Source organism: Bidens hawaiensis, unplaced genomic scaffold (genome assembly GCF_021521415.1).
Source record: "Bidens hawaiensis isolate Kalapana, Puna unplaced genomic scaffold, B.hawaiensis_p1.1 tig00013810_1, whole genome shotgun sequence".
Classification (NCBI taxonomy): domain Eukaryota; kingdom Viridiplantae; phylum Streptophyta; class Magnoliopsida; order Asterales; family Asteraceae; genus Bidens; species Bidens hawaiensis.
The window spans coordinates 542,207-614,295 of NW_027492181.1; the positions used below are offsets into that span (position 1 = coordinate 542,207).

Here is a 72,089-nt window from a genome sequence, read left to right on the forward strand (position 1 = left end):
TACTTCTTCCATGTAAACATTATATCGAAATTTTATAAAATATCATACCAAAGATAACTATTCAAACCAAACAGCATAAATATCAAAATGGAATACAAGAAATATCCAAATCATTCAAAACGTAACAAAACAAAAATTGAAATTTCCATATATCTTAACTTGGTGGAAAGTTTTGTAGCTGATTTTAATTGAAGTTTCCCTTTCATTTGAGCAATCATTCTCGCATTTTCTTCAAATTTCTCCAACATAGCATGTTTTTCTACTTTTCCTTGTTCCAACTCTGCTACTTTTTCCCGTTCTAACTCAGTTATTTTTTTCTCAAACTGTTGCACCTGCAGTTATATTAAATTCGTACACCATTGTTAAAAACATATCAATGTTAGATGCTACATACAACAAATATTTCTTGTATATAAAGAACTACTAATTTGTAAATGTGTGTAACTAGTTTATAAGTTATCTATTTTGTTTGATATTTATATAAATTATAATATTCGACGTTCTGGTCTGATTTTATATGACCAGTTTCGGTTGTCACACCCCGACCAAAGGCGGAACATGTCGGGGCGTAACGTATTGATTGGACAGTAGCTTAGAAGACACTAATTAAAGTGACATTATTATTTAATTTCATTAATATTAAACAAGTACACAAATTCAATAATAAACAACAATTACATCATGTTTTGTATTTTGAATAATATCCTAAGGTAAAACATTCTTCGATCTTTAACAATGTAAATTACTTGTATCTGTAGCATGTATAAAAATAAAGTTTGTCAACACGAATGTTGGTGAGAGTACATAAGTTTTAGTTGATATATATATATATATATATATATATATATATATATATATATAGGGAGAGGATCATTAGAGAACTCCATTTTATGGAGAGAACTAGAGAACTAATAATGAAGTATTTTTAATTTAAGAGTTAATGGCCATTTTCGTCCCTGTGGTTTGCTACTTTCGCCACTTCAGTTCAAAGTTTGAAATTTTGTCAATTTAGTTCTCATAGTTTTAAATATTAACCAATTACGTCTCATCCGTCTAACGGCATCCAGTTATACCGTTAGTTTAAGGGTATTTTGGTCTTTATTCTTTTTATTTTGAGTTAATGGTCATTTTCGTCCCTGTGGTTTGATATTTTTGCCACTTCGGTCCAAAGTCTGAAAATTTATCAATTTAATTTAGTTTTTTTTTTCTATAACCCTGAAGAGCATATAACCCAAGCCCAAAACCATCGAGCATCAACCAAAACAGGTCCGCATTTACCCTGTCGACAACAGTATTCATACCCTCTCCCCTCGTATTTAGTTTCTAGACGGTTCCTAAACTCTCCCCCATGATGGAATTCAATGGTAAAGTGGTCAAAGCAATTCCCTGAAACTGAATTGTACGAAAAAAATTAAAAATCGTTTATTTGATGAATGCATAATAGTTAGGGTCTAGAGATTAACATATCGTAACGAAAATCTGGGTCGAAATCAACTATTATGCATTAATCAAAGAAACAATTTTTAGTTTTTTATGTACAATTCGGTTTCAGGAAATTACCTTGACCACTTTACCATTGAATTCTACAATGGATGAGAGTTTAGGAAATGTCTAGAAACTAAATACGAGGCGGTATGATTAGTATTGTCAACATAGTAAATGCATACCTTTATTGGAGGTTGCTCGATGGTTTTGGGCTTGGATTATGCTCTTCACGATTATAGAAAAAAAGCTGAATTAAACTGAACATTAAAATGACAAATTTTCAAACTTTGGACTGAAGTGGCAAATGTATCAAACCACAGGGACTAAAATGACCATTAACTCAAAATAAAAAGGAGAAAGACAAAAATACCCTCAAACTAACGGCATAGCTGGATGCCGTTAGACGGATGGGACGTAATTGGCTAATATTTAAAACTATGAGGACTAAATTGACAAAATTTCAACTTCTGGACTGAAGTGTCGAAAGTAGCAAACCACAAGGACGAAAATGGTCATTAACTCTTAATTTAATTAAAAAAAATATTTATAAATTTTTTTTTCTTTCATCCTTCTTATATGTTGTTATTCTTCACCACAAAAAAATATAAAAATAAAAAAAATTAACGGGTAATGCATATATGCAATACACCGACTTTTTTTTATAATGCATATCTGCAATAGTGTGCATTTTGAAATTTGAAATAGTGTTGAATAGCATATATATAGTTTTTTGTATTGTATATTTGCTATAGTGTTATATTATATACAAAAATTAAAAAAAATCGATATAATGCATATGTGCATTTATTATGTATTACATATATGCAATAATGTGTTTTGCATACAATTATTAGTGTCGTATTTGGATATATTCAATAGTGTGTATTGGATAATGCAATTTTGTTGTATTATATGCAATAAAACACTATTGTATATATGCAATAGGCATTAGTGCACATATGCACTACAGTACTACACCGACAAGGTTTTTTTTTTTTTTTTTTTTTTTTTGTATCAATATCATCTTATTAGAAGGAGGAAAGAAAAAAAATCACAAAATATTTTTTTAAAAATAGTTAAAAATAATTCTTTACTAGTTCTTTAGTTCTCTCTAGATCCCATTTATAGGATTAGGTTCATACGAGAAGTGATCTTAGTGCGAGAAGTCATTATAACCAATCACATATTTTCTTTTTTATTTTCAGCTTATTTAATTACAAGGGTATGTTAGTAAATTAACTAGTTTTGTTATTTTGGTAACTAATTATGATTAACAAGAAGTTACTAATTCTTTTTTTTTCTTTGCAAAACTAATTATTGATTGTGTGAACACTATTAAAATGATGTGAATTTGACAAGTTCAATATTTTTAAATATACTGAATCAAGCTTTTATTAGACGTTCATCGCATTTGTGTTTTTTTAGAAATTCGTATTTTGATTCATTAAAAAAAAAACAAATTAAGTTTATAAATACATAACTATTATTTGTCCTCCATAATAAACATAACATCCTACATCACAAATATGTTTCGTACACAATTTTGTAGTTCTACCTACACAACCAATAACAATTTTTACACAACTACGTAGTTACTACCTTATACAACAAATAATAATCCCACATAGTACAAAAAAAGTAATATATGTACTCCATAATAATTATGACATCCTACATAAAAAAATAAGTTTCATACACAAGTGTACTTATGTAGGTTTACATACAAAAATATCTTGAATTTCTACACCGTGTTATAGAAGATACCCCTACACAGTTAGTATATACGTCCCTACACATTTAGTATATACGCAGGTGCACTTATGTAGGTTTACATACAAAAATATCTTGAATTCCTCCATTGTGTTGTAGAAGATACCCTACACAGTTAGTATATACGTCCCTACACATTTAGTATTTACGCAGGTGTACTTATGTAGGTTTACATACAAAAATATCTTGAATTTCTACACGTATTGTAGAAGATTCCACTAGGCATTTAGTATATACGTCATTGCTTTACACCGTGTGGGATTATTATTCGTAGTGTAGCTAGTAATGATGCAGTTGTGTATGGATTGTTATTGATTGTGTAGGTAGTAACTACGAAACTGTGTATGAAAATTGTTTGTGATGTAGGATGTAATGTTTATTATGGAGAAAAATATAATTAGTTATGTATGTATAAATTATTTCTCTCTGTTTGAAAAAATATAACTCTTGTTGACTTTGTTTTACTATGTTGTGTAGTAATTAGTTGTGGTTTAAATAATGTCTTTTAATTAATAAAATTGTTTATCACATATGTTTTAAATAATAAATTCGGAAGAGAGAGTTGACGAGATTGTGATATTGAGATTGAGGTTATAGTTAGGGGATTTAGTTGTCATTATGAGTTACATGTTTGTTTTGAATGATGTACATAAAAAAAAAACTAAATTACCCTTTTTGTAATAAAGTTCATTAAAATTGGGGATATTAAAATTACAAGAATGCCATGTTAAGTAATGACCATTGATCAAACAAATTCAATAGTATAGTTAGATATAATATTCTTACCTACAATATGCTACTTGATTTTAATGAAGTACACAAGTATCACTAGCTAAAAATTATGTTAGAAACTAGAATTTAAATAACACCGCTGGGTAATCTTGCGAGTTTTCATCATTTCAAATGAAGTTTGAAAGTAGGCTTTGGATTTTTTTTCCTTTTGTACACGTTCTACCCCTACCCTACGTAGATCTTGTTTTAAGTGCACTCCATATTTCTTCGGCCGTCTTTTATTTAGACATGACTTGTAGCGTTAAACTTTCGGGTATGGATTGAAATATATATATGCAATGGTGGTTTTCTTTATGCTCGGTTGGGTTTCAGATGCGGGTTCTATGTGTTCCCACAAGGCCACAACCCATTTTGTTTTTATACGGATTGATCAAACCATATAATTTGTTGAAATTCAAATTTTCAAGCCGCCGAAGAAAAGAAAAGATTACTATTTTTTTTTCTTCCTTTTTTGTGTTCTTGGGTTTGTGATTTAGGACCAACAGAGAATTTGTTAAACGATATATAAAAAGATTGTTAATATATATATTACAATGATTGAGACTGAGGGGTATTTATACTTGATTGTCAATTACATTTATTAACTACCCGATTTAACCAACGCCGTGAAATATTTGGCGGCTGTAGTGAGGGCTAATTGATGGGTGATTTGGTCCAACACTAGGCTAGGTGGAATCATGTGACTCCGTGACACTAGAGCATGTCAAAGATGAATCCATTTCGTTTAATGGTTCTCGTGATTCAGAGATGTCGCGATAATCACCGTAATTTGTGGATCTGGTGTTTTCGTTTGTTCTTGTGCTGCTGGTTTCAGCATCGTTTAGAGGGTAGTTAAACCATTTAAAAGCTCTATATGAAGCCTCTCCTTTAAGCATTGATAAAACTTGAGACTTGGTTGGCCTTTTATAGCGACGGTCATTTGCGCATAGTAGCGCTACATTTAAAACATTCGATACTTCATCCGACGCAAACTCCCGCCCTAATGCGCTATCAACAAGCTGCAATAAACGTCCACTACGTTGCAATGAACGAGCCTGCGGAGCAAACAAACAAACAAACGTTACAGTTTGGCTTTTCTGGCCATGATTCAAATCATATATATATAACTGGTGTACGTTTGCAGAATTCAAGAAAACAATCACGAAAAGGAGCTTATTTTTGTGAAGATAGGAGGTGATTTTAGTTAATTTGTCCATTTATAACGTACAATAATCAGATCAAAAAATACTACACGGCTTTTGCTCACCTTATCAAGAACATAATAGTCTTGGTCGTCCTCACGATCTGGGAGGTCTTTGCAGCATTTTTCTCCTGTCACGATAACTAGGAGTACGCCCCAAAACTAAAAACATCTGACTTTTCATTCATGGATGCAGTTTTAACATATTCCGGATCCAAATAACCACTTAAGAGCCAAAAAAAGTAAATAGATAAATCAAAATCAGAAAACGAAAGCATATATATATATATATATAGAAGTTATTGACTTGATCAACAGTATGAATAGAACGTACAAAGTTCCGACTACGCGTGTTTCAATGATACTGTCTATATCTTCCTTAGTCCGCAGCTTTGCCATCCCTAAATCGGCGATTTTGGGGTTGTGATCCCCATCTAGCAAAATATTATCAGGCTTTACATCGCGATGAATTGTTCTATTTAAATGAAGATAGCCCAGGCCGGAGGCTATCCCTACGCATATGTTAAACCTCATAGGCCATGTCAAGTTTTTATCTGTAGGATTGAATGACAATTTCCTTAATTTCTATATTAATTACTAAGATCCATCGATCCCATATGAATTTGGTAAGAAATTGAAGTACCTTTCAATAGGGCAGTTTTTAGGCTGTTATTTTCCATGTACTCATAAATCAAAGATAATTGATTCTCTTCCACACAGCATCCATGAAGTTTGACAAGATTTCGGTGCTGTAGTCTGCTAAGCATAGTAAGTTCAGTAACAAATTCACCAATTCCTTGTTTAGAGTGTTCTGCTAGTTTTTTAACGGCAATTAAAGTGCCGTCTGGAAGTTCTCCCTACACAAGAAAAGGTTAATTAATAATAATAATAATAATAATAATAATAATAATAATAAAATGCCATGTTTTTGAACTTTCGACAATTCAATAGCACCTTATAAACCGTACCGAAACCTCCTTTTCCAATCAAGTTTGATGGATCAAAGTCTCTGGTAAAATTTTGTATTTGACTTAGGGTGAAAATCCCAGTGGGCAAATCTTGATGTGTCAGCTCTAGCTCTGTTAAACAAAAAATGTTGGATACGAAAATTCAAAGTTAGAGATGGCGAGATGTAGTGAAACATGTCATTTATCACTTGACCATTGAAGAAACGTGGATCGGCTCACTGGTAGACGATCAACTTTCCTCGGGTATTAGTATGCTATTTCACCGATGGTTCTCCGGAGTATGAATTCTTCCACCTACAAAACGAGCAGCACCGTGAACTTACCCCTCAGAAAGGGACAGAGGGGTCCTCTTTGGGGTAACCCTCCGGTGTGAGAATAAGAGATTGTAGGAGAAGATAATAATAATCTGAGAGTGAGTAAGGAATTGGAATCTATTTTCTTCTCCTACAATCTCTTATTCAAGGAACAACAAAAAGGGCGCGCGCGCCGGAAGATGGTCACTCTGTTTACACTGAACACGCTGATTTTAGTGATGAAGAAGTGCACAGCATGAGGAAGACGCGAGATACTCATGCAGCAGGCTCACAGCTCCGCGCGCACATGAACATGGCGCCTGGAGCCAAAGCCGATCTGGATCTGAACACACCGTACAACCCACCAGCGAGAGGGCAAGTGGACGTAACCACACCGTACAGGCCAGCCATCTTGGTGAAGCATTCAAAATTCACTGAGCGCATCGCGAAGGCTCCCATTCAACACAAAACCAAGATGCCAAGTGGGTTGGGCAAGTACGATGGCACAACAGATCCAGATGATTTCTTACAAGGTTTTTATAACACTGGAAACCTAGAAAGCTGGACGATGCCAACATGGTGTCACATGTTTGCTCGCTGCCTCACGGGCGCGGCGCGTGTCTGGTTCGAAAGCTTGCCGACTGGGCAAATCGATGGGTTCGAAGAGCTATTGGAGAAGTTCCAAGCTCACTTCGTACAGCAGCGCAGACACACGCGCGACCCTGATGACATCATGCACTGCGTGCGCAGGAATGATGAAACGATTGAAGACTACATAACTCGTTTCAATCAGGAATCTCTTGCAATTGGAGGTATCACTGAGCAACTCTTGCGCGTGGCCTTTATACAAGGTGCGCGCAGTGATCAACTCCGCAGAGCTCTCGTGAGCAGAGATGGCATGCCAACCACTTGGACCAAGCTAATGGAAGCATCGCGAGTCTTCGCGCGAAATGAAAAACAAATTGCCCAAGATAGAGCAAGAGAAAGAGGGCACCAAGCAGAAGCACCGCGCAACAACGAAAGGAGGGGCAAACAAAACTCTGTATGGTCCAGGTTGCAACAAACCAGTTTTTCTCCCGCAAAAAAGCAGGCGCAACCAAGCTCACCCCAGCCCCAAAAAAAAAGTCGTAATCGCGGAGAGGGTGACAAGAGGGAAGGCGGCAGAGAGCCTAACAGACCTCTACCAAGAATATGGACTCCCCTCACTAAAACGCCTTCACAAGTGTTAAGCACAGAGAATGTCCAGTTTAAAAGCCCCAAGCCACTACACTATAAGGGACCACCAAACAGTGGCAAGTATTGTGAGTTTCACAAGTCCACAGGGCACAACACCGATGCATGCCACCATTTGAAGGATGCGATTGAAAGAGATGTGAAATCAGGCAAGTTGGCTCACCTGGTGAAAAACCCAAGACCAGAGAATGAACAACCAGATGGAGCCTCAGCCAGCAAAAAGTTCAAAAGAATCTGTGTAGCCGAGGGAGGAAGGCAAGGGCAAAGATCGAGGAAGAGAAGCGCGCAAGTCCAAGGAGATTGGCGCGAGCAACAAGTAATCTTCCCAAGAATCAGAGGAGGCCCTTCTATCAGCAGTCCTCTAGTCATCACTACACACATTGCTCATTATGAAGTGTCAAAAGTCCTGGTGGACACTGGCAGTGAATCAGACATCATGTATGAGCAATGTTTCAGGAAGTTGGATCCAGCAGACCAAGCAAGGCTCGAAATTGTGAATGCACCAATCTCGGGTGTTTCAAATGAAATCATTCACCCCTTAGGTCAGATACAATTTGAACTAACTATGGGGGATGAGAAACACAAGCGAGCTGAAATTGTCAACTTCTTGGTCTTACCCACCACTTCATGCCACAATATGATCTTGGGTAGAGGAACGATTGCCCAATTCAACGCCATACCGTCGCCAGCGCACGGCGCGTTGGGGTTCCCAACACCAACAGGTGTAATATTTGTATACCGAGATCATTTGTGCGCAGTGACAAGTATTCCGCGGGAAGGGAGAATGAAACTTCCAATGGCAAACAACGCGCCAGAGGAATGGATTCTCAACCCAAAATTCCCAGAGCAAACAATCACAATTGGAGCTACGATATTAGACGACACAAGGTTGAGAATGAAAAGATTGCTCACAACGTATATGTCGGTCTTCGCGTGGCAACATTCCGATATGACTGGGGTTCCGCGAGACCTGGCGCAACATTCTCTCAACACGTTCAAGTCCGTAGAGCCAATTGCTCAAAAGAAGAGAATCATGGGGGATGAGAAGGCAAAGGCCATGAATGAGCAAGTAGAGGATCTACTGCGCGCAAACATCATCCGCCCAATACGATACCAGACATGGGTAGTCAATCCTGTGATGGTAAAGAAGAGCAACGGGTCATGGAGGATGTGCATTGACTTCAAAGACCTCAACAAAGCATGTCCAAAAGATTGTTACCCCCTCCCAAACATTGACGCGAAGGTGGACTCCGTGGCGCCATTTAAGCTCAAATGTTTTCTGGATGCCTATAAGGGCTATCACCAAATTCAAATGGCACCACAAGACGAGAACAAGACTGCCTTCAGAACCGACAAGGGTGTTTTTTGTTACACAAAAATGCCCTTTGGTTTGAAGAATGCGGGAGCCACCTACCAAAGACTCATGGACGCGGTTTTCAACGAGCAAATTGGAAGAAACCTAGAAGTCTACGTGGATGATTTGGTGATCAAAAGCAGGGAGGAAAAACAAATGCTCAAAGACATCGAAGAAACCCTTTGGCGCCTAAAGGAAGTAAACATGAAGCTCAACCCGAGCAAATGCACATTTGGCGTAGAAGAAGGGAAATTTCTCGGTGTAATGGTCACCAAGGATGGTTTCAAGGTGAACCCAGAGAAGGTGGAGGCTATCCTTGACATGCCCTCACCATCCACCATGAAAGAAGTTCAAAAGTTGAATGGTAGATTGGTATCAATCAACAGGTTCCTAGCGAACCATGCAAGCAAATCTACCCCATTCGTTAACACATTGAGAAATTGCCTAAAGAAAAGCCAATTCAAGTGGACGCCTGAGGCCGAGCAAGCTTTCAGTGAGATAAAAGAATGTCTAATAAATCTGCCTGCGCTCATAGCTCCACTTCCTGGCGAAACTCTAACATTGTACCTGTCAGCAGGAGAGAGCGCCATCGGCGCAGTGTTGTTGGTGGATCGCAAGGGAATCCAAACACCAATATATTATGTGAGTCGGGTGCTGACAGATCCTGAGACGCGCTACTCCATCATGGAAAAGTTAGTTTTGTCACTAACACACGCGTCGCGCAAGCTTCATAGATATTTCAATGGTCATCCTATTGAAGTTCTGACTGGTTACAACATCCAGCAAGTCTTGCGGCGTCCCGCGCTCTCAGGAAGGCTGACAAAATGGGCGCTGGAATTAGGAGAGCACACGATCGCCTATAAGCCCCGTCTAGCAATAAAGGGACAAGTCTTAGCTGATTTCATCGCAGAAATCCCTGAAGGAAAAATTGAAGAGGCTCAGCGCGAGGTACACCCTCCGCGAGCCAATAATGAAGAAAATGTTTGGAGATTATTCACTGATGGAGCTTCAAACAATGAAGGGTCCGGCGCAGGCCTCAAGCTGGTGGATCCAGAAAGTCATGAGTATACTTACGCAATCAGGTTGGATTTCAAGAGCACCAACAATGAAGCTGAGTATGAAGCCCTGCTGGCTGGTCTGCGCATCGCGCACAAGTTCGGAGTTAAAAAGCTAGAGGCCCATGTTGATTCATACTTGGTAGCAGCACAGGTCAATGGCCTTTATGATGCCAATGAGAACACCATGCCTCTGTATCTAGAGCAGGCGAGAAAACTCATCGAGCAATTTGACTTCTTCAGAATCATACATATTCCGCGCAGTGAAAACAAGTCTGCCGACGCGCTGAGTAAAATGGCATCAACCAGCTTCGATCACTTTGGCAAAGATGTCAGGGTGGAAGTAATGAGCAACCCGTCGGTGGGAGCGAAGTCTGTCCTTGTAATTCATACAACACCTTCATCATGGATAACTCCATTAATGGAATTCTTGAAGGAGGGAAAGATACCGGACTATCGCGCACAGGCGAGGAAGATAAGACACAAGTCGCAGAACTACGAACTGCTTGATGGTACGTTATATCGACGCTCTTATCTTGGACCGCTCATGAAATGCCTAGATGCTGAGGAAGCAAGCTATGTGATCAGAGAGATACACGAAGGAATCTGTGGAATACATGCTGGCCCGCGCATGGTGGTTGCCAAGGCAATGAGCGCAGGTTACTATTGGCCAGGCATGTACTTGGACGCGTTAAAAGAGATCCAAAAATGCAAAGCGTGTCAGAGCTATGCGCCAAACACCATGCGGCCAAAGAACAACTTGATTCCGGTGACCTCCGCATGGCCTTTCCACAAATGGGCAATCGATATTGTGGTTCCCCTACCGCAAGCGCAAGGGCGAGTAAAATTTTTGGTAGTGGCAGTAGACTATTTCACAAAATGGGTTGAAGCCAAGCCACTAGCAAAAATAACAGCCGAGGCGATGAAGCAATTTATTTGGAGCCACATCATATGCCGTTTTGGCCTGCCCATGGAAATTGTGAGCGACAATGGCAAACAATTCACCGACAGGAAGATATCCAGTTGGCTCAAGGAATTGCGCATCAACCAAATCTTCACTTCAGTATACCACCCTCAGGGGAATGGCCAAGTGGAACGCGCGAACCAAAGCTTGCTAAATGGGCTGAAGAAAAGGTTGGAGGGAGAATCCCATTCATGGGTCGAGGAGCTACCTAATGTCCTGTGGGCGCACAGGACATTAAGCAAAACCAGCAATGGCGAATCCCCGTTCAGCCTAACCTATGGAACGGAGGCTATGATTCCAGCAGAAATTGGATGCCCATCCCATAGAGTGCTCATGATGAGTAAGATTGATAACGAGCGCGAAAGAAGGTTGGATCTCAACTTACTTGAAGGGCGCAGAGAAGCGGCTATCATCAGTGAAGCCAAATACAAGAAAAAACTAGAAAAGTATTACAATCAGCGCGTGAAAGAATGCCACTTCAAGAAGAATGATTTTGTCCTTCGAAACAATGAAGCTAGCCGCGCGATACCCCCGGGAAAGATGTCCCCCAATTGGGAGGGACCTTATCAAGTCTCGGAATAATTGGAAAAAGGCGCATACGCTTTAAAATATTTGAATGGAAAGAAGATCCCGCGCGCATGGAACGCAGCACAGCTTAGAAAATGTTTCATGTAAAAATTGTCAAGTTTGTAATCAAGGCTTTTTAAGCCATTATGAATAATGATACGCGCTATCTTCTCTTAATGTGTGTTCTATTACCTTTTGCATACATGTTTCACACTTCCCTTTATTAATTTTGAGCAATATGACAACATTGCATTGACATCAAAACAAAAATAAACCGAAGTAAAACATACATGCGCGAGCTTCAAGCTCAAACGCGTTAACGAGTTTTAACTCTAAAACGTCAGGGCCTTAGCCCAATAATATGAGCCTTAGCTCAGGGCCTTAGCCCAATAATACGAGCCTTAGCTCAAATCACTCACAAGATCCATCCTACATGCTGCGCAGCTAGACCATAAAAATACCTAAGCACAACTAAGGCAAAGCACATGCCAAAACATAGTTGTTAAGGTCTCAGGTCGAGGTCGCGCATGGAATTGTAATGGATATCAGAGTAACACATACTGACACGTAAAGGCTAAAAAACTCATAACTCCCTATAATAAATGCGCGATAACGTCGCGCAAAAGAGGAATAATGAAACGCCAAGGCACGTGTCAATATAGTCAGGATATTGCAAAATCACTTAAAATATGACAAGGATTAAGTAAAATAATTTCCTTACAACCTTGTTCTTATTTCAACGTGCAAGCATATCTTATATTCAACAAGCAAACATGCAATATAAAGAGATGAATGGGGAATGCGCAAGATGCGAATAAGGGAAAAACAAAATTTCATTCCAAAACATAGAAGGTTACAAATTTACAAAATGATGAGATACAAACTGCAAATAAAAAAAAACATGAAGGGCTTCTCAAGTCTCTATGTCGACGTCAGCCTCTTCATCGCCCTCATCATTACCTCCCTCGGCATCTGGCACAGCCCGCTCCTCGTCATCTCCAAACTTGCCATAGTCAAGCTGTTCGTCTTGAATGGAGTCGTCTTCTATCACAATAGTGTCAGGAGCGGGTCCTTTGGCCACGCCAGAGCCGCTAGCAGAGGCAGCATTGCCCGCGCCATCATCGCCGCCACCAGCCCCTTCACACTCGTCAAGTAATTTCTTTAGAGCGCCGAGATCGGGCTGATCAGCAAGCAAGGCTATCTGCAAAGCATAAGGAAAAGTGTGAGTACAAAAAGACTAGGAAAATAAGTCAAGGTAAACTCATTAAGGTTAAAATACCTGCTCAAGGATGGGAATGGGAGCATTCAAATACTTCTCCCCCACCTCGGCCATGTCCGCGCAGACAACGTCGAGCTGATAAGGGTAGTCGGATGGGTTCATCTTCAGCATGCTATATTCACAGCCATCCTTAAACCCTTCAGCTCGACCCACCAAGCGCGAGGCAGCGTTGCAATCCATCACAAGGGTCTGAAACTCGTCTGAGTATTTCATCGCATAAGCGCAACGAGTCATACCCTGTGAGACTAGCCATTGGCGATCCTGCGCGAGGGAAGAAACAGACGTCTCAAGAGCAGGAATCTGAGAGTTTAACAACTCAACAGTTTCCTTGGTCTGTTTCAGCTCCTCTCTGTCGGACGCTGCTGCCGCCAAGGCCTCTTTCCTTTCTGCTCGCGCAGCATCGAGCGCTTCTTGGCTTGACGCTGCCGTCGCCAGGGCTTCATCCTTCTTTGCCTGCGCGGCCTCAAGCTCCTTCTTCAGGCGTGCAACCTCACTCTCTAATGAAGATTTGTCTGTGATAGACTGCACAAGCGCTTGGTCACGCGCCTCTGCATCCAGCTCCAAGTCGCGCACTCGCCGCGCATACTTGGCCGCGTCCGCCTCTGCTGCCTGCAGCTTCTCCCGCGCAGCCTGCAGCTCATGCCCGCGCTTCACGAAGGCAGCGTTGGCACTTGCTCGGTTCTCGCTGAGTTCTGCTTGGAGTTTCTCAGCTCTCTCTCGAGCGTCAGAAAGATTCCAAGAAGATACCTTAGCCTCTTGCTTGGCCTCCGCAAGAGCATCACGCACCTTTACATAATCATAGCGAAGCTCTTGGGAGGCAGCAAAGAACGCTGACCCAGCGAAAAGATGGTCGTTGAGCAAGTCCACGCGGGCGCGCTCCTCCTGAAACCTCCTTTCAGCTGGAGGCACGGAGTGAGCCCAGAAGTCTTCACACACCCCCATGGACTGAAATGAGCTATCCTCAGTAATATTCCATCTCGGGCGGTATATGCGATCGGCTTCCTGCAAACACAAAGCAACGTTCTAGTCATCTAAACACTAATATGGAAGTCCGCGCAGCGGAGCAAAACGAACTTATACCTGCGGGGAGCAAGCAGAAAAGTCAGCGCCAGCCCCATGAGAAGACTGCGCCACAAAATCTCGTGGCGCTACAGGGCTTGCGCGGCCGTCATCGGAGTCGTCAAAATGGGCCTCCTCATCTTCCTCTGTAACAGGCCTTTTCTCCTGCGACCTGGAAAAATCAAAACCAGTCTCGCGAGAAGGGCTGCGCGCAGGAGGAGGTGAGGGAGGTCTCGACGCCGCGAGATCAGCGCGTAAAACAGCCTCCTGCTCCTTAGTAATCCCAATGAGGGGAGATTCAGTGCTTGCAGGAGCAGGAGCAGAACCAACGGCGCTGGCGCCGGCGCCAGCAGTGCCGCCAGCAGCTTGTGTGCCAGCTATAATGCCTATGAAAAAACCAACAAAGAGAAATGATTCAAGACTTGATCTAAAAAGAAAAAAGTCAGAAAATAAAAGCGCAATATATACCTTGGCGCACCGCCGTTCGCGAGTTAAACATCGCCATGAAGTCCATTTTCCCCCTTTTTGAGGGAAAAACAGGGGACTTCAAAGCAACCTTCGGCGCAGCCTCGGTACCTTGTTGCGCCTGAGGTTGATCCACCAAGGTCGCCGGCTCTACAAACATTTGAGTGAGCAAAGATTCATTAATAACTCTATCAGAATCATGCTTATAAAACCATAAAGTATAAACAAAGTATACCTGTTGAAGAGGAAACAGCAGGCGCAGCGCCGCTTCCCTTTTCCGCCGCGCGAAGAGAGGAGGTGGCGGCACCATACCTCGTGTGGACAGGAGGACTGCCCACACCTTGAGGCAAAGAAGACAAGGAAACCTTGGAGGTAAACCTCTTGGTTTTCTTAAGTCCCTTCGCCTGAGTAGGAGGATCCTGAGCAACAGGGGCATCATTTTTCTTCTGTTTTTTACTGGCCCCTGCGCCAGTTTTCCCTTTAGCTTTACGCTTGAGTTGTGGCACCTCAGCTTCCTCCTCCACCTCTTCTTCCGCGAGCTCCAGCTCATAGTTCTCGAGCGCATCTACAATACGTGCAACAGAAATGTTAACCAAATTTGGTATTCGAAAGGCATAAGCATAAGTACAAAGGCTTACCAGGCGCATCGCTGTCAAAGCAAAATCCCAAATCAACAGGGATGAACATATCAGCGAAGCGATAGGGGAAGCCAACTTCCCCAGCGCCCAGCGCGACAGAGCCACCCTCCATATGCTCATCATAGGCGGCGTGGACGTACTCCTTGCTTACTGCATAAAACAAGACAAATGATATCAGCAAAACGAATTATATTCGCGCAGAAATAATGCAATGAGCTAATAACTCACATAATCCATCAACTTGGATAACAGGCTCAGTCGCGCTGTCGGCCCACCTCCTGCTCATGCCAACCCCCACCAGCGCCTCCTCGCAAATATTCTTGGCGGGGGATGGTTCAGCAGTCAACTTATTAACCCATGCGCCAGTTGGGTTCTTAAGAACATTCACATCCGCGGGCGCAGAAGTGATCGCGCGCATGGTCATGCGGATGGGAATCACACCAGCCTTAATATAGAAAAATTTCTCAGACCAGTCATGAAGGCTCTTGAAGGAAACAGTGCAGCACTTGACCTTCTGACTGCGAGGAACGAATGAGAACCAAGAATCTTGGATTTTTGGCTTATAAAAAAATTGAAAGCGCCGAGGGGTTGGCTCCTCACGCTGAGCTTTGCACATGAACTCAAAATGAGTCATGCGCACAAGTGAATCCCATGAAATTTAAGCAGCGCACCCATAAACCTTGTCATCGGGAGACGAAGGTTGCAGTGAGTGAAAAAATGGCAGTATAAGGAGATATAGCCGGTGGGCGGATCTGCCGCCGTTTGCCCGGCCGCCGGGAGCATACAGCCGTACTCAGGGAGAAAACCCTGAGAGGCGATGAGACTGTCGAAATCAGACTGTCTCAACTTGCAGGGAATCTCATCCCACCTCTTCATTGTCTTGCCCTTCCCCACCTCCTCCGACGAGGCCTCAGCAGCCCGTTTTCCCTTGCCGGTCTTCTTCAAAGTGGACATGACTAATGATTTTACACGGCGTCTGCTGGGGGAGATTGTGGCGTCTGGGTTATCAGACATACAACTGTGAATCAAACAGAGGTTACTTCAAGAACGGAAATCTGGAAGCAAAAGACAGGCTCTTAATCGGAATAAAAATAGAAGGAAAGAAAAAGCTCTGAAATAACAATGAAGATGAAGAATAACAACTCAAAAGGCTTGCTTTTATAGGCCCAGGAGACAGAGAAACAGGTACTGATCAGAGTTCACGCGCCCCCACTCGCAGGTGCAGGCCAACGCGAGCGCGACACGTGTTCCTGACACTGTGTGAGGGGACATAAAAGGGAACGAAACAGGTACTGATCAGAGTTCACGCGCCCCCACTCGCAGGTGCAGGCCAACGCGAGCGCGACACGTGTTCCTGACACTGTGTGAGAGGACATGAAAGGCAACTGTAGCACCTCGAGCACACGAAAAGTCTGACACATGTCTCCATCTCTGACGCATGTCAGCACCAACCAACCACGTACATGGACGATTCATTTTAACCAAAAGGATAGAATTTCGCGCAACGATGAGAAATAAAAAAGGAAAAGACAAACCCTATTAAAAGAGAACTATTAAGTCTAATATCTATCTTACCTCGCTCGCGCGAGACAAGACACACATTAGACTGGGGGGGCTTGAAGAGGTATGTACCCGCCTTAACATCGAGCGGGGCGGGTCAACCCACAAGATATAGACAAGAGGCTTGAAATCAAGATATCATGAAGGCACAAAGCCAAAACATATGCTCATGCATATCACATATGCTCACGCATCACATATGCTCACGCGTATCATATGCTCACGCACCATATATGCTCACGCATATCACATCTGCGCGTGGCGCATCTGCGCGTGGCGCATATCACATGCTCACGCATCATATATGCTCACGCATATCACATCTGCGTGTGGCGCATATTACATATGCTGGCGCATATCACATCTGCGCATGAAACATCTGCGCATGAGAATAAAGAGAAGACCTCGCGCATCCTCAGGATAGGCGCATATCACACGTGCACATAATCAACCTCGTCCTTATCCAAATCAGGATAAGGACAACCTTGATTGTGCTCGTCAGACAACCTTCCAGAAGGTATCCTTTAAGGAATAAGAATATGCTGATGTTGACAGCTGCCAATGAAAGGTGGACAACTCAGCAAAACCCATGTGCTACCACGTGATTGCACATGGGTCAGGTGAAATACCTGGGTCAGAGAATAATCAATGAAAAAGCACCAGGTGTCCTAAGGACACGTGGTGCAAAGCAACAGGAGGAGGCCAAAAAGGCCCTAATGGGATCTGAGCCCAATCATTGGAAACCCTAACACTATAAATACCACACCACCTCCACAAGGGGAGGTAAGCAAGAAAATAGATTCCAATTCCTTACTCACTCTCAGATTATTATTATCTTCTCCTACAATCTCTTATTCTCACACCGGAGGGTTACCCCAAAGAGGACCCCTCTGTCCCTTTCTGAGGGGTAAGTTCACGGTGCTGCTCGTTTTGTAGGTGGAAGAATTCATACTCCGGAGAACCATCGGTGAAATAGCATACTCATACCCGAGGAAAGTTGATCGTCTACCAGTGAGCCAATCCACGTTTCTTCAACCATAAAATATATAACAGTATCGTAATTTGATATCGCAAGTCACAAGATATTGGCCTTACAAGTTTATTCAATCCTTGTAATTATAATGGGTTCCTTATATGCTAGTATTTTTATCCGGTATCTATAATTCTTAAATAATCATTATTTTTTATTTCACTGATGCCTGATACAAGTTTTCATAATATTTACTTATTTACGACATATTGGATTTATTCAACCCTTATAATTATACATGAGTTTCTAACCTAGTATATAATGAAGATAATCAAAAGCAATATCATAACCATAGCCACGTATATATGTATATAATCAAACCATTGTAAGATAATGAAAATTTTACCTCTATCTGTAGTATTTCCACACTTAAAGCCGTATTTCCACCAAACAGGCATACCCAACCCAAAAATGACAGCAACACCAGCGGCCACATATGCCAGTATTAAACCAATATTGGACTTAAACCATATGCCAGTATTACACCAGCGGCCACATATGCATCAATTACTTTTGCTATTACTAATATATATTCACACACACATATCACATATGTATGTATTTTTGGGAGAATTTCTAAGGTCATATCCTTTTTCTCGCCTTAAAATAAATATATTGAAAAATACGTTGCATAATTACCTGGATATAGACATCGAATACACGCCTCGCCGTGATGTTAAATAACTTGTACTGTTTGAACAAAATCTCTGTAAAGTGGAGCTTGACGGTATACTTTCCGTTCATCAGACACAGTCCATAATAAGTCAGAGAAATAGGACTACCGCGTGCTGTTGTATATTGAAGAAACACTAAGTAAACCCTGGACAGATTATAGATAATCTGGGGGTTAAGTAATGTTTCCCACGGATGAGATCTAGCTGAGAAGGTTGTTCTTCAGGAGACCTGCAAAACAGACACCGTAAGCTCGTCACTGAGAAGGGGGGGGGGGTTCCTCCTTGTGACCACCCTCCGGCGTGAGAATCAGACTAGATTGCTCTGAATATAAGAGTATATTAAGAGATTGCTAGATAAGATTGAGATATCAGATGATGTCCTTACCATTCCAAGGTGTTGGAGTATTTATAGCCGAGGGTAGGTTTCCAAGCAGGTACAGCCGGCTGAATAGTATTCCTGTTCTACCAACAGTGGACTATGCACAGGCCATGCTGGTTGGTGGATAGGTTACGGCCAACAGTAATAAGGTCGGCTATATACTGTTCCTTTACTGCCGGCTACGCACTGTTCCACCAACTGTAGGCTGCGCACGTCCCCTCGTAAGGGTTGGTGAGTAGGCAGCGGCTAATAGTGACAAACAGTACTAGAGGGTGCTCCTCCTCGTATTGTTGTCGGTGAGCTGTCACCCTGTGATTAGTTCATGGGCTGCTCTGGTCAATTTGTCTGTTCCGCCCATACCTTAGTAGGTATAGTACGAAAGACCTTCCAGAAGCATACGGACTGGCTCACTTGGGCGGGAGTATTCCCGCCTTGCTCATTCCTTCATGTGACTACTGAAGTAGCTAACACCTTGTGCGTGTAGCCTTGCTTTTAGTGCGGGTAGCCTTCCCTGATGGCTTGTATCCGCAGCTGCGGGAACAGGCGGGGTACTTCACCATTGGGAGGCTTTCCCTGCGGGTACAGCTGGCGTACTGCGCGTAAGGTTCTTTGAGCATGGTGGGTCCTGCTGGAGCAGTTGGTCACTGCGCAGACGTCCCTGTTTTAGGTGAGTCTTGCGCGTCCAACTGGGCTCTGCTGGGACCTACCTCTTTAAGTCCCCCCAGTCCAATGTTCTTCTCATGAATTATTAATAAGTGAGGTGAACTTTTGGACTTAGCTAAGGGTTTTGAAAAGGGTTTAGTTTTTAGGTTTTCCGTGGTGATTCTTCCCGCAGTTTTCCTGATGTCACGCAGAAATTCCCGACTTTTCTGCTTGATCTTTGGGTATGAAGCGGGTAGGTTTGTAACCTCCTCACACATCAGGAGCGTTGAGTCCCATTTGTGTGGATTCTCCATGGGGTCTTGGTAGTTTTCAACATAGTGATCAATTATGCTAAAACCACCAATTCCATCTTGGAGTTTCAAACAATATAGTTCTCGACGTTCCCATCATGCGGGGATGTTATTCCCGTTTCCGCAAGCATTGCCCAGAAAATCCTTCTTGGTTTGGATTCCTTGCAGAGTGCTAAGTATGTGAAGGGTTTTGCCTTGACACTGTACCCGCACTTGTCTTACGGTTACTTTATTTCCAAGGTATTCCTGGCGTCAATTCCCTGCGGGTGCTAAGTATGTGAAGGGTTTTGCCTTGACACTGTACCCGCACCCGTCTTATGGTTACTTGGTTGCCAAGGTAAGGGGTATTTTCCCGCTTACTTTTGAATCTTTTTGAATTTTGAATTTCGAAATTCGAAGAGTTGGTGGAAAGAGGAACAGTCCAAACATCTGAAACGTCGTGCGACGGTTTCTTCTGACTGTGTCAGGACGTGCAGGAAGTTATGGCGACGTGACAGTACATGGTCATTCCAGACGCTTTTTCAGGCGCGTGGGCGCGATTTTTCGGGCGCGTGGCCGCGAAATTAATGGTGTGCGTCCTGTCAACAGCTGTTGCCAGCTTGCTTTTTGCCACGTGTCATAGTTTCATTGCACCTTCGTTTTCTCTCTCTTCCGCATTAATTTCATCGCATTAATTGCGATTAGTATATAAAGGGGGAGAGGGTTATTTGTAATCCACACTTTCACTCTTCTTCATCTTCTTTGCGATTTCCGGCGAATACTTATCCTTTTCAGGCAAGCATTCTCCCGAAATCGTTTTCTTCTTTTACAAGATGTCTCGTGATATCGATTCTACAGCTGACGACAGGAGTACTTCTGGTGAGTGCCAGTGTGCTCTTCCTGGCGATCTGTACCGGTATGTTGTCAGGAAGTTCATGCTCGAGTCTCTCGAGCCTGAGTTTCCTGAACCCCATCAGACCGTGTACGATGCCCCCCGAGGCAAGATCGGGGTTTATGCAGCATTCTTTGTCTATGGGAATCTTAGGTTCCCATTGACAAAGTTTGTTTACCGTGTCCTTGAGAGGCATGTTGTTCATTCGACCGAGTTGCACCCCATGGCGATCGCCAAGATTCGCCATTTTGAGTGGGTGTGCCGGATACTGGGCGTTGAGCCCTATGTTGACCGCCTGATGACCTTCTACACTTGGAGGTGCATCCAGGGGTGGTACACGTTGACAACCCGGATTAAGGGTTTAAAGATCTGTGCGACCGAGCGCAGTCTTCGCGCGTGGAAGAGGGAGTTTTTCTTCATATCCGCCCGTGCCATCCCCATTGCTATGAAATTCAAGAACGGGCAGGCACTTCCTAGCCTTCACGCCTCCAGCTACCAGGAGGCGGAATGGTTTGCCAAGATATCTCGGGTCCAATCTCCGGTTTACCGGTTTGCGGAGTCCGGGATGGTGATGCTGGGGATGAGCCGGGTGTGGAAGGAGGCTGATGCGCGCAAGATTCCGATCGTCCTCGAATACGGTTCGAACTCTGTTCCTTACGGTATGCCTTTTTCCCTTTTGTTGATTTTGAATTTCTTCTAACTTTTTTCTTGTCTATTTCAGAGGGGAACGACCTGCAGTTGCTCCTGAACCCGCGGGAGGCTGACGGTCCCGCACGGATGGGTACTCGCGCTCTAGATGGGAACGAGTTGCCCATCCTAGAACAAACGGCGGATCGGTTCGTGGAGGTCTATCCGCTAGGCCATGAGATCCTTAGCGCCCGTCGGCCAGGTAAGGCGCTCTTCGCCCCTCGACCCCTCAATGCTGAAACCTCTGCTGGAATTCCTCTAATCGTATGTTCTGATGAGGAATCCGCAGATGGTCCTCCGTTGGTGCGGAAGAAGAAGGCTGCCGGCGGGAAGGGGAAGGAGAAGGCCTCCACTGCCGATCCAGCGCCTCGGTCTGATTCGGAGACCGAGAGCGAAGAGGTGGCGGGGAATCCCGGTGGCGGTAAGACCACAGCTCCGGAGGTTGTGACTGTCACCTCCGGAGAACCAAAGAAGACGACGGAGACCGGCGCAAAGAGGCCGGCTCCATCGGGTCCGTCCCCGCCTCTCCGTACCTTTAGGCTCAAGAAAACCCGTAAGTACAATTTTCCTTTATCTTTTATCTTCATAGCTTTCTGTTTTAACACTTTTCTTCTTTACGCAGGCGTGGATGTTGGCGCATTCCAGGGTGAAGCGCCTAGTAGTACCTCTCCGCCAATGACGGTAGGCTTGGTCAGCCTACCTGAGGCGTCGACCCAGGCGCCTGCGCCTGCTTCCGCTGGATCAGTTGCTCACTCCTTTGAGCCGACTGTTCCAGCCGAGATGACGTCACCGCCGGCTGTGAGTGCGATTTTTACAGCATCCTTCACAGAGCCGGCGGTTACGATTGCTGCGGATTCTGCGGCAGCGACCGCGGTGGCGACCACGGCGGCTGCAACCATGCCCCCACCATCGGCAACGACGGCCGGTCCATCAGGTACGCGTGGGGCTTCTCGCATCTCTCAGCCACCTTCCCATCTGCCTGACCTCTTGGATGGATTTCCATTGGGTTCAGGTGATGGGTTCGGCGGCTATCGGCTTGTAATTGACCCTACAGGTGCGTAGGGTTCTTTTGGCCTATTTTTCTACATATATTTTTTATCATCTTTTCCTAACTGCTTTTTGTTTTTTGCAGTGTCGGATTCCAATGAAGTGTATGTTCCGCGATGGAACATACGCCGAGGAACAACCCTTCGTACCCCTGTGGAGTGCGTGGAATGGGCTCGTCACGCTGCTCCCAGTGGTGCGTTGGGGGAAGCCATGGCTAGCTACCAAGAGGGTAGGCTAAGCAATGAGCTTCGGGTTCTCCTCGCCCGGATGCAGCCGCGCGTCGAGCTGCTTTGTCGTGAAAACGACAAGTTAAAAGCGGCTCGCGCTAAAGAAGTAGCTCAGGCGCGGGCTATCCGGGAGGAGAACCAAAAACTCTCCGCAGCGGCTGCGGAGAAGGAGAAGGCCTTCAAGGCCCTTGAGGTTGAAGTTCAGGCTCGACTCGAGGCCCGTTCCAAGGCTGCCCAAGCTGTTAATGAACAGCTTCGGCTGGCTAAGGAAACTGCGAGGAACTCAACCGAGAGGGCCACCAAGGCTGAAGCTGTTGCTGAGCCTCTACGCGTGGAGAATGAAGAGCTTAAAGCAAAATTAGAGGCTCTCCAGCAGGCTCATGATGCCTTGGCAATGGAGGATGCTAAGAAGCTTCAAGAAATCCTGGACCAGAGGGGGGTGCTTGACCATACCGAGCGTAAGCTAAAGGGCGTCGAAGAGGCTGCGGCTAAAGAGGTGTTGCTTGCCAACCTCAACAAGAATGAAGCCGAACGCGCCCGTGACGAAGCTCAAGCCGCCCTCCAAGAAGCTCTGGTTGCCAAGGAATGGCTTCTTCGAGAAGCGTTGTCTCAGGTAAGCTTTTCATGTCTTTACGCTTTTCTTTATAAATAGAAAAGGTTCTGATACTTGTATTTTTTCTTTGTAGGTTGTGCATCGGGTCTTCTCAGAGACATCTTACGACGATGCTATGAGCGCAGCCCTCAACGCTTCTCACGAGGATGGGGAACGGGTCGGCTTCCTGCTTGGTCTAGGGTTCGTTGAGAAAGGCGTCCCGCCATCCAACTTCCCTTTGTACAATGTAGATACTGAAGCCATATATGACCAAGCAGTAAATCAATACGCCGCCTTCCCGCATCCGGTGGTGGAGAAGGTGAATGAAATTGCTGCTGCTGATGATGGGCTACCTATCCTTAAGGCCTTCCTTGAACAGCCACGCTCTACTGACGGCGCTGGTCCAAGTGGAAGTGGCCTTGAAGCCTGATCCTGAAGATCCCTTCCCGCTGCTAGGATAGATTTAGTTTGTATAGATTTACTTTCTTGTAGGCGGGTAGTTACCCGGCCATTCTTGTAACGAATATTTATGAAATGTAAATCTTTGTGTGGCTAAGACCGCTTGTTTCATTGGATTCCTTGCTTTATAAACGTTATATGACTTACATACTTTAGTTTAAGTTAGCAATTTTCCACGTGTTTAGAATAAGTTAACCTTTGAACGTGGTAGATAGGTGTGAAGTTTTGCTTCCTCTTCCGTGATTGTGCGGGTAGGACCGTCACTTGCACGTAGTAGGATGGCTAAACTTTACCATCTGACCTGCGTGTAGTTTTTCCTCATTTTTTGAGGATAAGTTAACCTTTGAACGTGGTAGATAGGTGTGAAGTTTTGCTTCCCCTTCCGTGATTGTGCGGGTAAGACCGTCACTTGCACGTAGTAGGATGGCTAAACTTTACCATCTGACATGCGTGTAGGTTTTCCTTATCCTTTTTAGGATAACCTTTGAACGTGGTAGATGATAGGTTGAAGTTTTGCTTCCTTGTTCGTGATTGTGCGGGTAGGACCGTCACTTGCACTTACAAGGATGGCTAAACTTTACTTACATCTGACCTGCGTGTAGTTTTTCCTTATTTTTAACGTTGTGTTTATGCGGGTTTTGCCGCCTTCCACACGTAAAGACTTACTTCTTCCCCATTCATGCGGTGAATACCGGCACCAGCGTGGGAAGTTCATAAGTATAAAGGTAAACACATTATGAAAGGAGAATCATTTCCATTAGAAGTGGCTCTAGGCCTTTTCTTTACAAGTTTTGGAATTGATCTACATATAACATTTGCGTAATTGAGCTCCATTCCATGTTCTTGGGATGGGAGTGCCATCGAGCCTTTCGAGCCGGTATGCGCCCTTTCCCAGGATTTCTTTGATAATGTATGGCCCCTCCCAGACCGGGGCCAGCTTTCCCGGGCGCTCTTGGTTTGAAGCCTCGTTGTTACGCAGTATGTAGTCTCCTATATTGAAGTTGCAGAGTTTTACCGGCGTGTTGTAGTACTTTTGCATTTGTCGTTTGTAGTTCTCTTCACGCACTGCGGCTAAGTCTCTGCGTTCCTCGGTTAGCATCAGATCCAACCGTCTTTCTGCATCATTGTCTTCTGGCTGAATCAAGACCCTTGGTGAGGGCAGACCAATTTCGACCGGGACCATGGCTTCAGTGCCATAAGTGAGGCTGAACGGGGTTTCTCCCGTACTGGCCTTCTTCAGCGTTCTGTTTGCCCAAAGGACGTGCGGAAGCTCGTCCACCCAGCCAGATCTGTGTTCCAATAGTCTTTTCTTGATGCCTTCGACGATGCTCTTATTTGCTCTTTCCACCTCACCATTACCTTGCGGGTGTGCCACTGAGGTAAAGGTGTGGGTGATTTGAAGTTCTTTCAGCCACTGTTGTAGCTTCTTGTCAGCAAAGTTGGTGCCGTTATCGCTCACCAAATTCTGTGGAAGTCCAAAACGACAAATAATAAATTCCCAAATAAATTTTTTGATATGTTTCGCGGTTGTTTGGGCTAAAGGTTTTGCTTCTATCCACTTGGTGAAGTAGTCGATGGCTACCACTAGGAACTGAACATTTCCTGCTGCTGTAGGAAATGGGCCTGTCACATCGATGGCCCACTTCTGAAATGGCCATGAAGAAGTGACTGGAACAAGTTCATTCTTCGGGCGGTGCGTGTTGGGTGCGTAAAGCTGGCAAGACCTGCATTTTCTGATGTATGCCAGTGCATCCGTATGCATCCCCGGCCAAAAGTATCCCGCGTTGTTTAGCTTGGCTACAACAGCGCGGGGACCTGCGTGTACTCCACAGATGCCTTCGTGTACTTCCCTTAGGAGGTAGTCAGCATCTTGGTTGTCCACGCATCTTAGGAGTGGGCCAAGAAAGTTACGTCTGTAAAGGATGTCATTGACGAGTTGATAATTCAGTGCCTTACAGCGTAGTTTTCTTGCCTGTGTTTTGGACTCCGGTAGTGTACCTGTCGCAAGGTATTTTATTATTGGTGTCATCCACGTTTCCGTGCCGGTTTGGATGACACAAATTTCCTTGTGGGGGACCGAAGGTGTCTCGAGGAGTTCAATGCGGATATCCTTTCCTAGGTGGGTAAAGGCTAATGAAGCAAGCTTGCTTAACGCATCCGCAGATTTGTTTTCACTTCGCTTGACGTGTATGACTTTGCAGTCATTGAAATCGCGCATAAGGGATTTTGCTTGTGCGAGGTACAGGGCCATTGTGTCGTTCACGGCCGTGTACGTCCCGTTGATTTGATTTGCTACTAACATGGAATCCACGTGGGCTTCCAAGTTTTTCACTCCCATCTTACGCGCAATTCTCAGCCCAGCCAGGAATGCCTCATACTCGGCTTCGTTATTCGTACTTGGAAAATCCAATCGAATAGCGTAGGTGTATTCTTGGCCCGCTGGGTTGGTTAGCTTTAACCCTGCTCCTGAACCCTCGTTATTGGCTGCCCCATCAGTGTAGAGCCGCCTGACATCATTGATGTCTTGTGCTGGAGAGGGTTGAGCCTCTTCCTGGCACTCTTTTTCCCGCGATACAGGCACTTCTGCAATAAAGTCGGCCAGAACCTGGCCCTTTATGGCTGGCCTTGGCTTATACTTTATCGCGTATTCTCCTAACTCAATTGCCCATTTGGCTAGGCGTCCCGATAACTCGGGTTTGCCTAGAACGTTTGCAAGTTTGAAGTTGGAGAGGATGGTGATTGGGTGACCCTGGAAATATCGTCTTAACCTGCGTGAGGCGTGTAAAAGTGCTAAGACTAATTTTTCGAGGGTAGAGTACCGGGTTTCTACGTCTGTCAGGATACGGCTGACATAATAGATTGGCATCTGGATGCCCTTTCGCTCTACTAGCAGGACTGCCCCGGTTGCTCTATCAGTTGCGGAAAGGTATAGGATTAACTCCTCTCCCGCTTCTGGTGCTGTGAGTGTTGGGAGTTCGATCAAGCGTGACCGAATCTCCTGAAAAGCTGCTTCCGCTTCTGGTGTCCAGCGGAAGTGCGTTTTTTTCAAACAGTTTCTCAATGTTGACACGAAGGGAAACGACTTATCCGCGTGGTTTGCCAAAAAGCGATTAAGTGCCACTAGTCGTCCGTTCAGTGTCTGAGCCTGTTTGATGGTAGTAGGTGATTCCATTTTGATAATGGCTTCGACCTTTTCAGGGTTCGCTCTGAAGCCATCTTTAGTGACGATGACCCCCAAGAACTTCCCTTCTTCCACTCCAGAGGCACATTTGCTCGGGTTGAGCTTCATGTTTATCTTCCTGAGCGTGTTGAAAGTTTCTTCGATGTCTTTCAACATCGCTTCTGGGTCAGGACTTTTGATGACCAAGTCATCCATGTAGACTTCCAAGTTCCTCCCAATTTGGGAATGAAACTCTGTGTCCATCAGGCGTTGGTATGTGGACCCGGCATTCTTAAGTCCGAATGGCATCATTTGATAACAAAATGTGCCATCGGGCGTCCGAAAAGCGGTTTTGTCCTGATCATCAACGGCCATGTGGATTTGATGGTACCCCTTATACGCGTCCAGGAAGCATTTAAGGCGGAATGGTGCCAACGAATCCACCTTAAGATCAATTTCAGGTAACGGATAACAATCTTTGGGGCATGCTTTGTTCAAATCCTTGAAATCTATGCACATGCGCCATTGTTTGTCATTCTTCGGTACCATAACGGGATTTGCAACCCAAGTTTGATATCTACTAACGCGTAAGATGCCTGCGTCAAGAAGTTCCTTGACTTGGGTTCTACACGCGTTAGTTTGTTCTGGCCCCATTACTCTGCGCTTTTGTACGATCGGTGTGACAGCCGGATCGTATTTGAGCTTATGCTCTGCCTTACTCCGGGGTACACCAGTCATGTCAGCTGGTGTCCACGCGAAGATGTCGGCGTTCCTTTGTAATAAGCGCTTAAGTAAGGTGCGTGTGGGATCAACAATTGTTGGGCCAATGGTTACGGCCTGGTCAGGGTACTTGCCATTGAAGGCCCATCTTTCTGGTTCGGTGATGGTTGGTTTAGCCATCTTTGGTTTGGGTTTAGATGAGACAGATGCGATGCATACCTGGGGAATGCCGGTGATCATCGCTACACCCTCAGCTGTTGGCCATCCCATCATGCCGTGGACTGAGGATACCACGGCGTTGAATCTTGCCATCCCGTCTCTCCCGAAGAGAATGTCGTACGTGTGGTGTGGCTTCCTCATTACGACAAAGTCCACATCTTCTGTGCGGGAGTGTTTTCCATCTGTAAGAGTGACGGGGAAAGAAAGGATACCCAGTGAGGTGCTTGTGCTGCCATCAAACCCTTCCATCGAGGCGCATATCGTTTCCAGGCGCTCCTTGTCTTCGTCATCTAGCTTGTCGAAGAACTGCCTGTACATCACCGTTGACGAGGCGCCGTTGTCAGCAAGAGTGCGAGAAGTGATGTAGTGCCCCAGCTGGCTTTTTATGACGATAGGGCCTTCTTTGCTGGGTCCTCCTGGTACTCGCGGGAAGCGCACCTCAGCTTCCTTCCACGCGCATGGTTCTGGCGTTCGCCTTTTTCTTCCTCTGATGTTGCCATGAACCATGTTGATGCTGATGTCAACGGGCTTTCGTCCGTTGCCCCGGTACCGGTTGTCGTTCCGTCCTCCCTTCTTGATTGATGCCACCAGGTGTGCCAATCTTCCATCCTTGACGAATGCTTCAACAATGTCTTTTAAGGATGTACACTCTTCCGTACCATGACCTTTTGTCCCGTGGAAGTCACAGGATTTGCTCTGATCCGCATTAGGTCGGTGCCGGATCGCTGGAGCTTTTGGCCACGGTAGCTTTTCAGTGGCAAATATCTCCGTGACGCTTTTGGTGAGTGGCGTCCACCGGTGCTTTTGGCTTGACGGGTGTGTGTGACTTCTTCCGCCAACAAGAGGGCGAGAGCTGGATGAGGTGTCAAAGTTTACCCTTGACTGCCAGATACCTAGCTTCCTCTTTTTGTTCTGCCGGGCGATCCGGACATTGTTCTCTCTTGTCCTCTGCGTGTAGAGGTGTGTACTCTGGGGGAGGTCCCTTCCCAGTTGCTTCTCTGTCTCGGCAAAGCGCTTGGCCGCCGTCATGATGGCATCCCATGTTGATGGCATGCCATCCTTACCCGTCAATGTGCGGATAAGTTCCGGGTATTCGGCGCCTTGGATGAAAGCGGCGCGAACAAGATCTTCACTTACGTTGCCGAGACTTAGCTTTTTGGAGTTGAAGCGGGTGATGAAGTCTAATAAAGATTCATCCTCCTCTCTAACGCAGTTGAGGATTGTCCACTGTTCCTCGGTGTACTTCCTCTGTTGGCTGAAGTGCTGGCTGAACTTGTTCTGAAAGTCCGCCCAGTCATATATGTGGTGGACCGGTAAACGATCGAACCATGCCCTGGCCGCTCCGACCAGAGTCATCTGGAACATGTAGCACCATGTGGGTTCCGTCCAGTTGCTGACGGTAGCCCCCGCAATGAACCTGTTCAAATGGTCGTCTGGGTCGGATAGACCATCATAGGTGCCAATGTTGGACATCTGTTTGGCACTTCTCGGGGCGATTGCTTCCGCAATGTCCCTTGCGAATTTTGACTTTCCTGCATTTGTAGCAGTTGGTCTAAAGGTTTTGGAGAAGTCACGCGGGTTTCTCTCCGCAGTTGGTTTAAAAGCTTCCCCAAAATTCCTTTTTGGTTGGACGTCCGTTTCCTTACGCTTCCCTTTCGCCTTATGGCAAGGGTTTGCGTCGGTATCGGACTCCTCCCTCTCGTCATCTGAGTACTCGCACTCACTGCTCATATTGAGGTGTTGGCGAGTACTGCCGAATTCGTCAGCCTGTTGAACTGAACGCAAGCGGTCATCCAATTCAGCTTGGAATTCTCTTTGACGTGCTTCGGCCCACGCCTTCACTTGATCTAGTGTTTGGCGAGGGGCCCTCGTTCGTTTTTCCAACTGGGCGTCAGTGAACCCCAGTGGAATATTTACTGCACTTGCCCCGGCTTGGGTAGTCGGGGTAGTGTTCGTAAGATTTGTGTAACCGCCGGTGTTCCCCCCAGTTGCTGGGGTTGTGGTTACCGGGGTTTCTTGGTCGGTTACTGGCCTTTGGACCGGAGTAACGTTCACCATTTCTTCAGAAATTTTGAAAAAACTAAAATAGTTCTAGCTTTTATGCACGGATGGCGCCAATGAAGAAACACTAAGTAAACCCTGGACAGATTATAGATAATCTGGGGGTTAAGTAATGTTTCCCACGGATGAGATCTAGCTGAGAAGGTTGTTCTTCAGGAGACCTGCAAAACAGACACCGTAAGCTCGTCACTGAGAGGGGGGGGGGGTTCCTCCTTGTGACCACCCTCCGGCGTGAGAATCAGACTAGATTGCTCTGAATATAAGAGTATATTAAGAGATTGCTAGATAAGATTGAGATATCAGATGATGTCCTTACCATTCCAAGGTGTTGGAGTATTTATAGCCGAGGGTAGGTTTCCAAGCAGGTACAGCCGGCTGAATAGTATTCATGTTCTACCAACAGTGGACTATGCACAGGCCATGCTGGTTGGTGGATAGGTTACGGCTAACAGTAATAAGGTCGGCTATATACTGTTCCTTTACTGCCGGCTACGCACTGTTCCACCAACTGTAGGCTGCGCACGTCCCCTCGTAAGGGTTGGTGAGTAGGCAGCGGCTAATAGTGACAAACAGTACTAGAGGGTGCTCCTCCTCGTATTGTTGTCGGTGAGCTGTCACCCTGTGATTAGTTCATGGGCTGCTCTGGTCAATTTGTCTGTTCCGCCCATACCTTAGTAGGTATAGTACGAAAGACCTTCCAGAAGCATACGGACTGGCTCACTTGGGCGGGAGTATTCCCGCCTTGCTCATTCCTTCATGTGACTACTGAAGTAGCTAACACCTTGTGCGTGTAGCCTTGCTGTTAGTGCGGGTAGCCTTCCCTGATGGCTTGTATCCGCAGCTGCGGGAACAGGCGGGGTACTTCACCATTGGGAGGCTTTCCCTGCGGGTACAGCTGGCGTACTGCGCGTAAGGTTCTTTGAGCATGGTGGGTCCTGCTGGAGCAGTTGGTCACTGCGCAGACGTCCCTGTTTTAGGTGAGTCTTGCGGGTCCAACTGGGCTCTGCTGGGACCTACCTCTTCATATATAATTCGGTATCAAATTTGGATATATTGCGGAGATTAGATGTATTGGAAAGAACATAGCCATCATGGCCACCATCTATGATCTTTCCACTTCTACTAAATGCCCAATTTCCAGCATCGTAGTAAGGCAAAGCGCCTTTGTTGTCTTTGTCAGCTTCGTATTTTGTGTTGTTGATCGATATTTGCCTCTTTGCCCCCACAGTTGATGTATAGAGAATAAATTTCTGATGCAAATTAAGGTTATATATATATATATTTGTTTATAACTCTTTAAAATGTACGTGTAACTAACTATATATATAGAAAAAACTTTACTTACGATGCTCTATGGATACAGTGCATGGGACAGGGATGGATATGGTCTCTACATAACAAACGCAAATAATATGAATCAGTACGTAAACACGTACGTTTCTCTATATTAATCATGTTGAGAATTAAGAGAGTTTATTTCTAAATTAATTGTTTTCCTCAAATACGTTTATATCAATTCACCACGTTGAGTTTTCCCATCTAGTGTAATTGTAATTTAATTTTTTTTTATTAAGGATGTGTAAGAAACTGAAAAAACCGAACCGAAACAAAAACCGACGGTTTGATTTTGTGTTTTGTAAAAACTGAACTAATGGTTATGTTTTGGTTTTGCATGTAATAAAACCGCAAAAACCAAACCTAAACTAATTCCTATATTTTAGTTTTTTTTAGTTTTCTATTTGAAGTAATGTATAGAAATCTAACAGATATATATATGTAGCTCAAATATCCTTGGTCAAAATGTATAATAATCTATCAGTTAATAATTAATAAAATTATTTCTACCCAAGTTCATTATTTTCGGGCCAATTTTTTTTTCCGGTCTAATATTTTTAAGCTCAAATGGCAAAGACCGAAAAAATAAAAACCGAACCAAAACTAAAACGAAAACCAAAAAGCCGAATGGTTTCAAAAATACAATAACCGAAGTTTTGGTTTCGGTTTGATTTTAGCCAAAACCACACCAAACCACACCATACATACCCCTAATTTTTATGCTAATAAACTAATTTGAGGTTTTAAAATATAAACTTTTATAGCTTTATTTTAAAATTATAAAAATGAACTACGACAGTAACTTTAGAAACTTATTATTTAGGATCAAGTTTCTTACTTTTCTTTTAACGATGAAGAATAACTTGCGCTTGCCACCAAATTTCTGTGTCAAATAGTGAAAATTTTCTTTACATTAAGCACAAATAATTAGCATAAAATAAAATCTAAATCTAGTTTATTATAGTTTCCATGAAAAATTACACTGTGGTTTGCTCGCACGTTCCTGGCCCAGAAGCATCCAAAGTAAAATTGTTATAAGAAAGATCACTGTAAAGAGAAACAAACATTATTTAAAAGAAAAATTCTCAAAATAGGCACTTTAAGGAGTTAAGAGTCTCAAATTAGGCTACATGTTTCTAAACTTCTATTAATATTAATCCACCGAAATTCATCTTCGCCGTGATATTTGGTTTCCCGTCGATGATTTCATCTCCTAATGCAATAGTGACACGTGTAAAGATGTTGACCCCAACCGTGGGATTTCAAGGAAATTCGTCTGACCCGTGAGTTTTCAAAGAAAATCTTTCTGACCCATGAGATTTCAAACCAAAACAGTCTCCTCCGTGAGTTTTTGAAAAAAAATTAAATCCACCACATTCCACCACTGAGTCATCACCACCACCACCACTTGCCGGAAAACGGAGAAGATGACAGAACCATTGATTCACCACCACTTGCCGGAAATTATTATTATTATTATTATTATTATTATTATTATTATTATTATTATTTATAAAGTTCATCTTTCGAAAAAGTTATTATTATTGTTATTATTTAACTTTCTAGTTTATTGTTTTTTTAACGGTCAACTAACATAGATAGCCTATGTACTCTGTACAAGTGATAAAATGACAAAACCCCATCGTTAGCCGCAGCCGTACGTAGCCCTTAAGTGTCTACAAGTTATCTCCAGTTTCGAGGAAAACTCATCTTTCCGAAGGCTCATTGGTGGTAAAACCCGGACACACTCATGATCGAACTGAGATCATAAAGATCCCAAATCCCGGTCTTTCTTTAAATATTAAGACACCCATATCTCCTCTAAAATATTATAAGTGGAGATGAAATTGAGACTCCACTTAAAACCTTTTGCTTTCTACCATCACACCATATTAAAAATGACTTATAATTTATTGGTTAATTGCATAGTATCCAGAATTTTCATAGAATTACCCAAAATTAATAGTGTTAATTGTTTTTATGACGTAAACCATGCATTGAAAATGATAACAAAGGAATGATATCCTTACACGTCCTAGCTGCTTGATATCCATGTAGGCATAGGTCCAGTAAAATTGTTGTTGTTGAGATAGCTATAAGATACTGGTCAATCTTAGAGATGCTATCATAGTAATTAAATAGAAGATGAGAATATATCGTTGAATATATATCACATACATGTGATTAACATCCAGTTCGTAGATATTAGATGGGATAGATCCAGTCAAATTGTTGAAACTGAGGTCCCTACAAAAAGCAAAAGTTAGTATATATTAGAAGTATTTAGGTCAAAGACGTTTTAGATAAATCTTACTATACTATTAAAGCAATACAAAGTTTCCACATGACATTAATTAGCATGTTCACATTGGATTCCAACTTATCAGTTTTCTATTTTATAATTTCCGCACGTTAATTTGAAATTAATTTTAAATATTAACTCCTAAGTTGAAGAAAATTTCAAAATAAATTGTTATATATAATCATCATTTATTGAGAAATAAAGATAATTAATTGCATTCATTTTTATTCTTTTTACTTCTTAGAATTTGCTATTTTTATTTTTTTTTTGGATTTTGGAAAATTATTTATGAACGTTTGGACATGATGTTTGGATTGAAACGGTAGTTTAGGAAACCGAATGTATCAAAAGCAAATGGTAAAAAGACGTGTTGTTATAAGGATTAGCATTATGGTGTTATTGTATATGCTTGATATATTGGCATTTGGTTTTCCTTTCCTAGTTTTCAAAAGCAGAAAATTCTCAAACACTAATATGTAGTGTAGTGGGCAACTCATATTGCAAGGAACATCTTGTGAACTACTTACAGAGTTTTTAGATTTCTCATAAATCCAATGTATTGAGGAATTGTCCCTTTGATGAAACAACTCCTAAGTACCCTACAATAATTTCAGATGATTGTCATAAATATCTTCAGTGGAGTACTAAAAAGCGAGAATCACCATACAAAGCCAAAAAAAAAAACTCACAGTATCTCCAGCCTACTCATATCGGCTAGTATTGGGAAATTAGAAGCTCCACCTTTCAAGTCACTAATTCTCCTATATATCAAATGATATATATTATGAAAAAAGAAAAAGATACAATCACTTGCTCCCAGTGGCGGATCCAGAAATTTTTTTCGGGTGGTGCACTACTTTTAGATGTTTCAATTTCACCGTGTCGGGTATAAAAAATTCCGGGTCAGTTTGAGGTTCCGGTCGGTTCAATGGTTCGGGAAAAGTTCATTACATAATAAATATACGATAAATTAATAAAAGAGACACCGTCATTAAAAATTAAAAAACACATAATATCTATACAATAGTCTTTACGAATTAAAAATAAAATGCTTATGATCCAAGATTCTATGGTTCACTTTGATAATATATCTTCACATTCAACATACCTACAAATCAACAATTACAAACTAACAAATTTAAAACTAAGAAAGTAACAAATTAAAACCAATAATCTAACAAACTAAAACTAAATTTAACAAATAACTTAAACAATTAAGTAGTTAACACTTAACAATTAAGAACAATTAACATTTAACAAGAAGTCAAGAACAATTAACATTTAACAATGAATTATAAATGTAAAATTACCTTCAAAGTGGGAGATTAAGAGGATTCGAGTAAGGACTGTAAGGAGACGGCTGACAGAGGACGGGGATGGTCGACGGCGATGGTCGGAGTGACGGTGCCGGAGTGCGGGAGTGACTGAGTGAGGCTGCCGGAGTGGGGGAGTGACCGAGTCAGGGGCTGAAATCAGGTAAGGGGTGGAGAGGCGCTGTGTTGTTTGTGCTGGTTATGTGTTTGTGTTTGTGTTTGTTTAAAACCCTAACTGATGTTAGGTAAGTTAGTAAAAAAAAGAAAAAAAATTAAAAAAACGAGATTTGATCCCGCGACCTCCGGGTTACAAAACCGGCGTGTTACCAGTCAAACAAACATATCAAATGGTTATATGGTGGTTCCTTTCTAATTTATAGGGTGGTTCCTTTATTATTTTCTATATATAATTACACTATTATTTCAAAACTCGAGTGGTTCCGAGGAACCACCCGATATCACTGTAGATCCGCCCCTGCTTGCTCCTTGTTAGAAATACCCCATTAGAGCAAATATATCAAAAAAGAAATAAAAAAAACCAAGTGTAAAAAGACATACAAATCCGTCAATTCTGTCAAAACAGCGATATTAGAAGGAATGGGCCCCTCTAAAGAACAACCTTGCATATATCAACACAAAAAAACAAACATATTTTAGATTAATGGATCTCTAGGGAGTTATATATGGAAATTTGTTGGAGAAATTGCATTGGAAGGTAGTGCATTTTCCAAGTAGCCAAACTTTTTTTCCAACTATATATAAAAGCCGTTGAATTTCAAAAAGGTGATTTAAGATAATCAGTGGAGGCTTACGGCTTCCAAATGCCACAAGGACACATAAAAAGACTTCATTGTTGCTAAACTTTAAGAACTAATTGATAAGCACGAAACAAAAACAAACACGAAACACCATATACTGGATAATTTCCATTGTTATTAACAAAATATTGTTGGAAATCAGGCCTTTGATTAAACACAGAAACACGAGATTGAACAAACTTGTTCGACTCATTTTTATTATTATAAAACAAAGCACATAAATTACGATACCCCTGACTATCTATTTATATTAAAACTAACTTGCAAAACAAGAAAACTTATTTTAGAAAACTAAATAACATGTTTCATGATTAACTTCCAATATCCCCCCCCCCCCCCTCCCTTAATCTTGAAATCGACATGTTCTTTTACTCTTTTCCTCAATCGTAGAACTACAACGTGCTTGACCGCCGATCAAAGAAAAACAAGCTCGCCACTTCTACTGTTTTCTGCTTCCGTTGCTAGACACGGCAAGATTCAAAGCCTCCCTCTTTGACGAATCTTCTTTCGCCCGTCTACCCGTCTACCCGCAAATCTCTGCTACGGATTCAACCCTTAATTGATCGTAATTTTACCATCCTGTCACACTCTTCCTTCATATGCACACACTAATATCAATCACCAACAAAGACAATAGCACCCCACTATTCCACCTTTTCGGTCACTAAACGAATTCCCCAGCTCCCCGCCCGTCAGTTTTTCCATCAAAAAATCAAACTCCTCGTTACGATTTCCCTCCTTGGCTAGAATGAGTGTCCGACATATTAGAACACGATAAAAAACCGAATTGAACCCACCCGAAAAACTCCCCTGCTCTCGACTACCAACACACGAGCCACCGCTATTCTGTCTTCTTGATTACTAAAACGAACCCTCTTCAGCCCCTGCTGATCGTGTTTCTACCGCAACCAAGCACGTTGGTTTGCTATCAGTCGGAACAAATAACAACCATTTAGTTCATATTCCAAGAAAACAATGGAAACATGCACTTCAACGGCCCAAAAGGGTGAGAAACTTCCGGTGGACCTTTTCCACAAACTTCGGACCTCAACGAAAGTTAATTCCTACTGACTTTGACGATTAATATTATAAATTTTAACACACGACTAAACATGTTTCAAATAACAACATCCAAACGATTTACAATGAATTGGCAGGTAAGCGGGCAACAAGCTGCGCCGCAACCCCCTTTTGGATAGCAAACCCAATCCGACTAAAAACAAAGTTTCGATTCTTATGGGCTGATACATTACTATAAATTGACCGCTCACCCAACATGAACGCCACAAGATATGATATGTTCGACCACATAATTCATTCCAAACACCAGCCGTCAATCACCACCGCCGTTGCAACGGCTGTTCCCCCATATTGGAAAACGACTCTCAAAACCGCCAATGGAACTTATTTTAGTAAACTAAATAACCCATTTCATGATTAACTTGTAATAAATATTACCCAAACACCTGGATTACACATATCTCGTGTCACTCCACTACGAAATCCGACTGCCTACCCCACACCCTGCCATCGTCAAAATCCTCGATTCCGACAACACCTTTTATAACACTCTCATTTTTCCGGCAAGTGAGGTTATTTGGCTTATTCAGAAGTGGTGGTAATTGATGCTTCAGGTCTCAGCCGAAGATGACATATATATGGCAGGTGAAGCTGCGGGAATAAGATATCCCAGGGTTTTTCTTCGACGTAACTTATTGTTTTATTGGTTGAATCGTGTTTGGAGGCTGGAGAGGTGGTAGAACACGTTTTTCCGGTCTCCTAATGTTGGCGCCTGATGAGTTTGAACTAGACTTCATTGATATTATGACTACATTCGCCACATCAATAATTGTTTTATCACGAATCTGGGCTATTGCAGGATGACACTTGGGCTATGAGTTTGAACTAGAGTTCATTGATATTCCAGGTTACTTGGGCTGTAATATACGAGAATTTGAAAGCCTAAAACATTAAATATCGAATTAATATAACGCATCGGTAATTATTAAAAACTGATCGAATATCAATGATAACTAACCGAATGTGATATATTAATTAATGTTACTCAATCGATATAATATAACAATAAGTTTAGGGTGTTTAAAAAAAAAAAAAACTCTTCTAGACTAGAAGGGCTATTCTTGCCAATTAACTAAAGTAAGATTTGAAAAACCAGGCTTATCTTCTTCTTCCCGACCTTTCCGACGAGAGAACGTGGTAGACTCAAAAACAAACTGTTGTTGATTTCGCGAATTCAGGGGGGTCGACTATCATAAATACAAGGAACGATTATTGTTTTCTTTTATCAAAACCTTAAACCTTAATCTCTCTCTGCCGAATACCCATCACCGCCGCCGCCCTAAAACTCGCCGGAAACAACCGTCAACGCCATTGGTTGTTAGAAGGAAGGCCGCGCTATTCGCTGGAGCCTAAACTAGTCACCGCCGCTCTGCAACTCGCCAGAGAAGCCGCGGGCACCGCAACCACCTCTACGCAAATTCTCGCTGACAACGCCGGTAGTCACACACCGCCGCTGCCTCAGTCCTCCGATCCGTTTTGCTAGCCGATTGAGGTTAAGACTTCAACCCTTCCTGATTTACGTGATTTCTTGTTCCGGCGACTAACATGCATAATAAATCTAATATATTTTTTTTATTAACAAAGAAAATGGTCACATATTTGTAGTTCTGCTCGTGCATACCGTGTCATGCATATTGATATAATATATAATATAGTCTTATAATTGTGGGTAGTTAATAATAATAATAATAATAATAATAATAGTAATAATAATAATCTGAATTGTTTTGTAAGTTGGTATATATTCGTGGCTAATTGTGACTGAATTTAGAATCTAAATTGGGAATATTTGAAGTTGTAGTCTTTTGATGAACTCCAAATTTTAAAGATTTTATACACATCAATCAATTACTTTTAATTCAAAAGACCAACTGTTTATATATTAAGCATAATATTTATTTTGTTACATTATAGTATTAATTAAGAAAAACTTATATAAGATAGTTGTTGTGCGAAAATAATAATAATAGTGATGCCTGATAATATGCCATAACTAATTAAAGATTTTAAAAGTCCATGTCGCCGGAAAAACAGTTAATCAACTCATTGAACTATTGTAAGTAAATTGAAAGATAATTTTAATGTAGGTGCTAACACGAATTGAGTACTACCCGACTTTGTTTACATTTGATTTGTTAAGGTACGGTTTCCGTCTTTGTTTCCTCTTAGTATTATTTATATTCCGTTACTTCGTAGTACGGATTCTGGTTTCTGTCACTCATAGTATAAATTTTATTTTGTTACTTTGTAGTACGGTTTCTGTTTTTGTTCACTTTTAGTATTGACTCTATTCCGTTACTTTGTAGTACGGATTTTCGTTACGCGTCGGTTATATTTTGAGTTCAGTTATTTTATATAATATATTTTAGTTATACGACTTTAGTTCAGTACTCTGTTACCCGAGCATTTCTGACTTGTCGTTGGGGCGTCAACGACATGGCACTTATCGTGACAGTGCGTAATCAAAGTTCACGGCGTCTCTGAAAGTACTCATGTAGTACCTTGGCCACTTAGAGGCGTATAGATCGATCTTAGCTCCGACTCCTGACTCCTGACTCCTGACATGGCACTTATCGTGACAGTGCGTAATCAAAGTTCACGGCGTCTCTGAAAGTACTCATGTAGTACCTTGGCCACTTAGAGGCGTATAGATCGATCTTAGCTCCGACTCCTGACTCCTGACTTCTGTTTGAGATGGAACAATGTGTGCACGCCACCCACACCGTCTCCTTGGTGCATGGACTAGCTAGTTGTGTACCCCTCTGTTTAGGCTCTGGGTGCTTCCGTATTACACGACCTATTTATTTTAACTTCATCGTCGTGTATTTTAGTAATTATATTTTGTTTCGCTATATTTCTGGTCCGTTTTGATATGTGTATACGCATTTGGTTAAATTTGAGTATATTCAGATTACGTCCCGATCGTGTATCGGATTATGTTTCGCATCTAATTATAGTTCGGTCTAAAACGTGGTTTTATATCCGCAATAGTTTCAGTTTTACTTCAGTATGTGTTTTGTCTTATGTGTGCCTTTACCTATACTATTGTTCTTTCCGTTACTGGGCAATTTTTGGCTCAGCCGTATTTTCTTGTTTGTGTCTGTCTTATTTGCTAACAGGTAATTCGGGAAATCGGGGAGATCAGTGATGAGAGTAAAATGAAGCTCAAGAATAAGGACTTGATTAAATTTTCTTTTATTTAAGCATTTAATAAATTTGACTTAGAATTTCTTTCAGTGTTTTTAACACTTTTGGTTGCCATGGGATTCTTTTCATTTCTTTTAAATGGTTTTTGTTTGGTCTATGATATCTGTAATAGTAACACGTCAGCCTGCTCCGGGTTGGGGTGTTACATGGGCTGTCAAAATTGATCGGGTTTTTGTCATTGTTTGACAGGGTGTTCAAACTTCAAAGCTTGTTGTTTATATTATTTTTAAAACGTTCGGGAATTTGGATCCGTGAGGTGAACTTCGAACATATTGTATTTGGATTTGAAGTGGAATTAATAAGCTTTGTCATTCGATCGTTGAAGCCAATAATTTGAGATAGATTTGTTTATATTCGGCTCATCTCATGCCTATATAGCTTAAGATCCGAGAGAATGGATAAAGAAGCGAGAACTCCTTCATGAATAAAATTAGGTGGGTCATACCTTGAGGGGTGAATTGAAACAAAGAGGCTTTAGGTTATTCGTAAAGATGTGTGACACGTTTAAACAATTGATATCATAAGTCAAGGGGGGTGTCTGTAAGGCTAAAAATTATGACTTGCGATATCAACGTGGTGAAACTCATTAAATATATTTTGGTCAATCATTCAGTTAAAGTTGGCGAGCAATCTGGACCCGAGACGAGAGCTTCGGTGCACACATTTATCTTCAACGGTGAGAGAGCTTCTAGAATGTTAGGCTATTATTGTGTTAGTTATAAATAGGGCCTTATGGTTATTTTGGTGTGTTTTCTATGGTGTAATCAACCACCCAAGAGGAGCTCATCTCGGGTGGGATCGGTTCGCTTATTATATCTTATGTTTTATTATAGATTACAGAATCGTTCACTATCCATGCTATCTTTATGTTATTGGTTCGATCGTTTGATTTCAACGCGCCCATCTCGATCGATTATCAATAGCAAATTTGTTTGTTTGATAGATCATGTTTTAGGATACCTACATTCAGGGGCAGATCTGCAGCTTTGTTAGGGTGGGCTGATGCTCACCGTCCGAGTGCCGAAGAGTTGCAAGTGCAGGACACGTTAGTTTATTATGACTCAACAATCAGTCTGTGCCCACCGTCCACTGCTAATCCGTGCTCATCGTTGGTTACCGTCATTTGCAGATTTACACTTTACAAGGAGTTTTTGACCTGCGGCGATCGGGTGATGCCGTTGAATGTCTAAAAACGAGAGAGAATGGGAAGATGAAGTGTTTCTGGTTATGCCATTGAATGTCAATGTGACCCTATGTAAAAAAGTGTCTGGAATGATTAGTTGTGATCCTTTGATTATTATCAACTACCGTCACTAAGTTCACGAAACATATATAAAAAAAAGTTTATTGTGACCATTGAATTAAAAATTTCTAGTTCCATCACTAAAATTTATAATAACGACTGTGGTGCTTGGTGATAATAACGACTAAAGAGATGGGTCCAAAATGCAAAGGTCGGTGTGTAAAGGACCAATTTACCCTCTCATGTGTCCTGAAATTTCATTCCGCTCTAGGCTCCAAAATGGTTGGTCGGTCCTGTTCTCTTTGACTCGATCCATTTTTTACCAGACCCATTTTGTGCCCTCCGTAACAAATTTTCCGGATCCGCCTTTGCCTACATTAAACCTTGAAAAAAAAAATGTTTTGTATACGTACCAGTTTCAAAATTTTAGTTTTATGTAGAATAACATTTTATCCCAAAATTTTTGCGATGCGTAACTAAACTTTGATAAACTGACAAAACCAGTATCAACTATTGATCAGACGTCCAAGCCCCAGAGGACAGGTGTCACAGGTGAAGCCTTTTCAATTTCATGCTCGCGGTTACAATGTCCTCTCACACATTGACGGTATGCCCTCTTTTTATCTCTCTTTACTACCCAATCCGGAACACACAACATGGGTTGGAGTCGATGCAATCGTCCTTCATTGGATCTACTGAACCCTGTCCGATGAGTTGCTTGTTCATGTCCTTGAACCCGAGTCGATCGCTCTTGAAGCATGGAACAGGTCGGATTGATTATATTTTTTAGCAACCGAGGTGCCCGTGCTGCTACATTAAAGTAACACTCGGTTCTATCTCATCTCTTGAAGCTTGGTGTCAAAAGTTGAATGAGATCTCTAATTAGTTAAGCATGCAATTCCAAAGATCGGTCACCGAGAAATGTCTTGTTCTTCAACTAGTACGTGCTTTACCAATTACCATTGTTGCTTCTTTCATTACCTATCACATTGTTGCTTTTTCCAATGCGGAACGGGAGATGAACTTGACAACCACAAGCTTCAAACTGTTTGCCTCCGCACATAAACTTCAATTTCAGTTTTTGTGTCCCAATAACTCTCACCGGAATGAGAAAGGCGAGCACAAGATTCGACAAATCAACAAACTCATGCTCTCCCTATTAACCCATACCTCGTTGCCACCTACTTTTTGGGTCGAGGCACTTCATACTACCTCTTATTTATATTATAAGATCCTTTCATCAAAACTAATTGATATGTGATATCTTAGCATACAACAATCTACTTCTTGTATTATAAATATCCCTTGGTGGCCTAACGAGAATTGTCAATTCATTTTCTATTTTATACTAAGACATTCCCAGGATCACAACTTTGATTGATGAATGGGAGTCTCGAATTCAACCCTTCAAGCTTGGTTTGAATTCCCCACGAACTTCTGATTCCATTTGATTGGCCCCGGTTTTTTATCAGTCACGGCTTTAATCCATGATCACCAATACATGTCAAGAGCTCAACCACTCTCATACAAATTCAAGAATGAAAGCGCACACAAATACTATATACCGGATAACTCCAAGTAATGTTATCTAGGAAATATTACTAAAAAACCTTTATTATAAATATATATCTCGTACACCCTAACTCGACCGGTTCCTCTACTTGTAAGCTAACGACTCTTAGCTAACAAAGAATCCTGATAAACCCTAAGTTGGTCGTTAGGAAACCTATTAAAGCACTAAATTTTAGGGTTGGGCCTTTTTTCTGGATACAAACAACAATTTCATATGCACGCTAGGTTCTTACAATATTTCAATTTTTGTCCACCGGCTAATGAAGTTGGGTATTTTCCCAGTGAAATTGTTGTCAGACAAGCTCCTACAATCATGTAATGTAACAAACTCAGAAAATTGTCAAACCATTATTTATAGAAACCAAATATAATGATTTTTACCGCCTTGCGTTAAAAAATTATTAAAAAAGGGGCAAAGAATATATATTTTGGATGTGCACAAGAAAACATGGTCTAAAAATGATATAGTTTACAAGATTTTTTTCTCACAGATAAGTCAAGTTGGTAAGTTTTGAAAGTCCATCAGGAATCCCTCCGGTGAAGTCGTTCGACGACAGATCCCTAGGAAATACCAAGTTTCACATGAATTATGATGCTATGCAGGTCATAAATAAATTAACTAAAAGGCATTGGAGGCATTTTGGTTCAATGCATTTTTTTAAAGAAAATGACCTTAAATGGTACCTATATATAAAGTATTAAATTATTCGATTGAGTCTATCAAACAAGCTAACTAGGCCTGTAAATGAACCGAATGTTTGGTGAACTATTTGTGAATCGTTTGGCAATATGTTCGTTTATATTCGTTTATTTAATAAACTAATGAACATGAACAAAAAATTATGTTCATTTATTTAAACGAACGAACATGAACACATGTTCATGAACGTGCCTTTATGTCCGTTTATTTATGTTTTATGTATTAATAAAAAATTAAATATTATCTAGATGAATCAATCATCTAATTAAATATTTTATATTTTTAATTTGTGTTTATTTAAGTGTTTTCATTTATGTTCGTTTATGTTTGTTTATGTTCATTTACATTTGTTCATATATTTTCATTTATCTTATTCAGTTGTGTTCATTTAGATTTTAAACAAACGATCATGAACATATTTTACTTGTTCAATTAAGTGTTCGTGTTTGTTTAAAGTTAAATAAACGAACACGAGCATTCCCTTCTTTGTGTTCATTCGATTCTGCCCTTGATGAATGCATTTGTTTACAGGCTTTCATTAGTAACATTGATGAATGCATTGTTCTCAATCTCTAGGCTCTGCTAATTTTATTTATGTTCGTGAACCGTTCGTGAACATATTCATTTCCTTAATGAACAAACACGAACATAAAATCTCGTTAATAAGTGTTCGTGAACACATTATTTCCTTAACAAATTGTTCGTGTTCGTTCGGTTCATTTATAGCCCTACAGCTAACATTAAATCCAGTAATGCAAAGTCATAAAGATGCCAATCTGCCATGATAACATAACGGTTGGTTTCTACTAATAAATGGTATGTGATTCATTAGTATTATCTTTCACATTTCACATACTAGTCTTTTCATGTTGGATTAAATAGCAAAACGGTAAAAGGTTAGTACAAGTGTTTCAAATTTCTCAAGTTGGAAAGCCGCGCCTGTAAGGGTCCTGAAAAGCGATTTCCATTTATGTCCCTACAAGAATAAAATCAAGCAATTCATAATTATATTTAAGCTGCATCATGTTTGTAACTCCAGATGATTATTATTATTATTATTATTATTATTATTATTATTATTATTATTATTATTATTATTATTATTATTATTATTACAACAACAACAACTAAGGAAGGGGGATGTGGCTTACAAGTATTTAAGAGTGGTCATTCTGGTGAGAGTTGTGGGAAACAACCCCGATAACAGGTTTCCATTGAGTATGCTGCACATTTACATGATTACAAGTTAACATATATGCTATCAGAAACAAAAATAATTGTGTAAAATAATAACAGTAATTAGTGACAGTGGCCACATATGGCTGGTTAGTTCCTACAGAAATCTCAAACTCATATTAGCCCATTCAGATGGTATCGTTCCAGTGAGGTAGTTATTTGAAAAATCCCTGCATAAGTTAAACAATATAACCATAATTTACTTTGATTGTTACATAAATTAACACTTATTGGCCAGCTAATGTTTTATCGGGCATGGAGATTTTTCTTACAAGTATTCAAGGTGTCCAAGTTTTGCAAACTCTGAGGGTAGAGCAGATGTGAAATTACGAGAACTTAAAACCCTGGATAGTAAATAATGATGATGATAAACATCAAATTTTGATGGTGAAAACATTAAAACAATAGAACAACAGAACAAATCACAAGTATAAGCGGGTTGGGTTATGAACATACAATGCACAAACTTTTCACAAGTGAACATAATTAGTGTATGACTGAAAAGGGTTGAAGATAGCAGAGATCTACAATCCTATATATACACATACATATCAACGGTGGTAGGCTGTTTAGTCACATATATGTGAGACTATGACTTCTGTTAGCAACTGTCTCACAATAGGTAGAACTTGGGCATGACCTGTAGGATAGTTATTTCTTACATCTATACTTACTATTAAAGAAAGATAGAGTTTTCACTTGTTAACATTCTAGCCCTCCACATCAATGTCAAGTCAATGCCATGTCACCAATTGTCTTTCATACTAATGCCAACTCATCAACTATCCTATATTTAAACCTTAACATTTCACCATTTTTACCCTAAACATTATTTTCTTTCTTTCTCTGTTAGCCGGATCTCCTTTCACCCTCTCATATTTTCCGGCTAAACTAGATCTACATTCTTATTGATCGTTTTCCGGTAAGTTTCTATTTTATAATAACCTTCCGATTGTTGATATATGTATTTCCGGCAACATCATATTTTCTTCCGGTTACTGTAGATCTAACATTTTTATCATTATTTTCATTGTTAACTGATTTTTTTAAATCATTTTAGGTTCTAAATCAAAAACGGCGATAAAGCTATAACAAGGGATTTTTTTACGGTTTTCCGGTAAGTTTTTTCGTTCATGTTTTATACCTATAACAATGGGTGCTTTATATTAATTTGAAGTTTTATTTTTTTCCTGTTTTTTTTGTTATACACGTTGTTTTTTTCGGTTCTAAATATAAATCAGCTTCATCCATGTTCAGTATCATTATTTCTTTTTTCCGGTAAGACACATTTAAATTATCCGGTTATAAATTATAATTCTAATACTCCATAATATCAATGTTACAACAAAACTTTATTATTTCAGGTAATTTACCCGATTGATTTACGGAATATTTGATTTTAGTTTCTTAATAAAAAACGTAGATACCATGGTTATTATCATTATTTGTTATTTTTCGGTAAGACATATAAATTTTTTTCCAGTTATAAATTAAATATCAAATGTTCCATAACATCAACATTATATTCTACTTTATAATTTCAGGTGAATGTCACGAGTCATATAACCTAATTTCAATTTAAATTCTACGAAAAAATCCGAGATACCATGGTCATTCTCACAATATCGTTTTTCCAGTAACACATTTAAAATTATCCGGTTATTAATTATAATTAAAATAATCCATAATGTCAATATTAATATTCGATTTTATTATTTCAGGTTATTGTCCCACTCATATTATCTAATTTCATGGATTGAGGATGACTCTATAAGATGTATTTTTTTATATTGATGCATATTTATTTTTTGAATAGTCATGTATATTCATGTTCATTAATTTTTCATATAAGAAAATATTCATGTATATCGGAGATACCTTGATGTATATTTTTTCCGGCGTGCGTTAATAAAATACATATTTAATTATTCCATTAATATAATTTATTTAGTTTGACTTTCCTTAATTGTTTAATAACCGAATTAACATCAATATTGTAATTTATATACTTTAAAACTTTAATTATCCCATTATCAAATTTTAATTAACATCAAATATTATTGACTTTTCTTATAAATAATTGTCCATAATAATAACTATGATAATTTACAAAACTATTTGTTTAATTAACCGAATTAACATGACTATTGTAATTTATATAATTTAATTATCTCATTATCACATTTTATATATAGACTTTCCTTAACTTTTAAAGAAACTGATTTTAAAAATTAACTTCATTTCACCCGAGTTAAATCTAATATGAGTTTACCGATTACCATATGTAATCGTTTTTCACCATTCATTAAGGTAAATCGCTTTAAATATAAAATAACATTTACATATTTATAGTACTTTGTTACTACCATTTATAATATAATTATTGTATTTCCTTTTTATGGCAATTTATAAAGTTTGACATTCCTTATTTTTTAAAAAAAACTGAATGAAAAACATTTTGTTTTTAATTATTTTCATTTTTATAAACTCATTCCTTAATATGGTTTGACCAAAATAATAACTTAATTATCTCATTAATTTATATGGTTTGACTTTCTTTATTTGTTAAAAAACCGAATGAAAAAGTTATAAATTAAATAAATTTCCGATCGATTTAAGTATCGACCATTCACATTAAATCGTTTTTACCATTCATATTTGTAACATCTTAAAATTTCATAATATTAAATAAAAATGAGTTATAGTGTTAAGCGTGTGTTAATATTTAATTTAGATTAAATAAAGTGTATGGACTTGGATAATTAGAGATGGAATAAAGGGTGGGATGGGCGTTAGGTCCATAGGCCTTGGAGAGTATAAATACCCCCTTAAACCCCTCTAAAACCCTAAATCCTTATTCCATCTTTCCATAATTGTCTACACACTTAAAACACACACACAAACATTGCCATTCACGGCCGCAAGAAGAGTAAGAGAGAAACGAGATCAAACGAACGTTGACTCTTGATAGATCTTTGATATGCAAGATAGAAACAAGATAAAAGTTCATAACCAAGCAAAACCGTAGCTTTAAAATGAATAAAGGTACGTTCTTGATCTTTAAAGTTTATGTCTTCATGAACGGTTAGATATGAAACTTAAACGTAGAATAGATCGGGTATAAACGGACCTTAAAGTAGCAACCTTGATGATGAAATGAATTCAACAAAACTACGGCTATAAACGACTCGTTTAAAGAAAACCCTAGATCTACTTTGAACGTTTTTAAGCTCAAAGGTCTAAACTTTATGATTCCCCGGGTCAAGTCTTAGCTGAGAGTGGCCGTGGGAACGTTTACGGGGTTGGATAATATCGTAATAAAGGTTTACGTGTTGAAACATATAATGATAATGGACTTGATGAACCACCCCGTAGCCACTGTTCACTTATAAGGACTTGCAGCTCATCGATTACATGTAAACTCACATACAGTGGTAATAATCGATTACAAGCTGACTCGATTACTTTATAATCGCTTACAAGGAGGCTCGATTACACTGAACTCGCATACATTGAGTTCGCTCACATTAGAACTCGCTTACATTGATGATCGATCACAATAACATTCGATTACATTTATGTAATCGATTACAAAGAGTAACTCGATTACAATTATTGTAATCGATTACAATAACCTTGTCGCTCACTATGATTGTATACGGACCCTTATGAATTCAGTTACATTGTCACCCGATCACAATGCTTAAGGGTTCGATTACAATGCCTAATCGGCTACAAAATGGTTCGCTCACATTGCTTAACTCGATTACATTCTGATTCGGTTACAAACTGGGTATTTGAATACAATGGAGTAATCGATTACAATATGCTCGTTCGATTACAAGCTTAACCCGATTACAAACATTAGCTATAATAATGAAACCCGAATACAAACATATGGATCGCATACATCCTTGAACTCGGTCACTTGAACATACCCGATCACATGCATAGAACTCGCATACTTTGCATACATTAGAGTACATAAAGGCTCAATTTCCTTGAGGGACTTGAATACATCCCTTAGGGTCGGATACATGCATGCACACTTGAATACACCAAGGTATTCAAGTGTGAAGTATGTTAGTATGTATGGATTGAACACAAACTGAACTCTAAGTATGATATAATCTAGTACAAAGAAAAGAAAGATAAAAATATTAAAGTAACTGAAAACCTTAACAACATTAGGGTTGAGAATAAAATATTCTAAGTAAATGTAATCTAAGATAAGGCCATTAGATTAGGCCAGACTTAGCCATTCTTTGGCTAAAACATAAATAGAACAAGTATTGATACGTGTAACTCCTATAACAGTTAGCAGAGCTCAATTAAAGAAGGGAATAACAATTAACGGAGAAAGAAACAGGATCCATGTGAGTTTTTAGCCCCATTTCCTTGTTATGTTTTCGGGGCTGTGTGCATAATCAACGTGAATGTTAATACGCTTACCTTAAATGGTAAGTGTATGCCTTAATGATGAATGTGATATTTATGTTTATATTATGAATTAATACTTGACAGTACGTGAACGACTTTCGGGTATTGCACGTATTGTTCAGGAATGTATTATGTAGTAAGTATGAAATGAGTATATGAGATGAAGTATGCTTGAATAATGCAAGTATGATACATATGTTTATATGTATGAATGTTATAAGGATAATACGAGGAAAGATAATGTATGGTTGTATGGTAACGAAAGGGAACCGAGCCCTAATAATACTCGAGGCAAGAGGGAACCGAACCCTAATAATATTCGAGGCAAGAGGGAACCAGGCCTAATAATACTCGAGGTAAGAGGGAGCCGAACCCTAATAATATTCGAGGCAAGAGGGAACCGAACCCTAATAATATTCAAGGCATAAGGGAACCGGGACCTAATAATACTCGAGGAAAGTATAGCGTAATGCTCTTTAAAACATAAGGTATGAAGGTAAGTAAGTGTATGATAAAAGTATGAAAGTATGAAGGAAAGTATGTAAATATGAATGTGTTGTACGTTGTATGATTAACTAGAACTCACTCAGCCCTGACTTTTGGTATGCACGCAGGTGAGTAGGATGATGCAGCTCGCTTGAGGGGAACACATGGCATGGAATTGAAGATACTGGCGTCTCAAGGAAATTTTATGTTATTTTAAAAGACAATGTTTTATATTTAATCGACTTGAATGATTGTTAAGACAAGATTTAATGGTTATGTAACGTATTTTGTTTGAAGTTTATATTCCGCGTAAAGTTTTAATTAACTTTGATATTTAGAACTGTGTTTATGAGTAAATCCAACGTCCAAAGTGAGGCACAGGTAACGTGGCCTTACAATATTAAATCGTTTTAATTTTTAAATAACATTTACATAGTCAATATAACTTTCTAGAAATATATCAACATGATTTAAGTACTTTCAAATTTAAGATTTGCACTCACAAATTATGTCCATATAAAAATTAACATACATTTATTTGTTACTATTGTAACGTTTTTAATTAAATATTCTCTTACAATCCATTATTGTGTTATTAAGAGTTACTAATAATGTTGAAAATAGTAACCGTAAATTTTTTAATGGTCTTTAAGTGAATCATAATTTATGCATGTTTATACATATATTTGTGTATTTATCAATAATAATAAATTGGAATTTAATTATTTTTTGACCGAAATCAAATAATTAATTTGTATTAATTGTGTTAAGTTTTCTTCAAACAAAAGAAAAAACAGTGAACACATTTTGGATTTTAATAAATGCATATATATATATATTATGTTGACATTTTGAAGTCAAAATATGACATTTTAAAATTAAAAATTAGACCTTTTAATTCAAACATGGTTCGTTAATTTTTTTCAAGATGGTAGGTTACTAACTATATATTTTTCAAGATGGTAATATTTAATTCAAACATGGTTTGTAATAAATGTTTTAAATTGATGTGCAAATAAACACGGGTATTATCTTAAAGTAATAAATATTTCAGTTATTGATGTGTAATAAATATCTTAGATAGAGTTTATCTTTTGAATCAACATTGAGATAAAAGTTTTGTTGAATCAACATTGTAGAATTGTTTTATTGATTTGAAGACTAATTTCTTTGTTTGCTTATTATTTTACTAATGATATTAGTTATAAAATATTAGTTATAAAACATTGTATAATTGTTTTATTGATTCGGAATCCAATGATCTGTTTCTTTTAAGAGATTTGGATCACTTGAAGCTTGTTAATGTTATAAAAGAAAGGGCACATTTGGATTTGGAAAATGAAGTTAGTGAGAAGGTAAAATGGCTATTTTAGTGTGAGAACTATGAGTTAAATTTTGATGATCGTCCAAACTCTTTGGAATCTAAAGATAAAATTTAAGGTAACACCAATAACTTAGTTATATAGTTGATTACTCTAAATTTTTTACTTTCATTGTTTACTTTATGTCTATTTAAGTTTTTAGTTTAGTTCATAACTAGAAACTTCCAAAAACATACAATAAACTTCTATAATTGTTTATTTTGTTTGTCAAGTTCTGAAGGTAAGTTGCTTTTTTTGTGAAATTTGAAGAAGTTGATGGTTGGTAAATTTGGCTCCGACATTATTAGATCATCTTTTGATATCTCCTTTTTATGTGTATATTTAGTTTGTCTTAGTTTAAGCTTGTATTAAAACAATATGAATGATCAATAGTTTGGTTACTAAGTTATGTTTATTATGTGTGTTTGTTTAATATGACAATGAACAAATATTATGATTTTGATGACCAATTTGTTTTTTTTAAAACCATATGAATTTTTAAGATTGTGGTTATAAAGTTATGTTAAATTTTATGATTTTCTAAATGTTTTCTTGTGAAATTTTATGATTGTCTATATTTATATAGTAATTATTACATTCACACATTTTATTTTTAGTTTTACATAATCTTCTATATATTAATGTTAACATAAACTCATTATGAAATACGTTAACATTTTATTTTAATACTTAATTAATCAGGTTGCATGGTTTGTTTTGTTTTCAGGTTTCATAGCAAAATGCTTTTGTTTTTGGACGGAAATTTTTTAAGTTCATACTGGGATAATATGATTTAAATATTTTCATAACTTTGCTAAAATAAACAAGTTACTATAACTTGACAATGTTACTCTCTAATATTTTGTTTAGGCTATCTGAATGTTAATATAAGGTTGTCTATTTATAAATTTATGGTTATCTATATTGATTTTGTTATTTATCTATTTTCAACCCGTTGTAACACGGGTAGTGCTACTACTATACTAGAGCTCTCCCTCGTGAAAACTTTGTGCTAAAAAGTTTGAATTAAGGGTAGGTGTGAAAGATAATATAAACAAAACGGTCGGCGTATACATGTGGGTAATTAATTATGGTGGATCAGTAGCAACCAAGTCAAAGATCGGAAGTTTTAGCATGGCATGTTTCCTTGATAATTGCCAGCCAATAACTAAGTTTCCTGTTTTAGTTTATCTTTATTTTAGTATGAGTTAGGCAGAAAATGAACCCATGGAAAAACTGTTCTGTTCTTGAAATTCAAAGTCTTGACTTTTCGGCCGCCTTGAATTCAACCGTGGATGGAGTAGTTTCAGTCAGGTTCCAGGCAAGTGTTCAAGAGTCACGATTTTGGTTAAGTTTTATTTAAAACGATAACAATTAAATCTTTCACACCTATATCTGTCTTGTTCCATCTATTATCGATCACATGAATGAGATTGTGCAAAACCATCTTGTTAGGCAAAGGGATTTGGTGCATCAAACCAAGTTGTTGAAAATAAGTTATAGGGCGTTGTTTAGGATTCATGATTCATGATGAGCAAGCAGAAAGTATATGCAATTTCGTAAATATACATTTAGCTTGAAAATTACCAAAAAGTACATACATGTGAGTTATATGGCAGGTGGTATTACTCTTGAAAGAGCAATCACTATGATATTGGAGGCCTTGCACACATTTAACGACCATTCCGTCTTCACCGGCGCTAAACCTAACTTTCCCCCTATATTGTTCAGTGCATCCACTGCACATGCACAAGTAACATTAACCCCAACCGGAAAACAAGTAATCAATGAAAGAACTTACATTCTTGTGTATCAAACTTTGCTGATTGTGTGACTGCGCCGTACAAAGCCGCCAAGGAAAATGTGAAGAATACCAGCTTCTCCATGGTGTTACACGAGTGGAAGTAAGTGCCGGTAGGAAGGAAATGAGATTGTTATATGAATTTAAAGGGTTCTGTTGAACTTAACCAAGTGAATCACAAATCAAGAACACGATGACTTGCATAAAACCTTTATACGACCTTTCTTGATTATTTTAAGAAAACCGAATTACAGGAAAATCATGAAAACTAATGGGCTATTTATATCCCTTATATATGACTTCCTAATCAAACTCAACCTACGTCTTTTACTCCAACACAAACTGAAAAATAATTTAAATAAACCAAAAGATAAACTTAAATTTAGTATAAAATAACCGATAATATTAATAATTAATTTAATTATTATCTTGATCTCCTCCAAGCCACCCCATGAGACCAAAACCGAACCACCCTATATTATAGAGTGTTGTTTACGTTTCACAGGTTCCACACATCACATGTGGTTATTTAATTTTTTTTAGAACGGTACATGTGGGTTATTTAATAGGAAGCCACACAAGTCATTATATTTTCTAACCAAACCCGGATAGCAAACCTCGCCTCATTCCCAAACTATATTGTCTCCTACTCTAAGGGGGTGTTTGAGGTTCTTTATATTTGCCTCCTTCTAACTTATAACTTATTAAAAAGTTAAGAAAAGGTGTATGGGTTTGTTTAATATGTGAGAGAGAAAGTTTCATAAATCACAAGGTTGTAACTTATGACTTTTCTATAAGTCATAAGGAGAGGTAAAAATAAGGAATCCCAAACACCCTCTAACAAAACCCTAAATTCATTCTATGTTTATTCTCATATTCACCATAAGTCCAGTAATCCAATCTTTAATCATCAATTCTTCATCTTCGATTTGAACAACTAAAAAGTTGTTCTGTTCTCCTAAACAAATCAAGCCATTTAAGAAGGATCCGTGAGGCTATCGATGCCCTAAACTACTGTGATTGTTCTAGCTGGTGGCAGATCTTCAACATTTAGTATCACTACAAGAAATTGGGGTCTTTACCCACACATGGTATGAGTGGGTAAAAGCCTAATATGTGTTGGAAGCTGTCTTTACTTACACATAAATTAAGTGTCAACTGTTGAAATAAATATTTACCCACACATCAGTTATGTGTAGGTATATAGCACGTTATACCTACACATACATATTTATCTATAACTAATAAATAGGTGTAGTTAGAAGTATAATGATTTGCTTGGATGGCAGATGATGTGGTAGTTGACATGGTAGACGACGCGTGTCATAAATATGTGTTGGTAATAGTAATATCATGAGTAGGTATTTATTTTAGTATCCATAGAACAAAATATATATGTGTTGTTAAAGATGTATTTATGTGTAGACATTAACCACGATATATGTAGGTAATAGTCTTCAAATCCATTTAAGCAAATAAAAAAGAAATACATAAACTATGTGACCAAATAGACATTCTTAATTAAAGATATATGTTGAAACGTTATCGTTCAAACCACATAAAGAAATTAAGTACTAATTACAATACTTAAACTAACAAAGCTAAACCATACATAAGTCACTAACAAATTTATAGAATCTAAAACCCACTTCACTCGTTGATGTTTATAGCACACTCTCATCTATCACCTTGGGATTGTACGCACATGCTTGGCGTAGGCATCATATTAGTCTTAGTCGGTGCTTGCTCCATGATTGCACATGTACATTTCAAGGTTTCAAGTTCATCCACTAATTTGTCGTAAGACACTTATAATTTTTGTATAGCACCCATAATGTTACAAGCAATAACGTGATCATGTCCCCACCCACGCAAACAAACAGAGGTTCAGCCAATAATTTTAATAATCGGCTTGTCGCTCATTGATTCCATAATAGCTGGTTTCTCAGCTTCATCATATCTTCCTTTTAGAGAAAAAAAAAGAAAAAGAAGACAAGTACAATAATATAATTATTTACTTATTAACAAAATCTTAAGCGATACGAATGCGCAAGTAAACTTACATGTATTGCAGCCGCATACGTGGATATTCGACCTTTTTCTGTATCCCAATGTGTAAGTCACTGATTCTTAGTTTGACACAATAATGTATCCAAATCCAGACCACACTCAATGTGATAGCGCATTGTACTCTTCAAACCATTTCTACTATCTAGTTTTCACTTCCGCTAGCCATAACCTTCTTTAAGAACATATAACATAAATAAACAAAAATATGAAACCAAATTCAATAACGAGTAATAATATAACGGTTAGTATATTGTTATGACTTTACCCTGTTTTGTCTCATGCCACATATCACAAAGATATTCCCAATCATTGAACTTGAACTCATGTAAAAGCTTTTGGCTGATATGTCCCATATTCTGACCAAAAAGAAAATGTTAAAACTTAACCAGAATGATGATTCTTGATGTGCATCATACCTTACAACAATATCAAATCCCTGTAATACCAGCCAACAACGATTAAGGCTAAATCTGATAGTACTAACTGCTCTTCTGTGCCCCTTATATGTGTGAATGCGCCCTTTCTTTTTAATATAACAGAGCTTTTGATTAGTCAAAAGCTACAGACACAATATGGCTTGTGTGACCACTTAGACTCTGCTTCACACCACCGAAAATTACCATACTGTTAAGAGTACCATTGCACACGAGCTTTTGTTTATTTAAGGTTTCTCTCCATATTATAAATAGAAATATAAGTGCATATAATTTAATTAGTTATAATAAACGAGAATATTACTAACGGGCATAGAAAAAAAAGTTCGAAACAAGCAAAGCTCAGCTTGTCTCGTTTGCACCCCTAAATGCCCCATATATTTCGTACAAAATGTCCATGTCACGTTAGCTGGCAGCTCGTATGTGTGCAGCTTAAGACAGAAATATAACTGAGATCTTGTATGTTGTAACTAGCTAGTAACATTGTAGTTCAAATGGTAGATTCCTGTACTAAATTACGACGGCCTAAAATTGAGTTGCTCGAAGAAAACTGTATGCCTCAGGTAGTTAATTTATATTCAAATATATGTTAACTTCACATTATATATATTTACTATCATCATCAAAATGAATTTACTTTCAGCCAAAATATATAAGACATTCATTGTAATCAACAAACTTTCAACCTCTGATTATGAAAACTCAAATAATTTCCACAAAGTTGGAATGTGTATTTCACATAACTCCTTAAAATACAAATATTTCTTAGAAACCTATCATCAAAAAGTCATTCCACCGTACCAAAAAAAATCATCATCATCATCGTACTCAGTATATCCCACCAATAGCAAAGCTATGGTAAGGTCTGAGGAGGGTAAGATGTAGACAGCCCTACCTCTACCCCATAGGGATAGAGAGGCTGCTTCCGGTGAGACCCCCGGCTCGACAAGCAGACATACAATTAATCAACAAAGATTTAAAGTTTGTTCTACAAACTATGTAAAGAATATAGCCGAATTGATCTATAGGAGAGAACGAAAGAGAAACGAGCTAAACCTATGGCTAACCGCGTAACAGCCATTTGATTGAGGGTAGTGATGCTGGAGCGGGGGATGTTTCATGCTGTGATTGATAGTAACTAGATGGTTCGATCTAGGGTGATTAGGGTTTTGGAGGTGTAATTTTGGGTAGCAATGAAAGAGGCGCTATAAATTTTATAATTTCCCGCTTACATTTTTCTATTAATTTTACCAAATACTGCAACTCCCACTAAGACCAAAACCATGTGTAGTCATAAAGCCCCACTCCTTCCTGGGCGTTATGCGCCATGCGCCTCCTAGTCAGAGTTATGGTTTTTTTATAAAAACAGGGTGTAGTCATAACTCTCCACCCTCAGGCGTTATGCGCTCTATCACTATTAATTATTTTTGTTTTTTTAAATAATAATTCATTTAAATAATTAAATATAAAATTAAAAACTACATTAAAATTAAAAAAATACATTAAACTCACTAATAAAAACAAAATTAAAATAAAAAAAATACATTAAATTAAAAAAATACAACAATAAATAATAATAAGACTACATGTATTTTTCAAAAATTTTCGCTTGCCGAATTGCTTTTAGAGATTGGACTCTCGGGCCGTCTTCGGATAACTCCTTTGTTAAAACCTCGATGTCGTGGTCCGGTTCATTCCTTTTAAGTACTTCGATGGCGTCCATATTTACCTGAAGACGTTTAGTTCCAAGTTCTTGTATATCTTTGAGTCGAATGTTCATTTCTTTGAAATGACTTTCCATTTCGACATTCGAACCCGTTGCCGACGACGACGCGACCCCTTCCCCTTATCCTTGCTTCTTCTACACCCCGGTCGATGCATCTCGGTAATATCCACATAGGGATTCCCGGCTTCATTATCTCTTAAGTTGAAGTTTCGAGCGTCGGAACGGGGCGTTTCTGGATTAGCCGAAGACAATGTTTTAGACATTTTTTTAGGCTTACCACTTTCGGTGTCGGCCTCCATAACCGGGCCCCATTTTGGGCGAAACCTCAGTTGTTCTTTCCAAATGCTAAAGTAATTAAAGGTCCCAGAGACCTTATGTTGATACTCTTTCAACGTCGAGTCATCCGAGAGTGAACCGTATGGAAAGCCGTGCATTTGGTGTTTATATCTTTCCATTTCGACAGTATGAAATATTTTTCTCGACGCGAGTCCCCGGCAAGTTCGTGGAACAACTCTTTAATTTTGTTCCAAAATATGCCCGATGCTTTAAAGTTCGCTATAAAAAAATTAAAACATTACAAGTTCAATGTTTGTTCTAAGAAATTTAAAAAATATATAAGATCTTCCGATATTACGCACCAAGCACGAGCACATAGTTCACACTCGTTGATAGTCCACGGTTTAGTGTTCTTTTTAGCCCGAGCTTTGCCGGCGGGTTTCCATACGTGTTTTCTCGGACATCCATGTTGGCTCGAACCGCCGCGAGTCTTCGGGACGGGTTGTGGCTCCGGGTTGATTTGTGTCTCCGGCACCGTCTCGTTGTCGGGTTGGGAACCCGAACCGGCCATCATGTTTGTGGTTGGGTTTTGGAAACCGGACACCGTATTTGGGATAGGGGCTCCAGAACTTAGATATTGCATGTACGCGGCCATTTGCGCTTCGAACGGATATGCGGTTCGAGGGACGGGGACTACTGGCATCGAGATGGTAGATGAGTTCGGTTGTGGATTATTTGGGCCGGGATTGATTGCGTTGCCTTGTCGGGCATATTGACCGAAACCGAGAACATTTTGGTTGTTAAACGAAAACATTTTGGTAGTGGTATTTTAAAATTCTTTATGTTTTTAACTAATCTCTCTCTATATATATACAGTATATCTTTTACTTTTTTCAATATATAATAAATTTAGAAAGCATAATATTCAGCAAAATAAGGTTTAACATATTTTCGTTGACTCCTGTATCAAAATTTCGAGAAAATTTCAGAAAAAATCTGAAAAAATTCAAAAAAAACCTGCAAAAATTAAAAAAAAATCTGAAAAAATAAAAAAGAAAATTATGCACTAATTCATGAACAAACATCAATTTTCCATTACTACCAACCACAAATGAATCAATACAGTTTTCCTTTTAGCAACAAAACACAAAAAATACCAAATAAAGTCAATCCATTAATGGTATATCAAATACATATCAAAATTAACAATCAAAATGATTCGACCCGCTTAGGCATCCATTCTTCTAGGCTTCAAAGGACATGCTGCTCGATTATGACCAGACAGTTTACAAATTCCACAAGTGTTAGGCTTTTTCCCTTCCTTAATGTCCATTCCATTTCGTAGTCTTGTTGAGCGAGGACGACCCCTTTTATCCCGTTTTAACTCTGAATTTGGAAGTAATCGTCTAATATATGATGAGTTAGGCCAATAAGCTTCATGAGGAGGACGACCCCTTTCATCCTGAATGATATTGTAACAACATGAGATATAATAAACAACATGATAAATATATAAATTGAAGATCTGAAACATATATTATTGAAGAATCTGATATGTGATATTCATATGGCACATATTATAAGTAAATATATGAGTATGTACTCAACTCAGACAAATCTGACATGCGATATTCATATTCACATATTATAAGTATATATATGATTATGTACTCAACTCAAAGACAAATTGCATACTACAACATCTGAAACATATATTATTATAAACATATATTAGAATGATCAACACGTAAATCAACATTACTTTAGAAATTGTTTTTTATTTGTTCGAAATCAGAGTGCCAAACAACACAAGTAAAATCAAAAGTAACAGCAGAAACATGTAATCAAAATTAAAGAAAAAACTAGCATAAACGAACCTGACTATAATCGAAGTAACTGTCGAGTGAATCGAACGTCCTCTACACCGAAACCGGGGTCTTAACGAATCTGATAGTGCGATCGAACCAAAACTCGAATCAAAATCAATGGGTCGTGGAAAGATCTGGTTGCAGGTTGCGTACTTGCTATTGATTATGGGAGAGTAAAAGTCGGAGGTATGGTTGAGGGAATGAGGAAAATCTGAAGCGTCTATTTTTTTTTTCTTTTTTTTTTAATAATGAAACTAATTAAAACTACCCATATTAGTAAATATGTTTAAAAGTACACTAATATGGTAAATATGTTTTGTATCTACACTCAAATGGTAAAAAATTCTTGTTTGTGGTCTTAAACTATTTCTTTTTATTAAAATGTTTTTACTCTTATATTTTTTATTAATCTATTTCTTTGCTCATTGCTGTACGTATCCATTTAACGGTCGTTTATAATCATATATTACAATGTTGTTTATAATTGATGTAAAAATTTATATATTAATAGAAAATATGTAGGTTTTATAAGTATTTAACCTTTTTATTATTACGTATATTTTCTTCTATATTTACAGTAGGCATGTAAAAATTAAAGGTTGAATATTATGACTTTTACACATTTATTACACGTAAATCACACTATTAAAGTTTATTATTATCGACATTAGTTGAATAAAAAAGTGGCTTAATAACAATAAAACACAAAGATTGGGTCAGCCTTGATACGTGGCTTAAGATTCAAGTGGACATGTTATTTTTTCCGAGTACTATCTTAATGGTCAATACACAATAAGTAAAATAAAATCTTCAGATTAAACAGGTCATGATGTTTTTAAATCTTTTTTTGTTATGTAGCGGGGGATTGTTAGATAGGTCAATTAGGACGGTTGGATGATCAAGAGGATGATTCTAAGGGCAGAGTACCCGACTGGTCAAAAGCGAGTGTTTAAGAAATGAAAGACAAGTTCACAGCCATCAGGTTTGGTCCTCGCCAGGTAAACTTCTCATTTTGCTCTCTACAAGAGACCTAGGGGTGTTTGGAGTCCGAACCGAAACAAGCTGGTCAGTTTGAGCACACAGTTCTATTCATGGTGTAGTTTTTCGAGGTTTGGCAGTTTAATACTTCGGTCTAATTTGAAACTTGGAAATTGGCTGTGTAATCTGAACCGACCTTTAACCTTTATCATTTGTATATTTTGACTTCCTATTTTAACCAGCCGTGTAAACATGGAAACAACCATGTATGTGCATCATAATCATGAACCATCCTTGTCTTTTAATTATTTTAGTATTAACCAACGATCAAATTTAAAAACTAAAGAAAAAACGGTTTAAACCACCAAACCGAACTGTTAAACTGCCAAACCGGTGAAAACACCCGCTCAGGTCGACCACCCCGAGTGGCTGGTTTGTTGTTTCCCAGAACTGTAATGAGTGGTTTGACTTGATGTTGACTTTTCATGATTGTTTGACTATACTCAACTATCCTAAATTATATTGGTTGAGGTTAACTTTTCGTTTTTGTTTCGCTTAAGTTTTATAAATTTTTTATGTATAAAATTTGATTAAAATTTTATATTATCATGATATTAATCTATTGTTTTGTTAATAGATTTAAAATCATTTAAATACACTCCGGATCAATTCCATCCTGCTCATCTTTGAAAAAAATTTCAAGCTTACCCATTTGCAGCTGGCGGTATTGGCTGCATTATTGGGTCGTGGTCAATTGGCAACCCAAGTGAAATTAGCCACGAATCTAGACGTTACTAAAAGGGTCGAAAATACCAACGAAGCAATGAAACGGTATCCCAACCCAACTACAAGGTTAGCACCTGTCTACAAATCCAGGCAACATAGTTTACTTAACCGGGTCAAACTTTGACTTTTAAATCTTACAAAGCTAAGTTGTTCGGGTCAACCCATCAACTTCGTGGCATACTCGTATGCGGTCCCTAATATTGACTTCTCAAAACTCAGGCTGTGAGAAAAAAAGATAATTTAATAAACAAAACAAGCCGAGTAGAGAATACAATCAAGTCGGAATTCTCAGTTGTTGTGTTGGCTGGCAAAGTTATTCAGTTGCAGCGTAAATTCGACGAGTATGGTTTGTTTTATGAATAGTTAAAGAGTGAATTTTGTAATATTATGATGATGATCATCATCATCATGATGTTGAAGCTTCTTATACACTGTCAGTAACTCTCATGGGTTATGAGTTGTACAAAAATATTAACGTTAAATTATCATAAGTGAGTCTCATGTTAAACAGATCCGCAGATACATATGAATTTAGAGGTAGGTAAATATACAGTTAACCGAACTGACTCGAATCTCGAACCAAAACCGAACCGGTTTATAACAGATTATGTAGAAAACAGTTTGTAATTTTCTTCACCAAAACCGGTTAACCCGAACCAAAACTTATCAAAATCTGAACCGAAAGCGATAATATAGCCCCTGGAGGACAATCTTTGGTCCGCCACGTGCAACCATGCATAATATATAATGTTGATAAAATTGATTTATGATTTACATAATCTAATCTAAATTGTAATTAACAAATATATTAATTACAATTGATGTAGTTCCGACCCTTCAGTACGACTATTAATTCAATTAATGTGTTTCCAGTGATTGAGATTGATTGCACTATTTTTAATTCATGGCATCACCTTTTAACTCTTTTAACAATTAATTAATTGCATTAATTAAATGGGTTTCCATCAAAGGATCACATTTGTAGGGGTATGGTACTAAACCCGGTTTTACGACCCTAAATTTATTATGTTTGGCTTATTTTATTATATGGACTAATACAATGTTATTGGGCTGAGGGGGTTTTATGGAGGTAACCCTAACTGGGCTAGGCCCATTAGGGTACCATGATGGTGGCCATGAGGCTCCCTATATAAGGAGGTCTCCACCTCCTTATTAGGGGTTGGTCATTCTCAATAAGAGCCACCACCATATTTTTGTGTCTGTGAACAAGAGATCCTGGAGATTTCTTAGCGGTCACCTCCACACCCCCAAAAAGTCATTGCAGATCCCAACCAGCCGGAGAAGAAGATCAAGACGTGGTTCGTTCATCTTGAAATCCGTGGAAACATCGTCATGGATCAGGTCAGATTCATCTCGTGCTTCGACATTGGCGCCATCCGTGGGCCGGCAATGAACCACGCTTCGCTTCTCGTCTCGGCCCTCCGATCTGTTCATCAATATCTCGGGTCTATGGTTTCTTCTTTCAGATATGTTCTATGGAAATCCAAAAATCCGTAGATCTAAAAAATACTTCCAGATCTGGAAATACACAGGAAGAAATACCACCGAACTTTTGGGGAAAACCTTTAGATCTGTGTTTTTTCTAAGTGAAATATACCAAATCTAGTTATGATTTTTTCAGATCTGGGTTCGTTTGAGCAACAGTCACACTTCATATTCATAGATCTATAAATCCTATTAGATCTGTTGGTTTTACATAAAACCTACCTGATGTGGATATTCAAAATCTCTAGATCGTGCGCGCCACCGGGGATCAAAATCGCTCCCTGTGGATCAACTTCGGATTCCGCATGCGCGCACCCGGCGATCACTCTACGCCACAGCGGGTCGCATGCGCGCTCCCGGCGATCACTCTACGCCACAGCGGGCCGCATGCGCGCTCCCGGCGATCACTACACGCCACAGCGGGCCGCATGCGCGCTCCCGGCGATCACTACACGCCACAGCGGGCCGCATGCGCGCTCCCGGCGATCACTACACGCCACAGCGGGCCGCATGCGCGCTCCCGGCGATCACTACACGCCACAGCGGGCCGCATGCGCGCTCCCGGCGATCACTACACGCCACAGCGGGCCGCATGCGCGCTCCCGGCGATCACTACACGCCACAGCGGGCCGCATGCGCGCTCCCGGCGATCACTCTACGCCACAGCGGGCCGCATGCGCGCTCCCGGCGATCACTCTACGCCACAGCGGGCCGCATGCGCGCTCCCGGCGATCACTCTACGCCACAGCGGGTCGCATGCGCGCTCCCGGCGATGGCATGCGCGCTCCCGGCGATGGCATGCGCGCTCCCGGCGATTACTCTACGCCACAGCTCACGCATATCACATGCTCATGAAGACAGCCAAAACCTATGCTCGTGGCGCATATCACATGCTCACGCTTCAGGCATGCTCACGAATCACGCATGCTCACGCCTCACGCATGCTCACGCATCACGCATGCTCACGCATCACGCATGCTCACGCGTATCACGTATGCTCACGCGTATCACGTATGCTCACGCGTATCACGTATGCTCACGCATACCACATATGCTCACGCATCACGTATGCTCACGCATATCACATGCTCACGCATCTCATATGCTCACGCATCACATATGTTATTGGGCTTCACGTACGCTCATGCATATTAGATGCTCACGCATCATGCACGCTCACGCACCACATCTGCGCGTGAGAATAAAGGAGACATTGCGCAGGCCGCGCGTAAGCGAAATAACAAATGAACAGTCTAATCCAAATCAGGATAAGAACAACCATGATTGTACTCATATGGCTACGCGCCATACTTAAAGGTTGGGAATCCTCATAATATCCCATATGGCTACGCGCAATACTTAAAGGTTGGGAATCCTCATAATATCCCATATGGCTACGCGCCATACTTAAAGGTTGGGAATCCTCATAATATCCCATATGGCTACGCGCCATACTTAAAGGTTGGGAATCCTCATAATATCCCATATGGCTACGCGCCAAACTTAAAGGTTGGGAATCCTCATAAACCCATAGGCCACGCGCCAAGCTTAAAGGTTGGGCACACCTCATAATTTGCCCGAGGATGGGAACCATGCAATACATCCACTTTTAGTTGACATGTTTTTGCAGGTTCGGCTACGAGCCGCACAAACACCTATGACATCATTATTATTATCTGGCCATTTGTGCCTCCATTATTATTTTGAAAACAGGCCGGGATATTCATCCTGCGCGGAGGAGGCCCTTGTGGGCCAGTCATTATCATCATTTTATAGCTCGTAAGTCGCCTCGCGCGCAAGCTTTTATTATTCTTATAGCACGTAAGACGTCTCGCGCGCAAGCTTTTATTATTCTTATAGCTCGTAAGACGCCACGCGCGCAGGCTTCATTATTCTCATAGATCCGTAATTCGCCTCGCGCGCAGGCTTCATTATTTTTACAGCTCGTAAGTCGTCTCACGCGCGCAAGCTTTATTATTCATATAGCTCGTAAGGCGCCTCGCGCGCAAGCTTTTATTATTCTTATAGCTCGTAAGACGCCTCGCGTGCAAGCTTTTATTATTCTTATAGCTCGTAAGACGCCACGCGCGCAGGCTTCATTATTCTCATAGATCCATAAGTCGCCTCGCGCGCAGGCTTCATTATTTTTACAGCTCGTAAGTCGCCTCACGCTTGCAAGCTTTATTATTCTTATAGCTCGTAAGTCGCCTCGCGCGCAAGATTTTATTATTCTCATAGCTCATAAGTCGCCTCGCGCGCAAGCTTTATTATTCTCATAGCTCGTAAGTCGCCTCGCGCGCAGGCTTTTATTATTCGGCGTGCTATATCTTATTCATGCTAGTGCACCATCATTATCATAAAAACCACAACACGTCACCATCATGAAGAAAACCTCCCAAAACTCAAAGACAATAAAGATAAGGCCGAAGAAAAGGGAAAAAACCGCCTCACGCCCTAACACACCTCATAAAGTCCAGCGCTCCACCTAAACGCTTGCGCGCCCAGGAGCAACGCTGGACTTGGGGGGGCTTGTAGGGGTATGGTACTAAACCCGGTTTTACGACCCTAAATTTATTATGTTTGGCTTATTTTATTATATGGACTAATACAATGTTATTGGGCTGAGGGGGTTTTGTGGAGGTAACCCTAACTGGGCTAGGCCCATTAGGGTACCATGATGGTGGCCATGAGGCTCCCTATATAAGGAGGTCTCCACCTCCTTATTAGGGGTTGGTCATTCTCAATAAGAGCCACCACCATATCTTTGTGTCTGTGAACAAGAGATCCTGGAGATTTCTTAGCGGTCACCTCCACACCCCCAAAAAGTCATTGCAGATCCCAACCAGCCGGAGAAGAAGATCAAGACGTGGTTCGTTCATCTTGAAATCCGTGGAAACATCGTCATGGATCAGGTCAGATTCATCTCGTGCTTCGACAACATTCAACACAACCTAACTGAAGACGTGAGGGCATTCATTAGGAGCATAATGACGGTTGAGAGGGGCATTCATTGAATAAACCTTTTGTATCCAAATGATGAAATAGGGATTTCATAAATGAAAAAAGCTTCATAATGTTGTACCGAACGCTTTAAGAACGGATCAAGGGATTGACAAATTACTTTTTATGCTCTATTATGAAATGTCCGTTTTGTCGTCGTCCTTTAATTATGAAATTACCGTTTCGTCTATCACTCTTTCTTAATAATATAATATAGATTACTGTATCTAAATAGTATAAAGAAATTGATTATGCTGATATATAGAGCATTTACCTAACAAGATTACTAAAATTAAAATCCATATAATTCATTAACTAATATAATTCATTAACTATTACTTCTGTTATATATATATATATATATATATATATATATATATTTAAAAGTTAATATATATTTAAAAGAAGATTTTACTATTTATTTTTAAATATTTTATTAATTTTTATAACCGTTAATTCACAAATCATAAATCATAATTCCATAATTTATTTCCTTTATTATAATTTTTGTCAAATAAATATAATATTTAACAAACCATATTTTTAAACACTAAACTTGGACTAGTGTGTGTCGGCTTTACATATTTTATTTGTTGGTTAAACAATTTTTTTAAAGTACGCTTTAATATTTTTTTATAGTTCGCATTTACAATGATCGAAACTTTTTTCATGATTTAAAAATATCTCATCGTTGCATGGTTTTATTTCCGCATTTCAACGTTTGACACTTAGCTCGCCTTTAAAATATATTTTTTTGGATTACTAATTTATGTTTACGAATTTATGTTGGTACCGCTGATACGAACATAATTTATGTTGGTTCGCAATTGTAACATGTCGGTCTTTTTAGTTCCACATATGATAATTTGTTGTATTTTAGCGTTGACGGATTTATTTCTTTTGTATAGTTTCGATGTCGTAACTTAATACAGACTGACTTTACGTCGACTTGCAGCGAGTTTATGGTTTAACGTGTTTACTTATGTTTTTTGTTCGATTTAACGGTCCCGTCGCGAAGCACGAGGTCCTAAATCCTAGTTATTATTATTACATAAGATTAAGTCGCAAAGCTTAGAGGCAGGTCGTATTGGGCCACATCAATTTTATGCTTTGCATTGTTTTTATTTTAGTTTTGGTACCGTGACGTATGTAACCAAAACCGGTCCAATTAACGTCGACTCAACGTTGCAACGCCTGAGGCCGATAACTCTCGGGTTTTGCCAAATTACCGAAGTAATGCACGGGACATAGCACTCGTGTTTTACCTACCTTTTTGTTTAATTAAGTTTTGGTACCATATATAACAAGTGTAACCAAAAGCGACCAAATTCGCGTCGACTCAACTTTGCAACACCCTAGACCGACAACGCTCAGCGTTTACCAACACTCAGATTTACCTTTTCCCGCCGCAACGCGTGCATAAAAAACGTTCGGGTTTACCAACCAATTAAACATCATTTTAAATATTTTAGTTTTTATCTTTTATATGTTAATTTGACGAATTTATTTCTTGGGTTTTACCAACGTTGTTTATACCATCACGAGCGTCATCGACACCGACTGAATTCGCGTCAACTTGCCACTGTAACGCTCAGTTTTTACTCATCGGTGTTTTAATAACTCCCGGGTTTCAATGCTCATTTTTTACTAACGCCATTGTTTTACACACCAATGTTCAATTTTAGTTTTAAATTTTAAACTCCCTGTTAGCCCATGACTTTCCAATTTCCACATATCAATTTTAGTATATTATTATTATGTTTGGCAAAACTAACTGGTAGCTGTAGCTGAAAGTTGGTGGCTGGTAGCTTGAAGCTGGTAGCTGGTGGTTGGTGGCTTGAAGCTGTAGTTTTTTAGATATATTTAGATGTTTGGCAGAGTAGCTGGAGCTTTTAATAAATGTATAAAATTACTAAAATGAGCATAACTAAAAATAATAATAATAAATGTATTTACTTTAGAAGGTTATTTAAGTAAATTAAAATGCTAAAAGCTTGTAGCTTTTTCAAAACGCTACTAGTAGAAGCTTTAAGCTTTTTCTTCTGGCCTAAAAGCTTCAAGCTCTTTAAACCAAACAAGGTTTTTAATTAAGTATAAATTTTTTTCTTAAAAACTTAGAACCTTTTAAAATCTTCATGCCAAAACATACCCTATAATTACTGATAACTAAAATTTGCAATCATATAGTTGATGCATTAACAGTAAAATTTGCTTGTGGATATAATAATATAGGGTCCAACAGCCTATACACCCATTTTAACACCCACATCTAACACTTCCAAGTTATATCAATGATCAAGTTTTTGATACAAAACATATATATCTATAATATATAAATAAAAACATAAAAATCATACGTGTCGTGATGTGGTCGCTCTCTCTATTTTTGGAGTCACCAGATTTGCTTGATTTTTAAATGGAGACTTCTCATGCATTTAACCCGAATTCATGGGTATGGGTCTTACCAAATCCAGATATTCCTTAAACGGGTTATAACATCTCATTAAATAAAAAATTATTTTCATCAAATTATTGTTGTAAAAATCCTATAAAATAGGATATACTAAAAATTAATATCTTATTTATTTTAAAAAATATATATATATATATTATTTAAATTAAAAAACCAATTTTATAGTAAAAAAAATAAACAAGTCTTGAGTCTTATCAAACCATAAGTATATTATTAACATTCATAAATATTATTTATAATTAATAAAACTAATTTTATAATAAAAAAAATAAACGAGTCATGGGTCTCATCAAAACCATATAGCTTTTACACCGGGTTATAACATCTTATTTATTTGTGAAACAATTTATCATCAAACCATAAGTATTTTTAACTTTCATACAATAAAAAAAATATAAATTCAAAAAATAAATAAATATTAGAACAAACAATATAAAACAACCCCCGTAATACGGAGGATAAAAACTGATATATATATATATATATATATATATATATATATATATATATGATTACTCTTCTAGTAGAAGCTTTAAGTTTTAAGATTTTTCTTCTAACATACGAGCTTCAAGCTTAAAAGGTTGAAGCTTGAACTCTTAAAAGTTTTCTTAAAGCTTTCTGTTAAACATACCCAAACTAAAACTTGCAATCATTAACGGTAAAATTTAAACACCCACATCTAATCTAACTCTTCCAAGTTAAATCCATGATCAAGTTTTTGATACAAAACACTTCCCATTTATTTACCACAATTCACTCTCATTTCCGTCTTCTGTGTTCCAGTTCCAGTTCCAGTTCCAGTTCCAGTTCCAATTCTATATATATATACCAATGCAACACACAAATCACCACATTCTTCAGACATGGTGACATCAAATCCGCACTCAGTCTGTTCCATGAGATGCCAATCAAGAACACTGTCTCATGGAATTGTGTGATTTCTGGGTACCTCAAAAACGGGTTGATTTTACCCGCCCGCAAGGTGTTCGACGAAATGCCCACCCGAAATGTCGTCTCCTGGACCGCAATGTTGGACGGGCACGCCAAGTGTGGGAGGTTGGATGACGCCAGAACGCTGTTTGATTCCATGACTGATTATAAGAATGTGGTCTGCTGGAATGCTATGCTGTCCGGGTACACGAAGAACATGCGAATCGATGACGCAAGAAACTTGTTTGACCAAATTCCCGCCAAGAATTCGAGATCCTGGGCTATTATTATTGAAGGCTGCTTTTGTGCAGGGCTTGTGGAGGAAGCAAAAAGGTTGTTTGGTGTGTGTCCGTTTGAGGACGTGCTGATCAACAATGCAATGCTGACCGGTTATGCTGAGACGGGAGATGTTAAGTCGCTGTGGAGGTTGTTTGTTACGACGCGTGAGCTTGACGTGGCCTCATGGACAACCGTCATACGTTGTTTTACTAAATCTGGGAAGATGGTGATAGCGTGGAAGTTGTTTGACGAAATGCCTACAAAAGATGTGATCGCGTGGACTGTGATGATTCAAGGCTTCGTGCAGAACAATCAGATTGAAGATGCGCGGAGACTGTTCGATGCAATGCCTAAACGAGATGCGGTTGCTTGGAACACGATCATGAGCGGGTATGTTAAAAATAATAGTTTAGAACAAGCTATTGAGCTTTTTAAGAACATGCCAAACCGCAATATAGTTTCGTGGAACACAATTCTTCAAGGGTATGTTCAAGAAAACGAGGTTGTAAAAGCTCGAGTCTTTTTCAAGAGGATTCCGGTTAAAGATCAAACCACTTGGAACATAATGATTTGTGGGATTCAGAGTGATGAGGCTTTCAATCTTTACTCCCAAATGCTGCATAACCGAATCAAACCAGATCATGTAACATTCACTGGTTTAATATCTGTTTGTGGGTCACTTGCTCTGCATGGCTTGGGTAAAGCAATGCACTCGTGTGTAATAAAATGCGCGTATGTAAACGATCCAACGGCTGTTAGTTCATTGATATCTATGTATTCCAAATGCGGGTTTATAAACAGTGCTGCTTTAATCTTTGAAACCACCATAAAAAAAGACACAATTTCATGGAACGCGATGATTATGGCGCATGCGTGTCACGGGTCGGGTTTAAAAGCCCTAAAACTGTTTTCTTCGATGACAGAATCTGGTTACCGACCCGATGATTTGACTTTTCTAGGATTATTAACCGGTTGTGCTCATTCGGGTATGGTTAAAGAGAGTTGGGAGTGCTACAAATCAATGGAAAAAAGGTGGAAAATAGCCCCTAAAGCCGAGCATTATGCGTGTATGATTGATGTTCTTGGTAGAAATGGGATGTTAACAGAGGCATATGAGTTGGTTAAACAGTTGCCAGTTGAGCTTCCATCATATACATGGGAAACATTATTAAGTTGTTGTAGAGTTTATGAGAATTTTGAGTTGGGTGAATTAGTGGCACAAAAGCTTGAGGGTACTCGCGAGTTAAGCGCTGGGATTTGTGTGCTTCATTCAAAGATTTTTGCTGCAAGAGGTATGTGGGCCGACGCAGCTCATGTTAGAACTTTGTTAACGCGTCGTGGGGTTAAAAAAGATGTCGCGTGTAGTTGGATTGAGTTAGAGGGTAGGGTTTTTCGGTTTGTTTATAATGACAGGTCTCATATTGAATTGGATAAGTTGCATAAAATGTTGGAGAGCTTGTCTTTTGCAATGGAAATTTATGGCTAAGTAGCGCAATTTATAGCAGTTTTCAGATTTTTTTTACCGCATTTGTTTTTTTATCATTTTACGCTTTTGCCCCTCATTTGTTAGTATAAATAGGTATATATTATATGTGTTTGTTTAATTATTAGCTCTCACACACCGTTGTGAAAATTATTCTTGTAACGAGGAACAAAACTATTTGATGCAATTTTGATTGATGTGAAATGCCAAGTGGCCAGAACAAAGCTCAATGCAAGAAATGTGGTGCGGTTTTGAAGTCGGAATCAAACTCGACTTTGAAAACACATTTAGCAACGCATTGCAAGGTGCTGAAGACACTATGGCTCGAGGTCAAGCAACTTAATGTTAGATGATGGATATATTTGAAATTTCGACATGAATATTGTTTGAAGTAGCATGAGAAGATTTGTGATTTAAGATAGTTTGTCATTCGACCACTTTCACAACCTGCGATTGAACATTCCGATCCAAAATATTCACCAACCACGTTATAATCACGTAAGTTGAGCTATCCTTAAGAGAATTAGTCATTCCAAAATAAATGAGAGGAAACATAAAATAATAATAAAAGGATAAATATTAAAAGGATGCCAAGTAATTAAGAAAGTGTATATGTTGGAATAAAAATAAAACGTTATCAATTTTCAAAAGAATAAAAAAATAGTATTTCTACATAAAAAATCAAACATTATATCTAATTAGTTATATAATTTTTTGTATAATATAACCTTGTACACATGTAGTTAAGGTGAAAGATGTCTATTTAGACTCGCCCATTTTGTAAAGATATACGTCTTTTGATGGAAGATCGCAAATTGAAACCTAGACAGTTGTTTAATAGAATTATTAATATAAAATAGTATTAATAATGTTTGTTTAATGAAAAAAATGAGGAAAAAAAAAGGCTAAGGTGAAAGATGCATTGAACGACTATTTAAAAATATAGATTTTTGAGAAGGTGGAAGTTAAAGTTTTTTAGAAAAAAAAAACAAAAAAAAAAAAAACAACTTTAAGCCACCTGCTCCCGTAAAGGTGATCAATAATTTTGGTATTTTTGCCGAACCACCAAAAAAGTGGTTGCATTTATTTTGTTTTACTTGTATTTTTTAGTTTAAAGGTAAATCCATGAGTAAACTTACAACAATTATCTACTTTTGTCATAAAATAAAATTACTTTTTGAATGTAATTCATATTTAAAATATGAAGTTTTAATATAAACTTGTAAATAAGTAATCAAAAGCTAAAAAGTAGTTATTTTGATTTCCAATCATGTATATTCACATCTGGGTCAGGCAGATTATAACTATACCACTATGGAATCGTAAATCCATTTTAATTTCAAAATCATCATAATTGTCGTCGCAAACTTGATCCACGTTTTACTTTAAAAATCATCTTATTGATTATGATTTGATAACTATTGAGAACAAAAAAAAAGGTTAACGTGTATTAAGTTTAAAAGTGATTTTTAGTTAAATCATATAAAGAACAAGATGTGAATACTCTTATATTAGCAATTTAGCACTAAAGCATGGATAAAAGGTATGATAATTTTAATATTTTAGTTATAGAGGTCTTTTTTTTTCTTTTTGAATGGCTAAAGTTGTATTAATATAAACTCGGCTAGTAAGAAACTAGACAGGA

The 72,089-nt window shown here is 39.1% G+C and overlaps 2 protein-coding genes across 2 annotated transcripts; one reads left to right on the forward strand and one right to left on the reverse strand.

The window, feature by feature from the left end:
- Positions 1–4,712: 4,712 nt before the first annotated feature.
- Positions 4,713–52,720, reverse strand: LOC143545042 (putative LRR receptor-like serine/threonine-protein kinase At1g53430). Its single transcript, XM_077036996.1, has 6 exons — positions 52,636–52,720; positions 52,464–52,573; positions 5,871–6,084; positions 5,562–5,781; positions 5,398–5,452; positions 4,713–5,081 (listed from the first exon to the last, which is right to left on the reverse strand). Exons 1-6 carry the CDS (start codon positions 52,718–52,720, stop codon positions 4,713–4,715), a joined length of 1,053 nt encoding a protein of 350 aa, XP_076893111.1.
- Positions 52,721–68,458: 15,738 nt separating this feature from the next.
- LOC143545043 (uncharacterized) lies at positions 68,459–70,447 on the forward strand. Its single transcript, XM_077036997.1, has one exon. It carries the CDS (start codon positions 68,459–68,461, stop codon positions 70,445–70,447), a length of 1,989 nt encoding a protein of 662 aa, XP_076893112.1.
- The last annotated feature ends 1,642 nt before the right edge of the window (positions 70,448–72,089 follow it).

Coding starts and splice junctions, on each gene's coding strand:
- LOC143545042 (XM_077036996.1), bottom strand. CDS start 52,720: ATGGAGAAGCTGGTATTCTTCACATTTTCCTTGGCGGCTTTGTACGGC. Junction 52,574..52,635: donor AAAGTTTGATACACAAGAAT/GTAAGTTCTTTC, acceptor GTGCATGTGCAG/TGGATGCACTGAACAATATA. Junction 5,082..5,397: donor CCATGAATGAAAAGTCAGAT/GTTTTTAGTTTT, acceptor TTTGCTCCGCAG/GCTCGTTCATTGCAACGTAG.
- LOC143545043 (XM_077036997.1), top strand. CDS start 68,459: ATGATCAAGTTTTTGATACAAAACACTTCCCATTTATTTACCACAATT.